Source organism: Strix aluco, chromosome 20 (genome assembly GCF_031877795.1).
Source record: "Strix aluco isolate bStrAlu1 chromosome 20, bStrAlu1.hap1, whole genome shotgun sequence".
NCBI lineage: Eukaryota > Metazoa > Chordata > Aves > Strigiformes > Strigidae > Strix > Strix aluco.
The window spans coordinates 14,936,111-15,008,199 of record NC_133950.1 but is presented as its reverse complement, the minus strand read 5'-3'; the positions used below and the strand labels follow the sequence as shown (position 1 = coordinate 15,008,199).

At 42.0% G+C, this 72,089-nt stretch overlaps 1 protein-coding gene across 3 annotated transcripts; it reads right to left on the bottom strand.

Moving 5' to 3' along the window:
* Window positions 1-22,169: 22,169 nt before the first annotated feature.
* Window positions 22,170-42,911, bottom strand: LHX2 (LIM homeobox 2). Of its 3 annotated transcripts, none has more exons than XM_074846199.1 (5): window positions 42,616-42,911; window positions 39,660-39,865; window positions 38,560-38,942; window positions 30,326-30,531; window positions 22,170-22,969 (listed from the first exon to the last, which is right to left on the bottom strand). In XM_074846199.1, the coding sequence occupies exons 1-5, from the start codon at window positions 42,841-42,843 to the stop codon at window positions 22,682-22,684; spliced, it is 1,311 nt and encodes a 436-aa protein (XP_074702300.1). In that variant the 5' UTR covers window positions 42,844-42,911; the 3' UTR covers window positions 22,170-22,681. The 3 variants fall into 3 exon arrangements, with proteins under 3 accessions (XP_074702300.1, XP_074702301.1, XP_074702302.1); XM_074846200.1 differs by having other exon boundaries at window positions 39,660-39,862; XM_074846201.1 differs by lacking the exon at window positions 22,170-22,969 and adding an exon at window positions 29,041-29,074.
* Window positions 42,912-72,089: the final 29,178 nt, after the last annotated feature.

The window sequence follows — 72,089 nt, the reverse complement described above, 5'->3', positions numbered from 1 at the left end:
ATCCAAAAGTGTAACTCAGGGCACTAAACATCAACAACTTAAAAGTGAGAATAAGTGCTGGGATCTTTTTTTTCCCCTGGTATCTCAAGTTCAAACTGTGATTCCTAACATAGTGCCTTGACTCCAGCAGCTGAGCTTTAAGAAAAACCAGTAATTGTCCAAAGGCATGTGACAAAATCATGCAAGTTGGTAAAAGCAGAGCCGGAGGGGTGGAAGAAACTGGTGAGTCAGCTCGTCACAGAAACATATTTAGAGCTTAACTGGCTGTAAAACTCAATAGGGGCTATGTGTGCTGGGGCACCCGGCCAAAATATGCCCAAGAGCCTCCAGCTCCGTATGACAGAAGTAGCTCTATCATGCAAACAAACACTTTTCTGAGCAAAGGATTTTAGTTGAGAGAGCAAACAGGTCTTTGTGAGCCTTTCCCCACAAATGGCTTAGTGTTGCCAAAACCTCCATCCTTCAGACAGAGACGATTTTCCTCACTGACGTTTCCTCTTCCCTAAGGGACCCGGGAGCAGTTCCCAAAGCGCCGTGCACTTGGGGCACAGGGGACTGCACTGCTCACCCACCAAGTGGCCACTCATGACCCATCCAGCCCTGTGCCCTCTGCACGTGCACCGGCTGCTCCTCCAAAGAGAAAATGTAATATTAATGGCCAGTTTTCTGCCTCCCATGCAGACACTGGCAGGTCCCTAGTCGACGCAGAGCCATGCAGCAGACCTCATGGCAGGTGTCATGCTTGAAGAGAAACCTTGTCAGCAGGGACCTCCCCAGGCCAGTCACCTGGCACAAGAGAAGCACTCTCTCATGGGTTGGGTGCTGCAGACATGGATCCCCCCATACCCTCCTCTCTTTGCCTCAGCCTCTGGCTAATTTCTTTTTTGATCATAAAAGAGTCTTACAGAATGAAAATAATCAGTGAAACTTCTAGGATGTAATGCAAGGGTGTGGTCCAGAAAGAAAGAGCATCACGGGGCAAGCTCAGCCCAGAAGGAGTTTTACTGACACACAGAAACACGCAGAGCTGCCGCAGTCGTGGCTGGTCTTGGGAAATACGGCTGCTGCCGCAGGCCAGGCCTGGCCGGGCTCCACGGCTGACGGGAGCGATCAGCACGCACAGACTGGGCTTAACAGTGGGTTTTACAAACAGTTTTTACCAGCTGAAGTGATTCTGCAGCTGCCTTTGGAGACTGCCATTAATACTTAATTTTGGACCATTTGGTTGGTGCTGACAGACATTCCCCCAAACAGCTCACCGAAGGAAAGCTTTCCCTGGCTACCTTTAAAAGGGGAGCAGATTAACTAAGGGGTTTAATTGTTATTTTTGATGTTCTGGGTGTTTCCATGAGACTCTGGCACAAAGCTGTGGAGATATTTTAATATAAACTTTGACAAATTCATTGGAGCTAAATAATTAAGGTTTTGCAGGGTGCTAACACTGGAAGCTCTGAAGAAAGTGCCAAAACAGGGGGTTTTAGTGTATTGCACAGCTCAGGTTTTGTACAGCTTGGGCTGCCACGGCTGGTGGCATTTCTTTGAGGGACAATTTCACTGCTAGCACCTGGTACCCTCTTTGACTAGAGTTATTTGTCCCAATATACACAAAGCCACTGGTTTTGACAAAACCAAAGAACAAATCCTTGCTGACACCAAAAATGCCCCACGTCACCCTGATAAGAGCTGTTTTGTAATTATCTACAGATAACTCTGCTTCAAAGGAATGGGGGAAATGGTTTTCAGTTAGGTCCATGGAACAAATTCTTTGGTTTGATGACACCAAAGAGCTCGTTCAACTCTGCAGTAATGGGCAGAAGTAACACACTGACCCTCGTGGGCCCTGCTTCAAGCCCATGGTGAGCTCCTAAACCAGCAATGTCCAGTTTGGGATATTTTTCTTATATGTAAATAAGGAAATACATGCTATTAAGAATTTTTGTTAAACTGCACAATAAAAATAAAGGACATTTGTCTATATGGAAACCATCTGTGGATGTAAGGTCTAGGGCAAAATTACAACTGCCCTGGGTATGTAGAAAAGTGGTTACGAGGGTCACCGGGCCCAGCTGCTGCCTGTGTAAAACAGCAACTGGTGCCATTCCAGCAGACCCCGCAGAATCACAAAGAGCAACTCTCCCAAGCTCTTGAGCTGGCACTTTTCAAGGGCACTAAAGGTGTTCAGCTCCCGTGCAAGGACAGGACAGCAGAGTGGGTTTCAGATCCTGGGGAAACCTGTGCAAAACCCCACCAGTTCCCATCCCCTCTGCAACCTGGCCTGGCCACCTGCACCTTGGAATACTCCAGGGCCTTGGATAAATCCGGTCCTTTCTGTACTAGTTCTGGCCATTTCGGTGTTCCTCGCTGCTGCAGGAGCAATGCTGTCACCAGGGCTCAGCGCAGCAACTGGGTCGGGGCGTGGGGGAAGGCTGCTCATGCTGCGGCCACGCTGGGTGAGCCGGACCCACAGCTCCCAAGCCAAGGGAGCTCCTTCTCTCTCTGATGCTTTGTCTTAGCAGGACCTCGCATTTTCGCATCGTGCTCCAGTGCTCATTCACAAGGCTGACACGTATGGCTGTACCCTGTGTGGCCCCTGCTAATTCATGACAACACTAGTGACTGACAAGAGCTGGCACCTTCCCCATCAACACACACTCTGGGCCAGCATGAACAGCGTATCTACAGTCGAGGAATCTCTTAAAGTAAACGCTGGAGTGAGTGCTTGTGGCTGTTTCTTGCAAGCACTGTTCAAAAGACTTGGCTCCTGGGGTTGGAGTGTATCGTCTCCAGTGTGAGCCTTGCTGAAGTTAATATTAATGCTACAAATATTAATGCTACAGCTAACCCAGCCAGCTGCTGCACAAGGCAAAGAGGAGAGTTTATAGCAGAAAAGTCCCTGCAGTCTATTAGTTCTCTGCAAGACAGCAGTCTCGTCCTTCCAGATGTGTGCTCTGGCATTCAGCTCCGGAGCATCTGAGCGCTGCAGAGATGGCAAGCTCTACACGTGCCAAACATGTGTCAGAAACATTTCTGAGGAGCGTCTTCTCTTGCTGCCCATCCCACGCTGTCCCGTGCTGTTCCCGACACGACCGCAAACAGCAGTGTCACACACCAAGGTTCTTGCTGTCAAGAATGACATTTTGAAGCCACGCTCCCAGGGCTCAGTCCCAGCTCTGCCGCTGAGCCTCGCACAAGCCCGGGCTGATGATTAAGGCTGTGCTCAGAGTGAGCGGGGGGTGCTGGCCGCGGAGCAGTTCACCTCCTGGCACCCAGGCAGGGATGTGGTGGAGGGGACCCAGCTCCCCGCCGCGCTGCTTTCCCTGGTTTCCTCACGGTGAGCGAGGGCTGGAGGACGCTGCTGGGCAAGGGGGTTTTGCAGAGACGTGGGTCTGGGTGCAGCCGGGGTACAGCTCCAAACTGGGAGCCTGCTTTGCTGGGCTGGGCTTACAGACTCTCTGTCTCCCTGGTTCATAGGTATGTATCAGCCTACACATATGCCACTAACGGTAGGTGGTTCTTGGTTTTCTATCTGTCATACACAGGGCTAGCAGGACAGATACCAGAACCTTTGTACAAGTTAATAAGCTTCAATAAAGGAAATGTTGCTTAGTTGAAGGGTACAACCATAAAAACAAAACCTTTTTCACTGTGTATTTAACATGAAGTTACCACTTTGGTGGATGCTACATTTAATTCTCACCCACACAGAAGTAATGGGCTTGCCAAAGCTGCAAAGCTGTACTTTTTGGAAGGAAAAAAGGCCATCGAGAGAGCGGTGATTGCTGTTCCAGCCTAGAGGTGTAGCTGCTGCCTTCCCTTACTGAACAAATAAACTCCTTCAGGGAATTGGAGAGCTGAAATATTAGCAACCACTGGCACTATCATAGACACACGTCACAACCCAAAACAAAGCTGTATCCTGATAGAGAGGTTTGTGAGTTTTTATTCTGGGGTGAATTGTATTTCCATGAAAGAGAGACAGCAAGACTAATGATGCAGACAGAGAAATCAGCCAGGATGCGACAGAGGCATAGTGAGTAATGCACTGGAAGTACTAGTGGGGAAAAAGGTTGAGCAAGAAGTAGTGATCTTTTTTTACATTTGTGTGTGTTCAGATAATATGTAATTAGACCTCTTGGTGTGTTATTTATTAGTCTCTCTGGTGTCACTGTCTGCCCCTAAAAGACCAATGTTTCCCACTCTTCCTCTCTTTCCACAGAAGGCTTTAAGTGACACCTACACAGGTGGAGAACAAATCTTCTTCCACCAAGTTCTGGCACATTAAACCTAACAAATATACAAGAGATGCAAGAGTAGCTAAAGCGGTGTGCTCATTGCCTTTGTGATACATCACTACTAAGGAGAGTGTAGAGGGGGCCAGTCCAGAGCAAAACTATTGTTTGCAATTGCCTTTTCCTTTTGACATTTTCATTGTATGTTCTTTTAGGATTGTAAATCTCCTGCGATGTCTTTACAACACAGCTGCGAAGAGGCAATATCTAAAAGGCTGAGGAAGAAAATGTCCTGCCACCTGGGAGCAGCACTCTTTATCTCCCCAGTAACATTCAGGTGTCTTGGGCCAGTCTGGCTCTCTTCTCTTCCACTGTGATATTTTTCAGTCAATGCATGCCTGATTCTTTTTTTGTTCTTTCCTGAATTGCAGGTAGCTTTGAAAAAACACGCATGAACCAGCCCTGCCAGGTGAAAAATAAAGGCTCCTGATTGCTACCGTTATTATTATACCACTAGACGTTTTATTAACACTAACGTGTGACATTTCCCTCCAAAGAAAGGCCTTCTTCTGCCCTTCTGCATGGCTACTTTATTGAATCCAAACTCCGTTTCCGAGGATCTTCACCTGTTTAAACGCTGCTGTGTTTCTAAAAGCAATTTAACCTTTCATCTTTTATGGATGGATCCTTTTTTAACAAAAATCCTATAGGGCCATTTTTCTCCTCATCTCCTTGTGATCTCAGTGATATTACGTGATGTAGCTTTTGAAGAAGAAATGCCGAAACAGCAGCTTCACCACCTGCAGCTAATGCAGCAGGAAGACGGAAAAGGCAACCTGGAAAAATCCCTTTTCAACATTTCTCTCACAAGCTCCTGGTAAGAATCCCCCAAACTGACAATGTCTCTTGCATAGAAATGAAGGGCAAGTGCTCAGGAAGGGGAGAATGGCCTGGAGATTTTGCCGATGTAAAACCCATCAGCTTGTTTTCCAGCCTCACATCCTCTCATTGCATTGATGACTCGACTGCCACCCAGCTTTCATTATTTATTTTTGGCAATGGCTGTGTGTTGTCCAAGGTAACATGGTCTCCTGGGATGAAGAAAGTCATTCTGAACACAACCAGTGCCCGAGAGGGGCAGTGCTTAGAGACAGAACTGTTTTTGAGGCATTGTTGGATGATTTTACTGCTTACTTACTGCATGGCTCACATGGGACTCTTGGTTCAATAAAAAACAGACAAACTACAGACACTAGTACATATTTTCCTCTACTAAATCCTCTAATCCTAGTTCAGTCCAGAGTACTCAGAGAAATTCAGCCTCTCTCCAGGCCAGTCCATGTTTCTCCTTCTCTCTCCTCAGCCCAGGCATCTCTCTGGGGAAGGCAGATCTGTCCTCGCAGCAAGCCCAGTGCTCCCGCAGCCCCTGCACACCATCCTGGGCAGGGGTTTCCCACCGGAACCACGAAGCCACAGGGCTGCACTGGCACCAGCCGCAGCGGGTCCCTTTCTCCTCCTCCCATCTGCCTCAGCAGCAAAGCTGAGCGACAGCCAGAGCCCACGGGGTCTTTGGAAAGACGTACTGCAAATGCAGGGCCCTCCCCAGAGCCGCTTGCCCCAGCTCTGCCGTGTGCCCCTGGAGAGGCAGCTGCCTCCACTGCCCAGTACGGCCAGTCCAGGGGCAGCCCAGTGAGCCTGGGGACTAGGGGAAATGTGGAGCTCCTCCAGCCAGGACCACACACCCTCCCTCTGTATGGTCACATTCGGTTCCTTCCCAAGTCTCTGGCCAGTGAGACTGGGGTGGGGGCTGGCTGCCCTGCCTGCGTGGGGAGGGACCATGTGTCCAGAGAGGTCCCTGATGACCCTTTACCCTCTGCTGACCCTACATCTGCACAGCGTTAGTCCCGTGTTTCCTCATCTAACAGCTCTTGTAGGCTGCAGCACCTTCTCAACGCTGCTCAAGGCACCAGGTCCCCCCGGGAGGCCTGAGCGCTGGAACAGGAGACTGAACTGGCTCAGCAACACGAACAGCTACTGCCGCAGCCGTAACAAGGTCCTCTGGTGCCTCCAGACTCCAGCCACGGGCCCGTGAACGGCAGCTGGGGCAAGGAGGACAATCAGAGACCTCTGCGAGCAAGCCCTGCCCCGAAAAAAACACACACAGCCTGGATTTCCTGAGTCGCTGAGAAGTTTTTAGGAGGTTTTCAGGGAATTTTGAACCAGTGACAAGTAGAGAACTTGGATCTTTTCTTTATAAGGTCTCTGGATCTCTAATTTGAGGACTGTCTGACGACTGTGGACAGGGACTGTTGAGTGCTGCAAATAGAAGTTTCCTCCTTGGCGTGGGCAGCTGTCCCTGAGCAGGAGCAGTGCTCGCTGACCCCGAATACAAGTTATTTTGCAGATCTCCTGCTCCTTTCTCTCTCCCCTTCCCCGTCTCTCTGCAGATCAGGTGCCAGTTTTTAGTTTTGGAGCTTTTGCTTCAGTAAAGCTTCTCCCAGTCACACCTGTGAACATCCTCTTGCTATCGAAGACATTATTGTGCATTTCACCCACAAATGAAAGACTGTGAAGTCTCACAGATGTGCCATCTCTAAGCTGTAGTTAAAATCTACATTTATCTGTAATTTACTTTATGAAACACATTAACAAAAATAATTAAAGCCACATAGCCAGAGCATCCACCAACCAAAGAGACATCATTAACATTCCCTGCACCTGAATAACAAGCAAGGAAAAACAACACGGGGATTTAGAGTTCAACTTGCAAAAGATAACACCATGCATTAGAAGCGAATGAGCCTCCCAATGGGAGCAGCACTAGAGAATGGAAAGAAAATAAAGTAGGGCAGTGTGCCAAATTCAGGAGGTTTAAAAAAAATAAGCAGCACAGCCATCACAAAAGAATCCCCGTTTCAGCCCAGCATGGGAGGAAGTATGAACTGAAACCCAACGAGGATTTCCATGTTACTGTCTTAATTTGTAAAGGCTTTGAAAAATAACACAATGCTGAGCTGGTCTTTCTTTTTTGGGAAGAGGGGAGAGGGTCAAAGGGAACTGTATTGGTTATCAAATAATGACAGAAAAAGCTATTCTCTCTGGCGCTCCTAAACTCCCAAGTGACTTGAAGGGACACAAAACACATCCAAAGAAACCCTTGCACAGGAAGGCAAAGCAAAGGCTGCACCTTTCTCCAGCACGCTGCTCTCGTGTAGCCGTTCCCTGCCTCCTCGCTGTGCGCTGCCACACAGCCGCCGTCCCCCAAAGGGACGGGAACTGCACCTTGAAATGGAGACTGATGCTTTTCCTCCCCACACAGGAAGACGAGCTTTGGTGGCTATAAAGCATATGGCAGTAATGGCAGGATCAGATCTCAGGCATTCAGTGACAGTCCTGGGCACACACCACCACGAAGGGCTCACACCCTGTATTTTCTGGTCCAAGCTGGAGGGAGTTTATGCTAATAACAGCCGCGGGTACTGGACACCGAACCTTTTTGTCCATATTGTTGGGGGATGCCACATTCATATCTAACTTTGCCTCCTGTTTTCAAGCCTGTTCAGGATTTTTGCTTTTTGCCATTCTTATTCCGACAATTTCAATTGTATAAACCCAGCTTTTCACCTTTTGTTGCTCAATGGATATAGGAGAAGGCGAAATGCAGGTAGAGCACCACAAAAGCAAAAGGCAGGTGAGCTTTGAAGGAAAAGGGATCTGGGAAAGGGACAAAAAGGAGCATAGAAATGGAGGGTTGATCTCTGTTGTACTCACAGCATGTAGTAAGCCAAGCAACAGCTACTGTACCTTAACTAGGCAACCAGTAGAAAATCAAACCTTCCCTGTGATCAATAGGATAACGGTGAGAGTTTGATTAGCCTTGGAAAAATTACAATAAGGAGAGAACTTTTTCTCTCCATGGGCTGGGTGATTTCCCTGTGAAAGTTTTTACAAGAATGAGGCTGCATATAATGCGTCTTGTTAACCCAAATTACATGCACTCGAATTCCCTCTCTTTCCCCAAAGAAATCAGAGAAGAAATCAGGCGTGAAATGGCATGTGGGTGGGGCTGAGCAGAGCAAGCACTACACTTGTAATTAAATGAGACTTGCTGAGCCCCCACTTCTCAGAGCCTTTCAGTTTTTCTGCTGCGCTCCGCTCACTACCCAGAGACACAGGGATATACTAGTATACAGATTCTGTGTGCTCTGTGCCAGAGCAAGCAGGCTGCAGGGAAGGGGGGTGCCTCTTGCCCGTCTCCAGGTCAGGAAATCCTCAGGTCTAAACTTCATGCTGCAGCCCCAGAGCAGAGGTGCCTGGTAGAAATGTGTCTTCTACTAATTTGGCAAGTCCGCTTTCCAGTATGTCAAAAAGAAGGGATTCTGTCCTATTCACTCGAGACAACTGGACAGTGCGGTGCATTGCAATTTAATTTTTCTAATCGTGTTCATAGTTTCTGCTACCAGATAACATCACCAACTTCTTCACCAGACACACTGGGAGCCCTTTCTGTCCTGTCCCCTCCGGGCGTGAGCCCCCAGTGTTGTGCTGCTCTGCGGGCCCCGATGGGGTGAGATTCCCCGAACTGGTCCCTGTTAGTGGGGCAGCACATGGGACGCTGCTTTACAGCACGTCACGTTCGCTAACCACGTTTCATTCATCAGGGGGCTTGGGAGTATTTTGAGCCTTTCCACGGCTTAATATTGTGGTGAGTTTGCAGTCTCCTCCTGGAGTGCTTTGCAGGAGGCCCTGCGAGCCACGGCAGAGCAGAGAGGGGTGATGGTGTTACCGAGGCCACGGCCACGTGTTGGGGCCACACCAGAGCCGGGCAATGCCTCCCACAAGCTCCTCTATTGCCTTGACACTCTCAGAGCTTCCCTTCGTGGTTTTTATCTCTTATGCCACGAGGCTGCAAAAGCAACTGTGATTTGGAGAGGACCAAATCCTGGCCTGGCTATTTATGGAGAAATAGAGGCGTTTTCAGCTCCGGGGGGGTTCCCTGCAAAGCAGAGAGGGGCTTGCGCACTGCTCTTCACTCCTGGATGAAGCAGTGATGACCCTTCCCTTAACCTTTCTGCCGGGAAGCTCCTCCTCCTCCTCCCCCCCCCCCCGCGCCCCGGGCCGGCGGGCGGTGGGGGCCGCGCTCCCCGCAGCTCGCAGCGCCCTCGCCCGGAGCCCGGCCCGGGCCGCCGCCGCCCCCCCGGCTCCAGGGCCGGGCCGAGGGAAAACCCGAGCGGCCTCATGCCCTGGGAGCCGGGCGCCGAGGACCGGCCGCTTGTGTGCTCACGGTGAGGTCTTTCAGAAGTTAGGCAGGGCTTAATTTCTCCCGGTCCGTCATGGGGGGCAAACCCGCGGCTGCAGCAGGACAGAGGAGGGGCCGCCGGCACCTGGAGAGAGCCGAGAGCCTCAGCCTCACTGCGGGGACAAGGCAGGAGATCAGAGGCCGCACCAGCGATGCCATCCTGGCCCTGTACCCGCAGGCTCGTTGGCGACTGTGCACTGAGCACAGGAGCGCTGGGGTTTGGGGCCACATCTTGCTTCCCAGCTGAAGATACACCCCACAGACCCAGCCCAATCCCCAGGCCAAGCCCAGCCGAGGCACCCATCGGACACGGCGCTGGCGCTCTTGCCTGAAATGCCTGATTTGATGCAGTTTATTACAGCCTGAACAGCAATCTTGTGCACATGGGAACTGTAATTCCCAATCGCGGGCATAAAATCCGTAGGAATGGAGTCCCCGTTTCCCAGACAGCACAGAAAACAGTGTATTAGGGTGCCACTATTCTTAACAACAGTAATAGAATTACTAATAATTTAAATACTACTAATTTGCACAGTGGCTGTGCCAAGAGTCTCTGCCTCACAGTGGGGTCCAGTTGTGCCAGGTGCCAAAGCACATACAAGACCCAGAAGACTTCAGGATCCAAAGACACTCAGCAAAGTGTAGGTGAAAGGAGCACACCAGCCCCGCTTTTACAGCTGAAGACTGAGCTGCTAATGGAATTTAATGGCGAGATGGATGTTTGGTTGTGAAAAAGAGTGTCGGGACTCTTCCCATAACTTCTGCTTTGCTGTACGTTTTCCTCTGTGGGTGCAGAGACCCGCCGTTGCTTCCAGGCTTGCGCTCCTCCAGCTTCCTGGCCCTGATTGTCCTCAAAGCCCACTGTCCCCTTGGCTTGTGGCTCTGTTTCCTCTGTGCTGGTGCTGGGCTGGCCCCCTGCCCACTGGGGCTCCTTGCTTCTCAGGCCTCCCCTTAGTTTCTGGCTTTGTTTTTGTCAGTGAAGCATACGGTACAGTGCCAGTGGTCCCGGTGATGCAAGGGAAGGCTGCGATTGCAATAATAAGCTAGTAAGTAAGCCCGAGGGGGAGCAACCTGGGACAATACGCTCGTGGTGCTGCCTTCCTCCAGGGAGCAGAGACAAGGGGAAGAAACAAAGGAGACTTAAGTGAAGAGGCAAGCAGGTGGCACTGGGGAGGCGGCAGGTGGAAGCAAGGCAGCAGCATACAAAAGATGAAAAGAGGAGTGTAAGGAGAATATGAAGCTGAAAGAGATGCTCGATCTGGGACAAGGGAGTGCTGAAGAAGGAGCCATGTTTTAGGCCTTTGCAACAATAGCTTGTGAGGAGGCCTGCTTCAGAGAGGATCAGCTCTCCTCCTTGACTGACAGCTGCTAAATGTGTCAGTAGCTCAGAAGGAGATGTTTTCAGTGCAGGCACCTCAGGCTGCCTCTGCTGATCCGCTGCCTCAGGTCAGGTATATTTTATACACTATAAAATAGCAGCATCTTCAACAGTTCCTGAGAATCTCCCCTCCTCTGCAGTCATCAAAATGCACTCCTCATTCACAGCCTCCTTCCGACACTGGGAATATCTCAACCCTTAGCAACAGGTGATGCCAGGGCATGACATGTTGTATCAGAGTTTCAGTCTCTAGAAGATTAAGATTAGATTTCTCCCACTTTTGCATTAATGTCCTGTGAGATGTGCAAGGCTGAGCTTGCAAGCAAAGTATCGTGTTTCCTACGCATGGATGTACAGCTGAGCTTTGCAAAAACACAACTAATATATTGGTAATCCTTTCATCATTTTTTTTTAATTTAGAAAACCTTTACTTGGGGCCAATTTAAGGTAATGCTTTGACAATCCAGATGCAACATCAAGAACACACACAAATTAAACTTATTTTTCATTAGTGCCCCCTCATAAACAGCAGAGATGGCCTTGTGGAAAACATGGGCTAAGGGGAATTTTTTTAAGGTATTGTGTGCAACTGAGTTCACTGCAGGCTGGAATCTGGGGTCGATGGTCCTGTCGTTTAGTCTGGTGAGGAGATTATGGAGGCTTTGGGGATATGCCTGCACTCCACAGTGTGAGATGACAGGGGGATTTCCCCGCCGGCTCCACCTGCCCCAGCACCCGGCTGAGCCCGGCCTGGCCCTGGGAAGGCACTTTGGCTACTGGACAAAGCTGATCAGGGAGTCACCTAATAAAAACCCTACAATTATGTGTTGGAGACCAGTGCCTTTAGTCTTGATCTCTGTCCAAAAGCAGTGAGGAGCATAAAGAAGAGGAGCTTTGATGTTATTTGGGTATTTACTTCTTGTTCTTACTATATCCAAATGTTCTCAGAAACTGTTATGAAATCTGAGCATCAGCTTGCTTCCAGGTACCGTGCCTCTGTGGGAAGGAGGACTGTAAGCCCCAGATTGGAGCTCTGGGGAAGGCCATGTTCAGTAGTGGGAGAATCTGGAGATTTAGTGTTAATCCAAAGCAATTGCTGCAGCTGGGCCTCATCAGCCCATTTTTGCAAATTAATAGAAATGTAGGGATGGACGGGTTTGGCACGTGGGGACCAGCTGGGGCAGGTCAGTGTGTGTCCAACCAAGGGAGCTTTCCCAGAGATGTCACAGCCACGTACACACATGCTGCATTCCCCAGCACCACAGATCACGCACTGTGTAACTGCAAGTCTTTCAACCTCCCTAATGAATCCTCTTAACTGGATCATTAACAATGATCAGCTATGCAAACAGCAAAAGAGGTAACCAGTTATTAACAGAGGACTCTTTTATTGTTTCTAAAAATAGGCCTGTGCAGCTAGGTGTTTTCTTGTTCTCTTTGCACACATTAAAGAGAAACTGCAGAGCAATAAACGTTAGTATTTAAAAACACCCAACTTAAGAAGGGCACATTCACTATAACTTTCCTCTTTATGGAGGAATAACAAAGGATCCCTAAGCTTCTATGGTTCTACAGAGACTATAAAACGATTGTGAGTTTAACTGAATCTTTCCTGGTTTTCAAGGTATAAGATTAGTGTATATCAAGGGAATATGCTTTGTTAATACTTGAGGTTCAGTCCAGCTGCAGTTTTCCTGCATTTTATGGCGTCTGGTTTTGTCACTTTCAACAGTTAGGTAAGGCACCAAGATAAGAAACATACCCAAAATTAAACTCTGTAAAGACGTGAGAGATTGGGCTTACAGTCTCCTGTTACAGGCTTTTTAGGACTGGAAACTCAGGCAGCCAGAAATGTGCAGCGCTAGTGCAGTAAGTGACATCTTTCCTTCTTAATTATTCATACGTAACAACAGATCTACTGCTAAGTAAATACATTTAATGAAGAGAGCCAGCTTACGGTAGCAAAGAGCAGTTTTGGGTACAAAGGCAGCATGTGTAATAGGCTGGGTTTGTCTCCTTCAAATTTTTGACAGAAAGCTTGGAAGTGTGAAAGAAAACGCTAAGCCCTCCGACATACTCTTGCTATCTTTTACCTTCGATTAACAGCAAGGGCTGAGATGCTGAGCAGTCGCTAAGTATTGAATGTTTAAGTATTGTTACACACACTATAGATTGTTTTCTCCCTGACCAGCATGGATCCGAAATCGTTCCTCAAACCAAAAGTCTTCCCCGTGATCGGGGATGGCATCACCTCTAACACGGCAACTTCTCATCCCAGCAATCCTGCACTCCTGACCTCTGGGCCCGGTGTTCTTCCCAAACACTCTTACAGTGATTTTTATATAGAAATTTATCTTTACCTTCTTTCAGTTGTAAAGCTCCTAGGACTTTTACTGCCCCTCAGGGAAGGAGAAGGGATAGACTTACGCTCTCAGCCTTACCTGTTTTGACTGTGTTTAGTTTTCCACATCCCTGCTTCACAGGCCCATGCTTTCTCATCTGCAGTTACCAAATAATATGATCTAGTGTCTCATTCCTGGAAAAGGAAGATTTCCTTCAGTACCATCCAGTATAAATTCCTCTGAGTTTGTTGCATGTGTGTTCTCGTATATCTCGCAAATCTCTAAATCGACATGCAATAGTTTCTGGTTTCCATTTTCCAAACCAACATAAATCGGGGCTCCTGGCTTCCGCATGGCATGGTCAAGCAGCAGTGAGGACTCGGAAGGTGAGCCTGGAGGTACACATGCATGGTCACATTCATCTGCTGCAGTTTCATTTTCCCATGGCTTCCCGTGTGAAATGTAATGACTTCCACTTTGCAATTACACGCATTTTATTCTAGCTTAGCACTGTTCACTCCACAACTTCAAAGTGCTTTCTCAAAACAACGATAAGTAACCTCTGGACAGCCTCCCTGTGCCAGCTACAGAGTAAACTAGTGTCCGCGGTGGAAACAGGAGGCAGGAGTCCTGCCTTGGCCTCTGCTTGAACCAATGGGCAGAAAAAGAAAGAACAGAAATACCTGGAGTCCTGCCAGAAACACATTTTTCCTTTTAACACCTGGTATCACCTCCAGTATAATTGTGGAATTAAAATGGATTATGTTTTTATGCAGATCTTGTAAAAGCAGCCTAGCTTTTGGTCTTTTCTAAGCCAGCTGATAATAATGGGATCTGCATGTAAGTGGCAGCAACACACCTTACGCTCCCAACACAGATCCCCAGGAACTGGAGCTGTTTTATGGGGAGAAAGTAGTTCTACAAATAGCTGCCAATGTCTTTTCCGAGACTCCTCTTTTGTGCTGGAATAGCCAGAAGGGGCTCTGGAGAATCCTGTCAGTGCCAGTGGGTGTTGGTGTGCGCAAGCGATAACCTCTGGGACAAAACAGAAAGACAGAAAAAGAGAGTTTGAACACAAAACATGACTACGAACTGCCTGCGCTTGGGGAGCTAAAGAGTAAAGAATCACAGAAAAGAGCATTGTATAGCTTTTATATTAATCTAAAATGGATTCCTGAATTCTGTAGGCACAATAGGGGTAGAACTGGAAAAGACATAAAGATACATGAAGGCCACAAATGGCCTTCATTACGTTAAAAAAGCCTTTCAGAGTGTGTGTGGTTGGGCTTATTTCTGTAGCACGAATGCCACTGGCTGCAGTGTAACTTCTGCTGTCATTTAGCGTGTTGGGAGTCAATGCCAGTGTATATGAAATGGAGAAAGTCTGGGTCCGTATTAATTAGAGTTGACTGAAAGAGATGGTAGGAACATCCATGATTGATTTCTTTAAACATAACATCAGCTCCAAAAGGCATCAGCAGCTGGCCAGGGCAGCAGCCCGTTCCAGGAATTCTCTTACAAACTCTGCCCAGATGAAAGTGAGCACTGCAGACAGCGCTGGAGGGGAAGAGCCTCCTTTCAAAGAGCAGTGCAAGCTCATGGGTATGAAACATCTTATCTCCCGAGTCCATGGGTAGCTCACGCTTGTCTGCCGGCTTCTCCAGAAATGGTCAGATCATACAGGAACAAAAATGGATATAAAAGCTTTTGAGCTACTTCTAAGGGATCTGTGCATGTGAACTAATAAAGGCAAGTCTGTGGTCAGCAGGGTTAAATCCACTAGACAACAGCTTGCAACTCCAGTAGAAAGTGTTTAGGGAATCTACAGTGTGAAAAAGCTGAAACTGCCTGTCTAGGATAATTATGAAAGCAATGATAAATAAAGTGGTTTTGTGCCTCTAAAAGTTTCATACAACCATTAACAAACTCTTGGAAGCTCTGAGCGCAAGAGATGAGATGTCTTCGGGGACTTGGTCCGGGCAATGTCATTTGTTTACCCTCTTGTCTGTCTGTGGGTGACAGACCTCGCCTTTCAGAAATTGCTCTTCCCTACATTCCCAGAATCTTTGCCCAGACTGGCTTGGCATCAGCTTCTTGCTCAAGCACAGCCTGCAAAGCCATATTACAGAGTATCTCCTTTATTAGTCTTAATTTCCAGGAGAAGGACAGCAAAAAATGAGTGATCAAACATGTGGAAATGATGTGAGAAGGCAAATGAAATAGTTGGTGGAAAAGCAATTTCTGGAGGCTGGAGGCTGTAATCAGAAAAAAACAGTTGAAACCTGTCCCCGTTGATCTCGCATCTGCACTTCCCACGTGCCAGGGTTAAGCAGATGGGCCGCGTCGCTGTATGTGACGTCAGGCAAACCCCTGGTTTGAACAGTATTTTGAAGGTGTGACATGCTGAGGCGGAGCTCCCAGAGCTGTCGGGTAGCTCCAGAGGCACGGCGACTGCCTGGGCCAGAGGCGTTTGCCAAACAGGCTGTACCACAGCTGCCAGATTGATGGTGTAACTTCACCACGAGCAGAGCTGGTAAGAACAGCACTATGCCTCTTGGGCTCATTTCTTCCTTTAGTCATTAAGGAGAGCCTGTAAGATCTCTCAGATCTGTACGTGGAGAGCCACCGGGAGAACCTGGGGTTTAAGCTCTGTGTAGGGAAGAAATTGTCTCTAGCTGTCTATTAAACAAATAATACATGGATTAGAGCTCCTTATCATTGTTACTCTTTACTGGACCAATATGGTCCTGGAAAATCAAACCCCTTTCCTAGGAACACTTTAAATTACCAAAGCATGAGTATCTTCTCACTGTTTTCAAATAGTAAGCAAGGAACGTTGTATTACACAGTAATTACTGTGCAGCGGATGGATAACGGCCTGGGTAGGTTTGTGTCATTGCAAGAAAAATATATGGTTTTTTCTGTGCTTGCAGAGCTGAAAATTCATTGTGACTTCCTAACACTATTTACCTAATAATCTGTATGCACCTGGAAAAAGTCATTGCTGATATTTATCAATTAAACCAGGTCACTATAGAACTGCAGAACACTTTCCAAATATTTGTGTCCCTCTTGTTTTAGCTGTTACTTTTTTTTGACATAGGTACTCAGCTAAACTATGCAGTGTATAGAACAGGTTTCTCCCTTTAATGAAAAGCTTAATTATTTCATTTTTTTCTAGAGGCTGTTGCAAAAATTTAACTTCCTGTTAAGTGCTGGATTTTACAATCTAATAAATTCATATAGCAGCGTGTAAACAAGCTGTGTAAATATATATGCAGAGTCATGCCGTTACAGGGATTTTTTTTTAACAAAAGAAGAACTTCCACAGAAGTGGTATTTTCAGGAAATAATTATAATTTGCACAGTGTTATGCATTAGCATGCTAAATGATATTGCAAGGTCTGATTTTACTGTCAGTAGGTTGCATATCTTAAGTACTATGCTTTACTCAAAAACTCCCAAATATTTACTGACCTTTGTTGTGACAAAAATCCAGTTGTTAGGCCAGACAGAACGGCTAACAGCACATGAATCTGATTAGAAATCCATTAAATGCCCAGTATATCTTTTTATCTAGTCCTTGGAAAAAAAAATTGTCAAATGGATAAATGCCATTCACGGCCCTGATCCAGCACACCTCTATTTTTAGCAGGCTGAATGGTGACAAGAAACACGTTTCGTTAGTATAAAAGGCTAGGGGGGAGAGTACAGTTGCAGCAGAAATGGTGGTAATATAAATTTCTATCTATTAGGGCCTGTCAGTATTTGCTGCTTCAGTGGAAATAATTTTTGAGGCTGGGTTCTCTCTCCCTCAACATGGAAGCCTTGCATGCTGGGAGTAATTCATGTGGCGTGTCTGCTCACTGCCACGTGCGGCCAGAGTCGATTCCCGTGACAAATCCTGGACACAACTCTGTGACAGTGCGAGCCTTATCTTGACTGCACGTCACTCCACGTCAAGAGTGAAAGCTCCCTATAAAACAGTCAAAAGTGCAACTAAACCCAGCTGAAGATTTAGCCTTTTCTATAACTGCCATTTCACATCTGATGCTTTTTTAACCACGGATAGTAATATATGATGACAGATGCAACTCAATACTTCCTCCCGTTCATGGCACAAAGCCAAAGCTACCTTCAGTAGAAGAACCTAAAAATGACTCTGCAACACCCCAAATGCTAAAAGACTAACTTTGGACATAGCTTACCAAATCAGAAATGTTAGTAGAATGAGGCATGGATATTGAGTACAAATATAAATTATTACAGTTAATTGCAAATACTCATTATTAGTTTCTCTGCTGCTCCCCAGGGGGCCAGCTTGCTTACTGAACATTTTCAGGAAAGTTTGCCACATCAAACACACAGAGACTGTGAGGATGTCTCCCTAGCAGTGGAACAGGGGCAGAAATGCTTCATTAAGAGCGTATTTACTTGTAAAAGGCATCATTCTGCTATTCCACGCAGCCATCTTTCCCCAGTGACTTTTCAGACAGATTACTGATAACTCACCTGATGTTATGACAGAGTCAAACTTGATTCTTCGCTTTCCACATCCCTTTAAGCATCCCAGCTAAAGCCTGCAATGAACTAAAGACCGTCCCTCCACTGACGGAAGTGAGAACGTGAGCACTCAGAGTCCAGCCGCTTTGCTGCTCGTCTTCATAACCACAGCAGCTTCCTGGGTGTCAAAAATATGCCCTCTATATTCCCCCTTTTTAGTGATTTGCCAGTCCTAAGATACTCTTAAAACACATTTTTATTCACTGTAGATTGAGAATCTAATATGTATTCCTTCACTTCTCTTTAATTAGAATGAGAACAGACCATGATCCATATAGCCCCTGCTGCCTGCAGGGGTAGTGATGTATCACACCAGAGGCCCTGAGCAGCCTGAAATGCAATGTATGGCAGGGGGCGAACGATGTTTGGGGTTTGCTATACTTAGTTTTTTAAGCAAAGATACTGCAGACTCAGACAAAATTATCTGAAGTATGGGATTAAGCAGAGTTCCATCAACCCACTCACAGAACAAGACAAAAAGGACTTGAAGGTTTGGAAAGGGAGGTGTAATATTTTAAGCTTGGAAAGCAGAAATGCAGATAGCTGGCACGAGCGTTGCACACCCACCCAAACCCTGGCTGCTAACGTGAACTGGACCTGTTGCACAAGTATTTCACCTGTAGTCTTTTCAAATGCAGGTCAAAGGGACCTCAGGAAAGCATAGGCCATTCATTTCACAGATTGTTACTTTAGCTACGGATAAAGGAATTGCTACCAGGAATGGTTTAAATCCTCCTTATTCAGAAGGGATAAGTTCCTGCAGGGGTAGGGAAAAACTCCACTGAAGCCTGGTTGGAGGATTCACTCTGTAGAAGCTGTGGACAGTCCAACTGCATAAGGTAAATGAGAAGTGGTTGCCGGTGTCAGTGTGAAGAATGCACGTAAGCAGGAGGATGTAAACTGTGTGGCAGGAAGATGATCTACCCTTCGTTAAAGTAAACTGAGCCTCTTGCCAGCAGTTCATGATGTGTCCTGGAGAAGAACCAGGGTTAAAAAGATGGAAAGAAAAGAAAAGGGGGAAAATGTCCTTGTTAAAAAGTCTAGGCTTATCTCTTCACACTGTATTTGATGTCATAACCCTTTATAAAGGTAACTCATATCAAATTACATTTTAAAAAAGTGACAGTTATGTAATTAGTCCTGGCTTTCTGAAGTTAAAAAAAAAAAAACCCTCAGAATTCACCTACTTTCAATTAAAATCTCTCCTTCCAAGCATTATTAAGTCACTGTGAAGACTATAAGCATGTACACATGGAACTTCTTTTAGTCACCTCGATGTCTTTGCTATCATCATGCCTGAGTATGAATTCCGATTCTTATTTTGATTTGTGGTTTTTTTCTCCTTTTCCTTTAGAAGAAGGTTTTTATTACAGGTGCCTGTGCTTTAGTCTTTACCTTCCAACAGACAAAAAATAAAAAATACTTATAGGAAAGTGCTCTAAATATGGTGGTTTTTTTTTAACAGCTAGGAGGAAAAGATAGTTTGGAAACCAAAATATCCTGGAGGCATTTTCTCCACCCATAGCATGTTTGATAAATTGACTCTTGCTTCCAGAGCAGACATTCAGCTTCTTCATTAGTATAATGATCCTTAGTCTTCTTATCCCAAACTTGGATAATTTGAATGAAAAATAAGTTACATGAAATGTAGCTATTAATAGTGTCAATAAACGTTGTGATTACATATCACTTACAGTAATGCTATCCCTCTCTACTGTAGGTGAAAATATATTTATTCAGCATTCTTAAAATCGAATAGCCTTTCTCTTTGCTTGACAAGAACAATCCAGTGTGCTGTTGAGTACCAAGGTGACTTGAAAGTTTTTCTAATGTGTAATCCCCTTTTATATTCTGTATTATGTATGAACTCAAAGACAAAATATCTGCATTATCTTAAATAAACTAGGTAAAATGTATTTCAAAAAGTTTCTTGAGTCAAAAATTAGCAAATCATTGTATGTATTTTCCATATTTGTATAGGTTTCATTATATTCTCATTCTAAGTTACTCTTAAGTCTCTTTCATATTTAAAAAATGAACTACACACCTATCATGCAAAATGTAAAGAAGTATGTTCAACTAGTTCAAATTAGATATACAGTAAAAATACACTTCCAAAGAAATATCATTTCCATTTTTGTTCATGTTTTTAACAGAATTTCAGACTAATACATCAAATGTGGAACTGTACAAGTATGTGAAGAAACATTAGGATTGCAGTAGTAAAAAAATGTACAGCATTCAAAACCAACAAGCTCTAAACAACCAAACAATACCACAGGATTGAAACAATCATGGGGACAACATAGGTCATCGGAGCCAGTGAGTGAATCCTAATGCACCTACATAAAGACCCTACATAGAATATTGTCTCTTATTTATATGCAAAATCCCTGATTTGATTAAACCAGACAATTTCTCTAATTGTCTCTTATAGGTTTTAGATAAGATTAATACGAGAGTATTCCCCTTCATAAATGTCAGTTATTTGAAAAGGCAATATTGAGAATTGATTTGAAAGGTATTTCCATCCATGTGGATTCAGGTAGTTAAAATACAAGATCACAAATAATAGCACTGCGATTTTAAAGAACCGTTTGAATCGTTATCCGCTACATTTGCCATAACACTTAAGAATTCAGGATTCAGTTTTTAAAAACTGTTTACAAGTTAATACACAGGGTTTTTAATTATGGGCTGTATCCATTTAACAGTGGACCAACATTGCCTTTTAAATCAAGAAAAGATCCAGCTAAGCATGTAAAAAAAAATAAAATCTCCAAGGACAATGAACAAAACATTACATACAGCAGAATCTCTGTGTCTGAGTATCTTTGAAAGGCAGATATGTACTCTTTTACAGTCCACTAACCAGCACAATTTCCTTATTAGACATTTATAGTATGAGGAAAAATGTCTTGGACAAACCTGTAGCAGTTATTAATTCAACCCAAATCATCTTTTTTGATGTTTCATCATTGTGCATAAACTTAATGAACTTAATAACCTATTAAACTTAATAGCCTATTGGGTTTAGTGACCAGAACGTAATCCCTTTCACAGATCTTAGCTAGCTATGATTTTTTTAGGACTATCTTGCTTTTCAGATAACTCACCTGTGGGTTTTTTTAAGCTGAAGTGTAAAAAAATGTTAATAAATGACCTAATTATGTCAGCATTTCTATCCCACAGTCCTCATGCTCTGAGACCTCTCACTGATCTCGATAGGAATTTGGCTTGCACAAGAATGGCAAATTTTCAGCTGAGAAAGCTGAATAAACGTAGCGCTTTTAAAACCAAACATTGTCACCAAAGAGCCTGGCCTACTAAATCATCTTCAATGCACTGGAAAGGGCAAAGAACACAAATCTTGGCACCTATCTTGCTGTTTATTTGGAATGATCTTTTAGCAATTTTGATCCAATGGGAATGATGGATTAGAGAGCTATCCACATACAACCTAACATTTGTCTGAAATAAACTGGTTGTAACGGGTTTGAAAAGGAACAACCATATGCATCTTATGTACCACTCAAAATCTATAAAACTACTGGGCAAACAGCGTAGTGTATACTCGTTCTTATACATATTTAAACTTTGCTGAGGTATTTCTTTAATTACAGAAAAGCATCTTTAAAAACAATAGGAAAAAACCTCAAAATATGAGTGATATTCTGCACATATTTTTGGGGGAGAAGGAATTCAACTGTATTGAAAGGTCCATAATCATTAAAGGAATAACCACTTTTATTAGCATCGATAATATCGTATTCTTCCTTGGCTTTTTATTCCTTCAAAGCATTACAAAAAATGTAAGGCTGTGACTTTATAAAACATGATTTTGCCTCGACTTTGCCCACCAGTGTTGTAAAATAACCTGAAATACTTCTGTCTTTTTCCTAGGGAAAACATTACCCAGCGTCCACCTCTGTAATGGACTGATTGTGGCCACACAGCTGTCGGATACCCCACTTGCCCCCTCCAGGAAAGGGGACAAGCCAGGGGACAAGCCATCTCTTGCACAAAAGCAAGATTGTTTTCATAAATGCTAGCTGAAGTCAAGTTTCTTTCACGCAGCAAAGTTAAGGATAGTTCTTCTGATTTAATTTTAACATTATCTGGTAACTTCTACCTGCAACTAACAGTTATTTATTTCTCTACAATGAAGATACCTAGACTGTTGTACAAGCTGGATGTCCCACCATATATACTTCAGGAACAGGAAGAATGTATACATCATATTTAGAGTTTATCCTAGGCAGATACTGTGTTTGCAGTGCAGTTTTCTAATCCTTTTAAATACAATCAGCTTATCTTGATTGTGACACTAATGTTAAATGTAACTGCAGCCATTACCAAGTAGTTTCCATAAGTGGTTTTATTACTGGTTAGATTTTACAAATTCTGGTATTCGAACAGACTTCGACCTTAAAATTCTAAAACAACAAAGCAACCAATGAAAGGCTTAGGACTATTCAAAGTAACAAACTCTTAACATTTTTGCCCTGGTCATAAATATACAGAGAGAAAAAGAGAGAAGTGGACATGGAATCCAAAGAATGTAGATAAAACAGTATATAAGGCACATGGCAGTCTTTGAAAATACAGAAGCTTTAGCCAACTTAAATTAATTGCTGTTTCCCTTGCTCAGTCCACAAAACTGTACAGTTACACAAATGTTGTGTTGCAATAGATCTTCCAAGTTATTCTTCAGTCCATACTCCGTAATACCAGAACACTACATTTCCTTCTGTTTTTTAGGAGAGATCCTAATTGTGGTTAGTCAGTTGCTCAAAGCCTCTATTAAAATACACTTGGAATTTCAGCTAAGAATAATTTCTTTTTTAAAGAAATTATTAAGAAAGAGTCATCAGAAAAGATTTGTAAGAGTTGTCTGTGAAGGACTTCGAGATTCATGAACCTCAAGACTTCCGGGCACTGATGTCAAGACAGATGTCACAGTAGGCATAGTAGGATTAGTCAAGTCCGTTAAAGTAGTGGGAGTGCTGGAAGGACTCATGGAGGCATTGGATATTTCTGAGGCAGGACCTGATGGGGTCCCTGCTTGGAGTGTTGAGTCTGAAGTCTTATCCACCCCTGTGTTTTCTTGACGTAAGAGGTTCCGTCTGAATTTGGCTCGAGCATTTTGAAACCAAACCTGAAATAGTTTAATATAACAGGGTAGCATTTAAAGAGCTGCAGTGTTTAAAAAAGCAAAAGCATACTCACAAATTCACCAACACTTGTATTGGGGAAGATGTTTTTACTGATAACATGTTAGAAAAGTAGCCCCAGCCACGAGAAGTGTCCTGCGCATGCCTGTAGAGCATTCCTCTTTCCCTTTCCTGCAATCCTGGACAAACAGCCTGCCTGGGACAGGAGTGGACTAAGGATGGAGGAGGGCAGTCTTTCTGTGCAGGCTATGCGTAAAGATGCTTGAAATTCGGCAGCCTGCACGAGTCCTCGATTGCCCTCAATCCCAGGGGTATTTGTCTGGATGAGGCAGACATCAAGCATCTGATGAATATAAAATAAGGAGTTTCGACACCCTCGTATCTCAAGTCCATCTCCCATTGTAAGCAGCAGGTGACACAGACCACAGCACCCTGCTTTTCTGTGGGCCCTGGAGCTCTCCCAGCAACCTTCTCTCGTCTCAGTGCCTGCAATGCTCTCACTTTTCTACAAGGACTGTCCCTCCTTCTTACTCTTCTCTTACTCTTCTTTCTCAAATGCTTCAGCTCCTTTCTCCTATGCCAATCTCCTTTTCAAATGTTTTCAGTACTGGAATGATGTTGGGAAAAGAGGCTTGAATGGTATTAAAGACCCACACTGCATTAAAAACTGTCATTTCAGTAGAAATTATATCCACATAGAGAAATGTTTCCAATATTGCTACTTCTTGCATTATTTGATTATTATCTCTGAGTGAAGGACAAAAGCTATGACTTCATCTTTCTCAGTTACATTTCAGTGTTTAGGTCCAAGTCAATAATGCTTTCCACTGTCTGCAGGATTTGTTTAAAGATAAAATATTTTTCTGACCTATTTAAAAATAGATAAAATAAAATCTGTTCATGAAACTTGCAGGAAACCTAGGTACAGCATATTACTTTGACTAAATTTGAAAATGTTGTTAAATAACCTGTGTTCAATGTGATATATATGTTGATACCAGGTAATTTTACTGCTACAAACTAGCTGAAATTTCACTGTGCTTATTTATCAGAAGGCCTCTGCCATTGTTACATGCTTTACAATGGACTCAGTCTTGATCCTACTGTCCTCACGTTGACCTGCTACAAGGAACAGGACTGAGTCTTTCCATCCCGGATGCAATGAGCCTCATCACCTCTGTATCTGTCGGAAGAAGCAACCGAGCGAGTGAAAGGATCTGCATGACCGTACAGTATCTCCACCAGATTTCTCCTCTGTGGCCTGTACAAGGAAGCTGAGTGCGTGGAGCTCAGGAGGCCGCACCAACCTGCACAGAAGTTCTGACCTCTAACTCTGAAGCAGCACGGCCCCTGCCGCAGGATCCGCGTGAAGCCAGGCGCTAGCAGAGGAGCGCTAGGTAATACAAGCAGGCTGTAAGGTTCTCCGTGCACTCGCAGCCTGCAGCCGCACATAGAACTGATGAACATGTCTCAGCTGGTTTTCCTCTGACTGGTTTTCTTCTCATCTACGGATGCTCCGGCCCCAAATTCCCCTTATTGAGCACTTTTACTTTTTCTCTGGAAAGCTTTCTCCCTCAACCAAGGGTCTTTAAGGTGCACACCCTCTCTCTCACTCTCTCTCCAGGGAATGCCCCAAGGAAATAATCCTCAGGCACAAATTCTAGCAGTGGCCATAGGAGCTGCATTCATGGGCCATGCATAAATCACATCCCTACAGGCCCTTGTTTCTGAAAGCTCAGTATTTTAAAACAGTTTATGTTGGCATTCCCTTTGTTAAAGCTCTTAGTTTAAAGGCTATTTATCAGTTTTATATACAAGAAAACAAAAATCTCTTCCTCAACTAGCATGGGTGAAAATATACTCATGATTTTATAACATAGTCCATTATGGTGGTAAACCTGTTAAAGGCCAGTGATGGGTAAAATGAGGCAAAACCAAACGCGATATTTTTGCCGCCACATTCACAACCAGCGTCCTCTCCTATGGCTGCTCACTCAGTGCCACGCGAGAAGGGAGGCGCAGAGTGTCTGCGTGGGGGCCTGAGCAAGGCGAGGAGCCTCGTGTGCAGGGGATGCAAGTGAAGCAAATCAGTTCTGGTCATTCAAGCCGCAAAGTCTCAAGTGCCAGCTAGTTAGGAATGGTAAAAACCAGCAATCTGAACGTTTTGGGGGATTTTTTACCTTTGAGTAAGAGATAATTTATATTTGTCCCAAAAGGAATTGGGTTTTGATTTTTTTAATATACCTCCTAGCAGCTGTAACAAGGATAATACATGTGAAGGTGAAATGGAAGTTTAGAGACTGTCACTGTTGATACGTATGTGTACCATAGTTAGGTAATAATTAGAACAGACAAAAGCACTAGTCCAGTTGCATATACACATACTTCTGTGTAATTTCACACTTATGTTCGTTAAAAATATACATCTTTATATAAGCAGTAGTCCCAAATATGAGTAACATTTCCATTCCTATTCACAAAACTATTTTCTCATTTAAAGTGTGTAAAACTGTAGAAGGCACCATAACTATTTTGTTTATTTACGTTGTTCCTAAACATCCAACTGCTCCTTAACTTTAACAGGGTGAGAGACTCTATGGTATTTTTGCTCTTTCTGATTTGAAACATGTAGCATGTAAAGAAAAGTGAGCAAGATCATTGGTGTTTATGTATTGCCCTTTATCTTCCATTAAATATGAAGACCTGTGCTCAGATGCCCTTACCAAAGACCAGTCATGCTGCTTTCAGGAGCTGCACATGTAACGTGGGTCATTCTCTCTTTAATAGCGGTAGCTCATGTTAGACATAGAAAATATTACATAATCTTGTAAGTAGTATTCAAAAAGAGATTATATGACTACTTGTGCTTCCTTCCTCACTGAGATAGTGTCAAGGTTAATCAGCTAATGGTTATAAAGCTCTTTAAAACTGTCCAATAATAAATATTCATATTACTGAAAAGATATCTAAATATTTGTTAACTGAAATTCTGAAAATACCTTGTCCTATGATAGAAAGGGATAACATAATTATCGCAATAGTGATATTCTGGTATGCACTTAAGTGAAGTTCACAGTCATGAAAGAATTACAACTATTGTTTTCTGAGTTGTAGGCATGTAGGCCTGCTTCCCTCCTGCCCCGTGTCGTTACTCATGGCTGTGCAAAGAGCGTGCAAGCGCTGGCAAGGCAGGGCTGCCCATGCATAATGGCAGTAGAGCTGTCTGCTCACATTGGCAAGTCAGGCCCTGCACCTGTAACGGTATTACAGTAAAGAAACCACCCAAACATACATAACTGAAAGAATTGTTCCAGAAGGACCTATCTCACATCAATTACACAATCAGGAATCTGGTCTTCAGTACTGAGGAATAAACAAAATCATTGGGAAGTATTTAGTGTTTTTCTGTCCAACTGTATCATTATAAGGCTGAGCTATTTTGAATTGAAGGGGAAAATATGGACCAAAACTCCCACTGAAAAATAAAAGCAGCTGCGAGCCCCACCACTGATATTACCACATTCTGGTTAGCGGGGCTGGATGCCTGTCGCTGGGCAGCTCAGCAGCTAGGTAGAGGAATATTTACTGCAGTTAAAATATTGTACTATCTCTTCAGTGATCTGTGCCACTAACTTTGCCTCCATCAAGTAAAATAGGAATAAACATCTCCATATGATAGGGAAGTATTGAGAATAAATACGCTAAGTATTGTGAAGGATTTGGATACTGCAGTGAATGAGATCTCCTAATCACCTCAGATAACTTCCTTTTCTTGTCTGTAACACCTCCATTGTTGCAACTGTTATATATTGGTTGTATGAATAGCTTGTGCTAGGAACAAATTCTTAAACACAATTTTGCTCATTCACACAGCTACCCAGAGACGTTACTGAATTTTACTACCTAGTAAGCGAAGAAACAAAAATATAAAGGATGTTGCACCACAAAGCAAACTACGTTCCCTCATTGCACACACATTCTGTTTACTCTATCGTAATTAGTAAACACACAGTTAAAGGGGAACTCTGGGGTATTTTATGACTGGAGGCTCGGTAAAGTGTCAGCAGTATGCTAGCCTAAAGCAAATCTTCACCGAAAGGTAGCGCGGGGTACCCACGCATGACTGTGAAAATTTTCATGCTTGTTGGCAAATGGAAACTGAATTAGCAAGGTCCAAATGCATGCAGTGGTCTTTGTAGGGTTTTCAGAGCGACTTCACTGGGGAGTGATTCAAGAAAGAACAAGCAGCGTACAAGACACCCACTGAACAATAATGCTTTATGTTCCTAAACTGCTTTTGCCATGGGTAATCATATGCCAGACTGCTGGGGAGAGCAGAGGTACATACCTATAGCTAGCAAACCATATCTTCTTTGGGCTCTCTACTTCCACCTTCCCTTTCTAAACTCACAAACAGAAAGATCAATTCCCAAAAGAGGAACATTTATGCCAGTTAGTTAGCTCACAATTAGCTGGTCACTTTAATTATGAATGATAGCTTACAATAATGGGCTTGTGCTCCCCAGCTGCAGTACAAAAGGTATATTAAATTGCAAATATAAAGTTAAATTGCAATGAAAAGAAATAAAAATAGGGGTTAAAAATATGAATAGGCTTACTGTGATTCCAATGTGGCTACTTAGGGAAAATAGTCTGCATTACAAAGCCACTGAAGGAAGTGTAATTTATGAAGCATTTCCATGCCATCCCACTTCTGGACATGTGTGGCTGATGACTAATTGTATATAAAGCAAAGACAGAAGTCAGGTCTTCCAAATCCACTATCATAGACCATTAAGAATACAGTCAAAGTCGCTGTACAAAGTATCCTCATTATGTTCTGTGGGACTGTCTATATAGTGAGGGCATTTTAGCTGTTTCCTAAACCACTAGAAACTCTGCTTCGTGTGTTTAGGAAGTACACTGGTTTCACAACAAGAGGATCTGTTTCGCCTGATCTGCTGTCTTGCATTTTCTATTAAAATATATCCTATTAATGGTATACAAAGAGCCACAATCCTTCACCAGCTGAACTGAGATCTGAACATACAGAAAATACAACACCTTACGAATATGCCTAATAACAACTTAGGAAGATTGCTTACTACTGGTTAAGTGTGCACGTACGCCTGGGAGGCCATGCGCCTTCGGTACATAAGACAGACTAATACTAATGATGCTCGTTTAGATCAATAGTGTCAGGGAATTACTTCGTGTTCAATAAATGACACAGATGGAATGCCAACCTTTCTGGCTCAAAAGAATTAACAAGTGACACTATCTCAGTAACCAACATCATGGAGAGTTTTCCCCAGCAAAGAGCAACCCTGAAACTCAGATAGGTGAACTTCAGTGTTTGAAAAATTGCCTCTCACAGGTTAGAGATAAACCAGTTGGGCACAAAGGTTCTAAAATGAAAAAAAAGATATTGTTTTTTCATGGCCCAAATTAATTTTCAAACAAAAAGTCCAAGAGTATGGAGTAGAGTGCTCATAACAGACAGGAAAACTCAAGTGGCAGTAGACTAAGTATCACTCCGGGCCATTTTCTTGAATTGCCTCCAACAGCGTCATCCTCTGGGTGCAATCCCCACCACCAACTATTACCTTCCACCACTCTTCAGCTAAAGGAGCCCAGACATAAAGGAGTATTTAACTGTGAAAGTAAAAGAAGTGAAACACAAATTACCAGAGTGATAAAAAAAGTTTAGTCAAATTCTAAGGGTCTTCCACAAAAAAAGAGGAACCACTAAGCACCTTAAAACTGCAAGATGTGAGATGTTTAAGATGGAAAGAGAAGCAATGAAGAAACTGAAAGAGGACCTAAAGTGCAATGGAGACGTGGACTCAAATTTTGGAGACAGGGAAATACATTCTGAAAAGGAAGGAAGAAACAGAGACAATAACTTGGAAAAAAGATGGAAGGAAAGACCCGTTAGGTGAAAAGAGAAGAGAGAGATGGAAGTCAAAGTTGGTGTGGAGTGAGGAGAGAGGACAGAAGGATGATCAAGAAAAAGAGACTTCCTAGACACTTATCTCATTTATTAATGCACTACGTGAAATTTCTCAGATAATTCAGGTGTGAGTACACTGTAATGGACAGAAGAAATATTACTGAAGTGTCTAAACTCTGAGGATAAAATAAAGACGCGTCAAAATAAGGATAGACAAATGCAGTAAATTATTTTGCCCACGTGCATGGATAAAGGAGAGCTGCTCTGAGAGACACTACACCAAGTGTTAGGATGTGCACTAGTTATATCGGAGGAATCTGTTCCACCACCACAAATCAGCCTCATAAAAACAAAAAAAATCCAGCTATGGAGGACGTAGCCAAGAATTAATTACATACGTTTTTTCATTAGTAGTTTTTACTGGGAAGCCTACAAAACCTTGATTCCTTCTTCTGTTAGGTATTAACACTGTAAGGTCCAGAATCCCTCCAGTGAATTCAGTTTTTCTCAATATTTTTTGTCTGTTGCCCTCCGCTTGCCTATGAATTTGCGAGAGCTGTCCACGATGCTTTCCCAGGAGTCTGCCTCTGAGCCCTACCTCTCTATGAAGCTCACAAACCATTTTGCTGCAATTAAGACCCATTTAAAAATTTCAGCAATAGATCCTGGAATGCCATGGCTCCTATATGCCCAAATTTATCTCTAGGTATAGTTATTTGGATAAGTGCCCATTGAAACTGACTTCTTGAATCAGAACTATAAAATAAATTGGAGCTGAATCAACTAATACTCTCACCTTTGCTTCCCATAATAGTTTAAACAGAGCGTATATCCGTGAAGCAAGAAAAATCCAGCTTTCAGAGAAAAAGTACATTTAAAATGCAGTTTTCTTTAATTCTAAGTTACTAAACTATGAATAAAAAATTAATCTTTGGAAAATTTATGTCCACTTAAATTATGAAAGAAAAGATATCCTCCTTGTCCTGATGAAATAAATCCAAACTGCTGATTAATTTCTTATGAAGGTAAACATTCACAGTAATTTCTAAATTAAGAGCTCTCTATTTACAGTGAACACACTAACTAAAATAATTCACTCTTTCCTACAGCAGATTGGAAGCTAAAACACGCACCAGAATTAACTGACTACAGGAAAACAAGCAGGGCCCCAAACCTTCACAACTGTCATTAAAAATTAGAACCCAAGTGATCTGCTTTCGGGAAACTGAAAAGAAAGAACTTTTCTCATGCGTTCTAGGATTTAACTGAAGTCTCACAGAAGGTATGAAGGACTAAGAAAAGCTTGAAAATCAGCAAAATCCATGGCATTTTAATTATAAAATTGGTATTTCTTTTACTTTTCAAGACAAAAGACCGCTCTTCTTACCTGAAGAACTCTTTTGGTCAGGCCGGTTTTCTGAGCTAGCTGTTTCAAGTCCTTGGCATCAGGATTGTGGTTAATAGCAAAGTATGACTTCATTGTCCGCAACTGGTGGTGTTTGAATGATGTCCTCATGCGCTTTGTTTTTTGATTGCTGGGGTATTGCTGGTCTCTATCCAGGTGGTCACCATCGTTTTCATTGCAACTTAAAGCTTAAGGCAACAAGAGGAAAAGGCGTGTAAATCTATTGCTCTGTGACCAACATTGTTTGCAGTTCATCTGAGTGCAGCAATTAAAATAACATACCATGGCATGTATTGTACTGGTACAAATCCTACTTGCCTTCCCCTCCATTTCTGCATCTTCTATTTTTCCCTCACAATAACCAGCCTGCAAGGACCCTCACCTGCCTCTTTATGGCTTTTAAAATGTCAGGTCTGTTTCCTTTTTTCTTCCCTCCATCTCCACACAGCCTTTCCTCCACTTTCTGCTTGTAGGACAGTAGCTGTCCTCAACTCTGTAAAGTGTTTTAATGTACTTTGTATCACTATAAATTGCATTGTAACGTACAAAGAAAGCTGTACAATACAGTCCACTTAAATCTCGATGGAACAGACCAGTTAAAATTATAATTATTTCCTCCATCAAACTAAACCCTGTAGAGTACAAGAGAGACCATTAAATGAAACACTGTAAAAGAAATAAAGTTTGTGGGTACCAGACAGCAAATTATGACTATAATTGGACAAGCTAAAGAAATAAAGCTGTTAATACAATGTATCACTAGCATGCCAAATGAAAAAAATATTTTAAATAATGTATATGTTTATATTTCCTTTTTAAAGAAAGTATTTGCGAACACTAGTTTGAATGATCAATTCTGTTATCTCCTTCTGAAATCACTGAATGACGCTGATTGATACATTTGCATAAATCAACTCTAAAGCCTGTAAAGGAAGTCTATGAGCAAGGAACATTATAATAATTATCAAGTAGTATTAAATGTTGAATGCCAAGCAAAATAATCGCATAGACCAAAATGAGTTTTTCATTTATTTGTGCATACAGTGAACCATAGAAAAACTCTTAAAAAACCATTAAGGACCAAGCTTAAATCCACTAAATAAATCAGGGCTATAACTGAAAATTAGCTCTGACAAACTGTCATTATTTTGCTTTTTCTGTTCCAGTATCTACAACTCCCTTTTAATGTCCTAGAAGTTTTATATTAAAAGTAATGAAAAATCACTACTTTCTCTGTTCTATGTTGCATGCAAAAAATGAGAAAAAAAAATTTGTATTTTAAAATCTGAATTATTGGGGAATTTCTCAAACACATAAACAGATTTGTTTTCAGTTGTCCATTATTGCTGGTTTGTTACAGCTGAGTACATCTCATAGACACGTCTTTATAGTCTCACTCTAAATCCATGCTAGCCATCAGAGGTTTTCAGCCCTATTGAAAACATACAATTCTCAAAGGCATGCATTAAAAGCAACTTTTAAAAAATAAACATCAAATGCACGTACTCATAAGTACAGATTCTATAAACAGCAGGTTTGCAGCATGTACAGTAGCTGCTTTGCAAACTTCCGCTTTTCAAAACCTTCTAAAAAAACATGGCACAATATAGAGCAAAGCCTCCAAAAATTCAGCTTTAAGACCAAAACCATGTTTGTTTAATAGATACGTGGAAAGTGTCCGAAGCCTCAAACTTTTCTGTGTGTTTCTGTACTCCTATAATTCAAAAATCAGCTTAAAAAATTTTTACTGTATATATAAATGTGTGTATGTGTGCGTGTGTGCGTGCGTGTGCGTCCATTTGTATAAATCCTTCCAGACCTAAGCATCTTGTGCCAAATTCTAGCAATAAGAAGCATTTCTGCTTGTTTTCCTGCGGCGTGGAAAGACTGGAAGCACCTGAATTTAAAAGGTGTAAGATGCTTAAAAGGAGACAGTAAAATTGCAGTATTAATGGAGCTGGGTGGAATGTAGCAAAATCTTTTCTGGTTTAAGAACTGAGATCTTGTTGCCAAACTGGGGTCATCCCATGTGCTCCAGCCTCCTTCACAGCTACAATTCCTGATGTAAAGAATACTGGGATGAATAACTGAAACTATATTGCTCAAAGCAAATTCTATTATGGAAATGTAAAACCAAGCAGTGCTTGCTTTTAAAATGTACTCGCAGAATTGTAGATATTAGTAATGGAAAAGACCTCTGTGTGTTATCTTAAATGCTTTCAAACCCTCCCAGAAATAACAAGGCAGAGACTTAGGAGGAAATGCATTAAAGTATCTGTCTGAAGGACTGAGGTCTGTTCATGTTAATATGCAACAAAACAAACCCCAGGGCTGCAAGTAGTTGGATTTTAACCTGTTCCACAGAGAGAGAGATACATTCAGGATCCAAGGAAATCAAAGTGATTCTAAACCCTCCCAGAATGGAAGGAGGGTATCAGCTTTTCATCAAGCCCTGATAGGACAATGAACAAGTTACTCTTTGAATTTCTCATAATTTTACCTCCTCAACTACTAAATAAAAATAATACTAAAATGACAGTAAATATGTACCATTTGAGACTGGCAAAATATTGTCTTTTTCTATGAAGAAAGTTATAGAACAGAAAGTGCACGAGGGTGTCTGCTGTTCGTTGTCTTGCACAAGTGGTTTGGGCTCCCCCAGGCATCACCTGGTATGACATAAATATTCCTAGTTAGTGACAATTCCCCTCTTGTATTTGGTTGTGGCGCCCAGCACCATCTTCTATTAGGTCTATTAGGTCTAATATTATATGCACAGGATCTGAAACGTCTCTGGGCGTTGCAGGCACAGAATGGGCCAAGGCTGTAAGCGTGGGGAGATTTTAAGACCTAGGAGTTTCTGCGAAAGGCATCATGGTGTAAGACTAACACTGTACACGCTCCTCACGCAACCCTCTGCTTTTCAGGCACTTCCTCCCTGTTCCTCTGTGGTGTCCCTGTGTATCTCCCGAAGGAATTGTTGAACTATCCATACGTAAGATTTCCCTTCAGTTGCACTATCTAGGGCTCCTGCTGGGAGTTCAGAAACACAACTGGTAAAATTCCAGTCAAATAGAGGAGTCTTAAATTAACGAATGTTTCATTCCTATTTTGTGATAAAACAAATTCTGAAGTGGTGCCAAGTCTCTTTTTTGACCCTAGAACATTTCCAAGGCTCTTGTGCCTTCCCCGTAGCACCCACATCCAGGCCATCGCCCTCCTGTCCTTCGGCCGGTCCCAGCAGCTCTTACCGCCTCCTCCATTAGCACCGCGGCACGAATGTCCACTTGGCCACAAGATGGTGATGTCCACAGAGAGCATCACTAGGAACTAAGATTAAAACATCATATTTTGATATTGGTGACCAAAATATCCTTTGCAGAATGAGGCATAACACCGTCTCTAAAAACAGCGACACGAATGTAAAGCTGGATGGGCTGTTACCTTTGTAACAAACACTATTTGAAGAAGAAAACTTGGGAGCACTATTTCACACCCAGATCCCCCCACATGTCAGAACTCAGGGCAAAGCATGTGTTAGTAGTTAGTAGGTCGCTAAGTACAGGGCACATGAAGAAGATGGGAAAGAGGAATTTCCTTTGGGGGAACTTTTGTTCTCAGTAGCTTGTGTTTGACATGTTAAATTACCCAAAAAGAAAGCAAACTAATCCTGATTCTGAAAGAATGATGAAACAAGAGACACATTTGGTGCATGCATCAGCTCTCCGTATTCAGTGGCTCAGGAACATACACCCCTTTCCTTCTGTAATAAGAGTCAAGGGGGTGTTTTAACCTTCTGCTGCCTGGAGAGGGAACTTGTGATTAACTAGACGAGGCAGGGGTGCAGCCTGATTTGTTGTTTGGCAGGAGTGTGTAAAGGACTTTGTGGTACCCACATCCTTGAAAGGGACAAAATTGAGACAGAGCCCTCGGAATGGTACTTGGGAGAGGAACAGAGATAGTCTTTCTCCCTGGTGGCAGGAGAAGACACTTGGAGAAGGCAGACGCCTGAACTCCTCACCACAACTGGAATTAAAGGGGGTGAAGCAGTGGCACATGGAGCAGACAAGATGCCCCTCGCTGCTTCTGAGGCGCCTGGCAGCGCCGAGAGGAGGGTGCCCCCGCCAAGCCCTCGGAGCGACAGACACAGAAAGCGCTGCCTCAACCTGCAAATTTCAAGAGGTGTTTCTAGGGAGATAAAGCCTGTCTTAAGCAGCGACTCTCTTCCAGGCTGAGCATCACAAGGCCACGAGAGAGGAGAGCTGGGATTAGAAACCCTCTTTCCTCCGGCCTTCCTCAGTGCCTGGGACAAAAGGGCTGCGTGTCCCCGCTGCCTCTCGGCCCCCCCGCCCCGCGGCCGCGGTGCCTCTGGGGGGAGAGAGCGGCCCGGGCCGGGGCCGCGGCGGGCGGGAGAACAAAGGGTCCGGAGCGGGGCCGCGCCGGGCACCGGCCTGGGCGGGAGGAGCCAGCCGCCGAGGGTTTTTCCCCTCAATTAAGCCAACTGAATGGCGCTGAATAGCCGGTGCGAGTGCGCGGTAATTCCCTGAGCGCCGCGATTAACCCGGGCAGCCCCGGCCGCGCCGGGCTCCGCGCTGCCCGCCGGGCCGGGGGAAGGAAGGGGCTGGCAGCGGGCTCGGCTCCGCTCGCCTCCGCGGGGGGCTCGTCCCGCTGTGCCCTTCCCGAGGGACCCCCCGGCCCTGGGCATGGCCGCCTCCCGCGGGGGGGGGGTGGGGGGGAGCAGCGCTGGCCCCCTGCCCCGACCTCAGCCCCCCGGGGGGGGGGTTAGATGCACCGCGCCAGCGGGAGCCCCAAAGGTGACCACGGCGGAGGGGGGAGCGAGGGGGGAAAGGGGTAAACTCTGATTTTTCTTAGGAAATCGCTGCAAGACATCCGTTTTTAAGCTGCGACTCCTGTTTGGTCGCTCTGCAACTGTAGTCACAGGAAAGCTTACTCCGAGCTTTTAGTCCCAGGGGAAACGAGGAGAAAAAGAGAAATTCACTCTTCAAAACTTTCCAGGCTTTTTCCCATTTTTTCTCGGGGGGTGGGGGGGGGCGGGGGGAGGAAGCTTTTGACGAAGCTCGATCCGAGGGTCAGCTCCAAAGGGCCCCGGCGCTTCCCCGAGCCGTGTCGGCGCCTCCCGCCCCCCGGGGAAAAGCCGCCCCCATGCCCGGTCCCCAGCGCCGAGGAGGTGGGTCTAGCCTGGATAGTCACCTTCTGCCTGAAACACCGGGTATCCTCCTGCTAGTAAGGGAAGGGAATATTTCTGAATATCTTCGCTGTTTGCACAGATTATTTTAGCACAGAGTATTTTAGCATCTCGTCGTGGCCCAAGTTTGCGCAATACATCTGTCATTTTCGAGGATATTTTAGTGTCTTCGTATTAAAGACAAGACTAGATACAAACGAATAAAATATAGCAGGCTGTGGGAGGTTTGGGGTCTAATTCACAAAGGGAGTATTCAGAATTCTTTACAGGTGCTCCTGTGTTCAACAAGCTTTCAGCCATTGATTTACTGACCTAAAAAACCCCCATCAAACTCCATTCCAACAAGTGAAAGAAGAAATTATGATCACAGGAACACACTTTAAAAAAATAATAAAAGAAAGAAGAAAGAAAGAAAAAGAAATCTTTTTGAAGTTTCAGCATCCTTCTAAGCTATTTTCCACTTGTCAGGCTCTATCCACATCTAAAACCCATCATCCCCGTGCAAATGGAGTCTCGTTTAAGTAGAGAAAAAAAAAAAAGTCAGTCTAATTCGTGTTGCAGATGGATATTTGCTGCAATTTACAAAATAATTCCAATCTCAACTCTGCCTAAGTTTACGGGTCCCCCTTCTCCCACCACCTCTGGGTGTAGATTTATTTACACACAGTATTCTACACAAATTACCAGCAACAGATCCCCTCAGAGGACAATATTGTGCATTTCTCGTGCATTTCTGAGAAGGAAATGACAAGTTCCATTAAAAATAAAAAGAGAAACTAACACACTTTTAAACGGTTTCCCTTTCAAAGGCACAAAATCGAAGGCTTTGCAATAATTTACTAGTTTGTGAAATTTTACATCAACGGGCAACCTGGTCTGATTTCCAAGATCAATGGCACTTATTATCGTATAAATTAGTCGATTATTGGTTTAGTAAATAGTTAAGTAGATAAATAGTTTAAGCAAAGAAGCCAAAGATTCCTCAAGGAAGATCTCTTAAGCTTCAGTTGCAGGCGCTGAACAAAAACTAAAAGATCAAAAAATCGGAGGGCAATTATTTTGAAAACGAATTTTGAAAATTACAGTTAAAGACGGTTTATTTAGGAAGTCAGGGAGCAGTCAGACTTTCTCAGGCTGTGCTCCCATCCAGGACAGATGCCGCTGGTTCGGTTTACAGGTCCTTTGAATCTGAACATCTGCCCTGCACAGGGAGACAGCGGAAGGACAATTAAAATCTAATCCTGCCGAAAAGGAGACGTTTTAAAACGGGCAAGATGCATATTTTATGTATGCTTTAAAGCTCAGCTGTTACTCGCGAGAACACTACATACACCTTTCATCAACCTTCACCACTGGGACTACTACTGATTTTTGCACTATTTCCAAATTATTCAGCAATTAGTTAAACCAATAATAGCTGGCAATTTTGTTCCCGAGGTGCGTTTGCCAGTTGGAGCTGCGCCTTTTCCCCCTGCCATTTTCAACGCAAACCACTCAGCTTCGTCACTGTTGTTAGTCCGTCTTTAGGCGCAAAACACCCGCAGCCGCATCCTCCCGGCGCGGCCGCCTGCCCCGCACCCGAAGCCCCCGGGGCTGGCAGATCACCGGTCCAGCCTGAGCCCCCCCCAACCGCTGCTGCGCCCCACCCCCCCCCCGGTGTCCCCCCGTTGCCCCCCGGGGCACGGCGCAGCCCGGCGCTGCGGGGCCGGGGCAGTCGGGACGCGCAGAGGTGCGGCTCGAAAAAAACCGCAGCAAACTTGGCCTTTACCTAACGCCCTCTCCGGGGGAAATAAATAAATAAATAAATAAATAAAAGTTAAAGGCAAATCTACGCCCTGTGGGACATGTCTGAGCTTCGAAGATTAAAAAAGAAAAGATGCTCGAAACAGCGGAGAAGTGCAGACAACGCTGCAGCAGCGCAAGGAAAGAGGCGAACGAGTTTTGTCCCCAGGGTCTAACGGGACGGCGGAGCGCGGGGCTCAGGGCCACTCGGGGCTGAAGCAAACCCCACCTCCGCCTTGAATTCTTCTAATCAAATCAAGATCTAAGAATTTCCCTTTGTCGAAGCACTTTTTCCTGTTGCATGCAGGGAGCAGGGCTGGAGGACCCAGGGATCGCAGCCGCTCTGGTGGGCAGTTACAGGGACGAAGAAGAACGAGGGGAAGGGGGGAAGAGGGGGGGCAGGAGGCTGCTCGAATTCCTTCGCCTGCAAAATTACAGTGCTGTGGCGGTGGGGAGGTTAAACGAGGAAACACATCAGAAAGTTTGCAGCTCCACGCAGCCCGAGAGACAGTCTGCAGGGACTGGAGGCTTGCGGCGGCTGCCAGGTTTGCTCCCTTTCCTCCCGTGCCGACCGCAGAGCAGAGGCCGGGGCTGCGACTCCGGCAGCGAAGGTTCAGGAAAGGGGGTGCTGCAAGTTTCCCCACCCTCCTCCGAGTCACATCTGAGGAACAAAACTCCGGCCGAACTTGTCAGGGTCTGAGAAGAGCCGAGCCCGCCTGCAGACACCTGCTGCCGTCAGCCCCTGCCCGGGCTCCGCCGCACCCCCAGTCCCGCACCCCCAGTCCCGCACCCCCGCTGCAGGTCCCTGGAAAACAGCCGCTTCCTTACTTCCCCCCCCTTCCAAAACTCTGAGGTGCAAGAGCTCAGGACAAGGGCAGAATAAATCGCCCATCAGCAGCCTTTGAGTGTAGCTACTAAAGAAAATTCACAGCTCTCTGAAGTGCTAACTTACAATCTCTGGTTTCCAGATTTTATTTCAGGCTACACTCCCCCTTCTCCCCCTCCTTAACCAGATGACCTTGCTTCAAAACATTTTATTTCCAGCTGAAGTGAAAAATGCTAACATATTAGCTTCTGTAATTGCAGTTTGACAGCACTTGATCTCAATAATTATGCTGCAGCTAAACTATTATTAACGGTTTAAGCTAAAATAAACGGAAATCCCCCTTTGGAAGTGAACAGAAACAAACCGTTTGAATAGCGCTGGGGGAAGGTGGGGGTCTCTTACCTGCGTTGTAGGCTGCCAGGTCTGCCCCAGGCCCTGGGCTCTTCCTTTTCCTGGGTCTCCCCTTCTGGACAGTCCCCACGCCGTTGTAATAAGGCAGTCCCAAAGTGTTGGCAGAGCCCGCTCCCAAGGCCGGGCCCTTCCCAGCGGCTACATCCGAGTGATTGAAATGCACCTGGTACTCCCCCTGGATGAGAGTCTCGAAATGGAGGCGGCAGTACACCAGATTGTCCTTCATGCCAAAGTGATCGCCGGTGGTCAGCATCTTGTTGCAAGTGGTGCAAGTGAAGCAGTTTAAGTGATATACCAAATCCCTGGCCCTCATGACCATCTCGGAGGCAGAAATCCCCAGGTGACATCTCGCGCATCTCTGCACCGAAAACCTCCTGCAAAACAGAACGGCCAGAGGAGACGGTGAGAGGCGCATCCCCCCCTCCCCACCCCTTCGTCGGGTCCGCCCGGAGGGCGGCAGAGGGAGAAGGGGGCTGCGGGGCCCGGGGCGGCCGCCTCAGCCGGGGCAGCGGCGCAAAGCCGGGACGTCGACGGGGCGGCTTCGTTCCCCGGGGGGGCTCCGTCCCGCTCCCCACCTCGCAGCGCGGCTCCCACCGGGGAAAACGCCCTGACACCCCCCCCCGCCTTCCTCCCCGCCCCGCCAGACTCCCCGGGCGCGGGCAGGAGGCAGCGCCGGCGGGCTGGGCCCGGGTTGACAGCGTGCCCGGGGCTGGGGCCCGTCCCCCCACCCCTGCCAGGGGACGCCAGCCCTCCCCCAGGGTCTGGGTGCCGCTCCGAGCCCTGTCCTGCCTGTTCCGGCCGGGAACCGCGCTCAGCTCCCCCTTGGCCGTGTCCTTCCCCATCTCACAGCCCGCTTGAAGCCCCCGGTACCCCGCAAGCAGGCTGGGGGCGAGCTGTGCCCGGGCCGCGCCCCCCTCCCGGGCCCACAGCCCCCCTCTGCAGCGGGGGGTGTGAGGAGCCCGCAGCCCGCCCCGCGGGGACTGGCATGCCCCACAGATCCCCTCCGCAGCCCCTTCGGGCCGGGGTTTGCTCAGCGTGGGGGGTGTCCCCCCCCTTCTCTCCCCGGGCTGGTGGCCGAGGGCAGGCTGTACCTGTAGTAATCTTCCTTGCAGTAAATGCTGCCGTCCTTGCTGAAGCAGGTGAGCTCGGACTCCAGGTTGAGTTTACATTCACAGCACTTCAGGCAGCGCATGTGCCACTGTTTATCCACAGCCAGGAGGTAATAACGGTCGGAGATTTTTCCCCCGCAGCCGGCGCACAGGGCAGCCCTGTCACTGCTGATGGAAGGCATGGTCTGCTGGGGGAAAACAATTACAGACCGTTAGCGAGAGGGAGAAACTCTTGTGCGCTGCTGGACTCCCCCCTCCCCCTGCCCGGCCGGGGCCGGGCTTCTCCTCTTCCTCGCAGGGGCCGGGCAGAGGGAGCGGAGCGGGGGCTCCCAGCCCGGCCGCCCCGACCTGCCCCCCGCGCCCGGGAACGGGGGTCCCCTGGGCCCCGCCGCATCCCCCCTTCCCGGGAGGAAGGCGAGACGAGAAGAAAAACACCCTGGGCTTTAGGGAAGGCGTCCGGATGAGACACAGGATTTATTTTTTTTTTAATGGATTTTCAAGTCTCAGGACTAGAAAACATGCTGTTCAATAAACAGGCGCAATAATCAGAGTAGGGCAAATCGCAGATTGTTAATTTTAAAATTTATTATTATGGATATACTGAGAGTGTCTGTATAGTTAATGCTCTGTGAGTGCGTGTATGTGGAGCGTGTCTGTGTGTGTATTTTCCTAGCTATAAAATTCCGAGTGAATTACGATCAAACCCCCCAGTAGTCACAGGGCTACAGACAGAGCGCTCGCTGCAAGCTGGTTCCAAACAACACGTATCCAAATCTGCTGTGACCCACAGCACCGAAGGGATCAGTAAATAAAGCTGCAGAGGAGACGAGCATTACTAAATCCGAGGTGCAGAATGTTTTATCAGGAAAACGAAATAGTGGGAAACGTGTAGGAAAGAAAGTGGGGAAAAAACAACAGAGCACTTTAGATTATGCTGGGATAAACTTGGAAGCAATAAAACTAAATGTAACCCCTATATAATTTAATAGTTTAGTGTCAAATCGCAATCCAATCGAATCCCTGCAAAAAACAAATCCATACCTATTCTGTCAACTTCTACCAAAAAAGAAAGAGAGGGAAAATATCGGAAACCGTTTAAGCACGCTTATTTATTTTAGCCGGCACCTTAAAGCAGGGCTGAGGAGCGGGGGCTCAGGGCGGAGCAGGGTTTGGGGCAGCCCCGGCAGTGCGCTGCTGTCCAAACGCCCCTCGCACAAAGCTCGCTGTAGATTTGTTCTTGGGCAAGACAACCCGAAACATTTTTTTTGCAGATGTGACAAACACGCAGTTTGTTTTGATTTGGGGCGGGGGGGGGGGGGAGGGGGGGGAAGTTGTTTGTTTACTTTTACCTCCTCTAGAGCCTTAAGTCCTGGCGCAAAGCAAAAAGAAAAGACAGCTAATGGGGAAGACTCGAAAGAAAACGAAGCTATTTTTCCAGCATATGCTGGAGTGATTACTTTCACCCAGTCCTTGCAGAGATCACAAAATCCCATCGCGTGAGCACTACTGTTCGCACTACACCGTTCCCGCTGCCAGAACCACAGCTGAATAAAATCATGGCACAGCACTGGTATGTTGGCCACACAAGCCCACCGATCGCTTATTTCTTTAAGGCATTTAACTGAACTCTGATTAGGCACCGGTTTATAACCAAAGTAGTTTCTTGTAGATCCACTTTAAATGAAATACAATTTTTCTGCTTTGCTTTTCCGGTAACGAAAATATTCTGAGATCCAGAAATGGTATTTAAGGATCCAGTATTCTATCCCACTATTTGTTACATACACATGTGTATGCATATGCATTATCTATCGATATATAAAGGTCTGGCATCGTATTTATTCCAGGAAAGATCATCTGATATTGTTTAATTGTACGGAGAAATATTAACTTTTCCAAAGAAACCCCAAACCGTTTAGATTAGAAATCACGTTCCACCCTTACAGTATAAAGGCTCTTTTTCAGCCGGTATTTCAGGATTAAATAGTCTCACTGTCACCTTTAAGTAAGTTTCTACAAAGCATTAAGAGAAATAACACATACTGATGAAGTTTTAAAAATCGAGAACAGATATCTTTCTTGCCTATGCCCGTATCAGTTTACAAGACAGCATTTAACCAAAATATGGGATCATTTCACTTCAGAATTATCATTTTTTTAACAAAAAAGTAGTATACATAAAACGTTGAATCAGTTAACACACTTCAGAAATCTCTTCCACTTTGTTAGCTTAACTCTGGTTAGAAGGATGCATCTTTTTATTATCTAAATGTATTAATATACAAGTACTATGCATCAGCAGACATAAAAGTGGTAAAGTGATCAAAATTTGCATCCATCCGTCTCCCTGAAACATTTCTAGTTTTGTTTGCCATGTTCGCAAACCCAGTGTTCATATATATTACAATTATTTTTAAAAATCATAATTTTAAGGTACCCAAGGTTTTTTGTTTATAAATGCTATAATGACTACCTTAGTGTAGACATCCTACCTGAAAAATAACACAGAATTGGATTCTTTGCTGTTCGTGTTTCCATTCTGCAGACAAAAAATTCGCTGTGCCAAAATGTTATCTGTATAAAAGCATACTTTGCCTCTTCCTAAAAACTTTGGAAGGCCGGACAGGCTGGGGGAAGGGAAGGCGTTCTTGGACGCTACCAAAAGGCTGGTCTATCTTTCTGTTTTCTCGCAAGAGCAGTACCGTTCATTTCACCCAAGTGTTACTATTACTATGCATATTATTAATAATTAACAGTTTCATGCCTTTCCCCACGGTTTTATTTAATCTTTTGGGGTGCCTTTACGCTTAATTTTCTTCTGATTTAGCATTTTGCATACGTTTCCCCCCGATCTGATATTTTAAGGGAAAAGCTGCATCTTTGAGGGGTTTATTATGCTTAGGGGGTTGAACGGCTCCCCCATTCCTTTGCTTCCTACCGTTTCGGTCTCTCCCCTGTCTATAGCCGAGCTGATGGCCGGTGCTTCGCTTTTGGTTCTCCGATCCATCTCGTCGATGACCCCGTGCATCTCCGAGCCGGACAGACTGTGGAAAAGCATCGCTGAGGAAGCGGAGGAGGAGGCCCCGAGTTGCTGCTGCTGCTGACAGTTGTCGGGGTCCCTGCAGGAGCCCAGAACTTGCATTAACCGGAGCCCTCCCCCATGCATCTAGCACGGCCGCCCCGTCTCTCCTTGGGCTCCGGGCTTTTCACCCCGGCAGAGATCTCCGGAGCGCAGCGCAGGCACTGATCCGAGGCTTCGGGGGGCCGGGGTGCAGAAAAGGCGGGCGAAGGGGCTGAGGGAGAGGGGATAACTGGTGGTGTAAGCTTCGGGGCTTGGATCTAGTCTGTTGCGCGGCCCCGGCACATCCCTCTAGGAGGCTTCTTCAGCGCGGGGCTCATTGCCCCAGGTGCAGTCCCAGGCTTTATGCTCTGGCCCAGCTGGCAGAAGGCTGGGCAGGTTTACGGTTGGGAGGGATTAATAAATAATAGAAGTATAAAAAATTAAACCATCTTCGGTGAGAAATAAATAAAAAAATAATAACAACGACAAGCCCTCTACATCGTACTGTGCGAAATTTAGAGGAGGAGAGCGAGGGAGAGGGAGGCTGGAGCCGGCGGAGCAGGCTGGTGCTGCAAGGAGGATGGGGCGGATGCCCACCGTACGCACTCACAGTCCCGAGGGCTGGCAGCGGCGGCAGCTCAGGGGCAAAGTTTGCTCCTTCCCCCGCTCCTCCCCCAGCCCGCTGGAGCTCATTGGGAAAAGAAAAAGCCAAGGGGAAGGAGGAAGAGTTGGATGGGCACCAGATGGGACGGGCACTCGGCGGCCCCCCTCTCTCCTTAAAGCGGCGCGGCCCGCGGGGCCCGGGGCGGCTGTTCGCAAGGCGGCCGCGCCGCGGTGGGGGGCGGTGGTAGGGGAGGGGGTGGGGGGCGCGCAGCGGCGGAGCCGGAGCCGCCGCCCGGCGCGGTGGGGCGCGGAGAAGCGCGGTGCGGTGCGGTGTCCGCCAGCGGCGCGTCTGCAGCCCGGGCGCCGCGCGAGGCTCCGCGCCTTTTCTACAGCCCCTCTGACATCATGTCCTGCCCCGCCGCCATTGGCTGCCGCCGCGCCCGGGCCCGCCGGCATGTGCTCGGGGCTGGGAGGCGCGGAGGGGCGCGGAGGGGCCGCGGCCCGCACCGCCCGCTCGCCCCCCGCCGCCGCCGCGCAGCCCGCCCAGCCCAGCCCCCGGTGCAGCCGGAGCGGAGCCGCCGCCTGGGCCCCGCCGCGGCGCGGAGGCTGCGGGGCCCCGGGAGCGGCCCCCGCTGCGGGGAGGTTCGCGTTTGCCGCCTGGTGACGGCCGGCGACGTGTCGCGCCTTGGAGCGGCCAAGGGGCTGTCGGGGACGGTGCCTCCGGCGCGGGAGAAGGAGGGGGTCAAAAGTTTGTTTACACTCCGAGATCATGAGCCCCTGAACATTTATTACTAAGGGAATGCGCCCAGCAGCGCTCGCTGCGAAAAATATTCCCCGTCAGAATATAAAAAACTTGTGTCATTCGAGTTCGTGAAGCCTTCCACTGACCGAGGCCTCTCCCTTCTCTTATTTCCAAGTTGGGTGTAAGAAAACCAGGCCAGGAAGGTCTCTGAACTTGAGGAGAAGCTTCAGGAAGTCTCCAGAAAAGACAAAGAGTACACAGGGAAACTGTTCGTGATGTCTAAATATCTATCCGGAAGGTGGGCAGTAAGGAAGGGCTAATTAAAGATGTCAAATATCACACTTCTAATTATATTAGAAAAGGTAGCACAGCAGAAAGTAGATCTGAATGCACATCTGAGATCAGGAGACTCGCTGCTTAATCCGCGACTGCAAATTATTACATCACTGAGCATATTCCCGTTAGGCGTCGGCTTCCGACATTGCGATTTGCCTCTTGCAGGTGTAGTGCAGTTAAGACTAGCTTTGCTAAAACTGGCGTTGCGCCGGTTATAGTCAAACTTTGCTCGCTTTACGTGTTCCGTTCTTAGGATAATCTAGGCTTTTAATCATCTTTCTGTTGGGGTTGCTCCAAGTGGTTAAATACATTCGCATGTCACCGAGGAGGACAAAGTGTCTCTTGTAGAAACACATACGGAACAGCCACAGGACCCCTCGCGAAACCATTCAGAATGAAGTTAATTCGGCTGCTGTGGGAACTATCCAAAGAGTGTCCTACAACCAGACCTTGGAAACAATGGAAGTTCATGTTTTAATTCAGATTAGAGTTCTGGTGTAGAATTACTGGAGCTGTATAGTATTTATCTCGATACAAGAATCTTTCCCTTCCTCCGTTAAATTGCGTGACATTTCAAATGCCGTCTGTGGTGGGAGATTTGCCTCCAATAACAGAGATGTGGAATATTGCTCACTGGGCACCACGTACACCGCTGTGGCACACCGTTGTGTTATCTTCACTTAAGCAATTTGCTGTATGTATCCTTATTTATAGCTGCATACTGTACCACCCTTAGATGTTTTAATACCAGTTTAATTCCCTATCCCATAATTGATTACATACGTTTTGCAGTTAAGAAAGGTCACAGATTCATACACTTGGTCTGACATTGCTAATTATCAAAAAGATTTTATATATTTAAGGTAATTAAAATACAATACTTTATGTAACAGTACTGCCTAAGTGGTTGGAACCCATAATACCAATAGCACGTTAAAAAGGTATGGCATGACCTCCAGTTCACAGGCTATCTCTGATTATCTTCTTAATGGATGTACAAACACAAGGAGACATCCAACCCTTGCTACCAAAACACAAGGAGAGTAACAGAATGTAAACACAAAGCTGCTAATGTACACACTGACACATGAATGACATTTACATTGTTCAGAATAAAATCCAGGATATTCTTGAATAATGAGCAACAGAAAAATTGCTAGAGCAAAATAATCTTGAGAATCAAACATGGACTCGCTTGAAAGGAGAGTTTTTTCATTAAAAAAATGGTGCAGCTAATAATAAAGTCTTTTAACCTGTATTTTGTTATAGGTGACAGGTGAACAAATCACAGGTCTTGAGTTTCTCTACCCTGCCTCTCTTGGTAACGTCATCTCCAGTACCATCTGCTACCTACCAGACAAACAGACCAACCACATAATGAGGTACCAGCTTCCACCCAGCTACCGTGACTAAATCAGAACAAAAGATTCAACGCCTCCTTCAACAAAGGAACACAAGTCTAAGCTGTCTTTGCTAATTGCTGGGTTTCAGGTTGTCTGTTACAGATTTTAAGTGAGCTACAAACTTCCATCAAATACTTATAGCTGTTGGATAAAGGTACTAAGAATAAAAGATAAATGGAAGCAAAAGGTAAGAGAGAAGAGAAGAAAGCTTAGAAAATAAGTAACTACTTATGGTAATTTAAAGGCTGTGGAATAATATAAACATGAAAGACCAGGGGGCAGAGTGATTGATATCTCATATGTTTTCGATGCCCCTACGGTTATTAGACTGCAATATATGGGAACATACAATAAACTATGAATTAAAATGTAATTGTAGCTTCAGGCATCTTCTTCATTGTCTGCTGTGGTGTTATGTCTTCATGCACCGTGATTGACAAGGTGTAATTAATCATCTTACTCAGTTGTAAATATGGGCACCCTTCACAGTAGGCATCAGGAAGTGTGTACCAGCAAAAGAAGCAATAGTTGACGCTGATATACCATTAAATCAAAATCAGAACGCTTATATGTTCAGAAATGTGTGTTTGGTGTGATGCTGTTATCATTTATTTCTAAAATACTGTACCAACAGATTTACTTGATTTGCAAGTTAACTACAACATTAACTGGTTTTATTTATTTTGTCTCTTCTTCATTTTTATAGGCAATGATGTTGTTCTCCTAAAATGTGAGACAGTTTGCTTCTTGTCAGCAAGTGGAGCTCAGCTCAGCTCTTCATCTCCCTGAGTTGCCGGAGACAGACTAGCATGCTTCAGATGCAGTTGCTCTATGGACTGACTTGAAACGATCCAGGGAAATTATTACTCCATTCATATATCACTTTTTGCACTTCTCATATACCGAGTTAGACACTTCGAGTCATTTTAAAGTGAAAGAGCATAATGAAATAATCTGATTAAGAAACACTACTCAGTTTAAAAATAGGACATTTCTTGTCACAAATACTGTCCCCTAACTGTAAATGAGCGTGTTTTTAAAGATTTTTTTCAGTATTCAAGGGCAAGAAACATTTTATATCTGTTTCTTCTTCTAAATGATTGCTATCCTTATCCAGTTAGTGCAAAAATGGTGTATGAGTCACAGGAAATTTAAGTGGTTTGTCTCAGGAAAATTTGGTGGTATGCATTTTTTTGACGCACATAGAGCTGCTGAATGAATAATTGGCAACCTATTTAATGTCCTTTGCTTTAAAGCTGTCTAGTACATTTGCTGTTTAAAAAAATGTCTTTCAAAGCTGTTAAATATGTAACAAAAAGAGGTTGCTATCACCATTCTGACATGAACAAAGCCATACAGTGAGCTGCCTGAGGTACTTCCAGCATGGTATTAATTACAAACACAATAATAAATGAAAATTCGCAAAGTTCTCAAATTCCATTTCTTTGCAATACCAGCTGATGAATGTTTTATAAAAGCATGCAGTAAAAATATCAGTCCAGGAATTAGCTATTAAATATTACCTAAGCCAAGCATTTTGGGGAGAGTATGGAATCTGCTGGATCTATCGTTTCACCATTTACCCCTGATTGAATAAGATCTCTGGCTGTCTCAAAAGCAAACCGGGCTTAAAACAGTAACGCACTTTCAAGAAGATGATCGGCTAAGAATGTGTTTTATTTTGATTTGCAAAACTGTCAATCATAGGTAAAAAAGACCAAATAATATTATTATATAATGTTAGCGAATTGTATTTGTCTGGTAAACCAGGAATATGCAGTAAAGATAAATAATACAGTTTAAAAGGAAAATATTCAGAATGTTTTGCCCAGATGTTGTGCTGAAATTGTTTGGTACAAGCAATAGGTTTCAGATAAAAATACAAGGATGTATCTAGAGATGTGAGAGAGAAATAAGATGCCCATGATCTTACATATTTCAGTTTATATAGCCACAGCTATTTAAACAATTCCAAAACTGCCTCTACGGGTGTCAAAGAGGGAGGGAAATCTTCAACCACATGATCTTCTCTCCAGAGTCCTGTTAAATCCACTGAACTTAAAACAGAACAAGAAGTGTGAAATATGGGTTTGAACATGTTATGTCAGAAATGTAAAGGTTGGAAGCCTTTTTAGTAACCGATATTAATATTGTATTAAATGTTATGAAAAGGTAGGTGTTGGAGAGAAGGGCTGGGCTCATGTGCAATTTTGTCAAGGTTTTTATCTGTGATTATGATTCCAGATGTATCTACTCCCTGAGGAAAAAAATGAAGTAAAGTTGGCATGTGACATGTGTTTTAAGGTGTTTGGCACAGTTTCCCAAAGTGATGACAAAATGTTCATTTTTATTACACTGAATTGGTATAGAAAATATGATTCTGAAGGTCAGTAGCTGTATATTTAAGATAGCTTCGGAGTTTTATTTTGGGGACTATAGATTTTTGGTGATGTGTTTAGATCTGATTGCCTGACTTGAGCCTACCATAGTAAATAATTTAAATAGAATAATATTTACAAAATACAAAGTGGTAATTACTGGAAATTCAGTAAATTCCATGCACAGAATGTGGCGAAGATTGCAAAAATGCCTCTTTTTACATCTAGTAGTGTAGCTGCTTCTTAATTTTTTAAATCTGTTTACTACAGACTAATCTTTTTGCTCTACAGTTAGAACTCAAGTGTAATAAGATTCTTTGTAGGAACACTTTTTTTAGTGTAAATGGACAGTTTTTTTTTTTAAACAAAGTGGGGAAGGTATTTTTTTGCTGAAAACTATTTTGTCTAAATGCACATTAAGAGTTTAGATAAGAAAGTTCCCTATGGCTACCCAGCTCCCCTTCTCTCTTCCCTCCAAACCCCTTCTGTGTGTAATAGTATCAGTAATTCCATGCTGACAGCAGGGCACCCAGGGCTACATTACCAGGCAAACACTCACTCATAAACATTTTACAAGTTCAATATCAACCAATCCTGGAGGTTTCGGAGGCTGCCCTGATTGGGTAAATCATGGAATTGGTAAACACGGCTACATAACAAAAATAAGGTTTGTAGAGAAAGAGTCCAATAGTATCGCCTCCTTTGAATAATCAGAGGCTAAGAATATGATTAATTCCATATTTTATAAGTAAACTTCCACAGCTCTGTATCCATCTGCAAATATTCAGAGTGATGGGCTCAATACATTCCTTTCTGTTCTACAACCACATTTCTTTGTGAATTTAACCACATCAGAAAGCAATTCAGATTTCTAACACAAATATTAGATGCATTTAATGTAAGGAAGCTTCCTTTATTGGAGGTGATTGGGAACATTTTGTATTTTATAGGTATATTTAAGAGGTTAGCAGTAGGGGGGAATCGTCTGTGGAAAATCTGTCTACAGCTGAAATTTTTAGATGCAGAAGTGTTGCTGAAATGCCTAATACATTCACATTCTTTTGTTAAGTAGCTTACAGGACTATCCTCTTAGCTACCAGATACTTTTTTTTTTTCTTTTAAGTCAAATAACATTTCTCCTTTTTTTTCTTATTTGTTATTTCCAGGAGTACATACTTGTTTTTATTTTTTGTGTGTAATTAGAAGATTTTAATTCTCAAGGGCTTTACTTTTTTATCTCCAATTTTGTTGCTCTTTTCAGTAATCTTCTGCAACTTTATTTTATCTTTAGTGCATGCATGAGAAGCATACAGCCTCTCATTTGCTAGTAAATTATTGATAATGATTTACAAGTTTTCACAGATTAATTTTCCATGGGGTAATTTTTCTCCAATGTAACATAGCTCCAATTAAAGAAAAGAATGCCAAAGGTTAAGGTAGCTTATAATACAATTTAGAAATTAATTTTTGAAGTCCTTGTGTTTATATTATAAATTTAGATTCCTATTTATACTTCAGTATAAGAAAAATAACATGGAGAGTTTGAAAATTAAAAGTCTGGTATTTCCAGATATTGAAATGTGCCTGCCTAATGAATGCAGAGGACTTGCTCACTAGATTTATTTTAAAGCAGTGCTTTTAGATATTCATAAATTAAAATGGCAGTTTTCAATGAGATACTTATTACTATTTTATTTGATATTTGCAAGATACCTGACCATTTAATATTTATCCTTTATTTCTCTGAGCTGATCTAATTGCACCTCTCTATTTTGCATTTATTTCTCTTTGCAAACACTACATTATTCACTCTCTCCTGTGCTTATTAAACAGTGCCACCTGCACCAAATGAAACAAAGCTTCTCCATCAATCTATCCCAGCTAAAGAACCCTGACTATATATTATAATTAATTGAAGCTCAATTGAACACTTGAGTCTGAACTAGATACAGTAACCTGAAAAAACATTAAAAAAATTAGGATGTACTTTAAAGAAATCTTTTAAATGAAAATGTTCACTCAAAACTGAGAACCTAACCTTGTACCAAGCACTCTTCATCATCTCTGCACAGTACCTCAAGTAGCAATTAGCAGGTCCTTTAATTAATTAACTATTCCCTGTACATCACAGGGATTTTTGTGGCACTAACGTCATCCTTCATAAGTGAATACCAAATCCAGTCAATATTTTGTCACTATAAACCCTTATCTGGACTACCTGAATGCCCACCGCATGTCTCTGAAAAATGATTTCAAAACACAGAAAGCAGGTATGGAAACCAGATGCAAACTTTGCAGTACTAGCCTGGGTAATTAGAATAGATAAAGCTAGAAATGGAGAAGTAGATGCAGGGAATCTTATATGTAAATATTTGCAATAAGAAGAAATCAGATAAGATACAAATTGAAATAGTAATGATGAAATCTTGTAAGTACAGTTAAGGGAACTTATTTTATAAAAAAAGCTGAATATATTTTCAACTTTCAAAGTGCTGTAGACTTTGCTCACTGTGCTGCCTGTCTTTAACACTGTCCGCTATCAGACAAGAACAGATTAATTAAGTGGCAGGTCAGACACAATAAGGTGAAAGGGCACTTCTAACCAATCAGTGACATTTTGCCAATTTTATACTTTGCAAACTTTTTATATAAGTGTGGCTGATTATTTTCAATGTCATTCTCTTTTGGGAAAATATTAAGTAATTTTAAGGGAATTAACATCTGGAAATGAGACACAAAATATGAATTGCTGGTTTTAAGATTTACAAAAGATGCAGTATGTAAATTTGTTTATATAAATATGTATAAGATATACGACTGTATGAGGCTATGTGTGTGTGTGTGAATGAACATATGTGTGTGTATCCATCTATCTATTTGTAGATTCAGACACAGACATATGTTATCATTTCTTAGAGGCAAATATCTGCAGAAATAATTCTTTGTGTTCAGTAGTTTTCTTTAATGTGTAGTAAGTTTATCTTAAGAGATTTCTGTGTTCAGGAAAGATCTTGGGAATTTATGTAATGTACAGCATAATGAAATCAAATAAAGTATGCCTCATATGATTTTGCAAGAATTACACATTAGCACTCTTTCAACATGTGTAATATTTTGGATTACGGAACAAACTTTATAGATAATTTCAAAATAATAAATGTATATATGAAGGACTTGTAGAAATAGACACTGTAGAAATCTCAAGAAACAAGAAAGAATTATTATTCAAATAATTTGGGACTTTTGCCAAATGATATTAGAATAAAACCCCCACCATTTAATGGGAACTGCTCAAGAGGAGTAACATTTATTCAATTACCAAAAGATTGTAACTGCACCTCAGTAAGATTTTCTATTTTGTAAGAGTAACAGAAATTTCCATTTTCACCTCATGGATTCCTTACATCACTGTTATTGCAACTTCAGTTAAAAAAATTTTGGCATGAGCATAATGTAAGGTAAAATGTAAAGGTCAACTGATAAGCTATGATTGTATCTCTGTTTTTGCTGTGTAAATCTGCTCTTATCAATAATTCACTATCCCTGTTCTACAAAGATTCTGTCTTCACATTTTTTAATTAGCACTTACAATTTTACAAAGATAATTTTATAAAAAAGGAAATATTAATCTCTGTACTTGGAATCCTTATGTCATAATTTACTACACATTTTTTCCCAATACATTTGGCAAATGAATACTCTATTTTGATACATCAATCTCAAACAAAGGTGGACTCTGATGCAATTTTTCACTATTCATTTCCCTGAATCTTTTGGGATATAAAGAATCGTGAACAAATACTTAACAGTCTGATCAATAATCATTGACCGTTTTGAGCCCCTCATACCCTAACAAGCACAGCTTGATCATGTATATTTGATCATTGTGAAATTTCAAAGCACCTTGATAAAGCAGAGCAAGTCTTGCTATGGTATCTTTTTGTTGTTTCATAAAGTACCTGTTTTGCATGATTTAGCTTTACCATTAATGGAAACTTATTGCACATATATTTGATGAAGCTCAAGATCATGAATTTCAGTGTTGGATATCCTCAGTATTTCATATTAACAGCAAATATCAAACACCATCCTAACATTTTAGGATAGGAAACTCTGGATGTGCCTATGGATTCAATGGACCCCAGAGTGCAAATCTGAAAAGCCCTATCGTTATAAATCTTGCATTCCTGTTAAGTGTTGGCATGCACATTACACTGAGGTGTGTTAAGTTTATTTTAGTGGAAAAATTGTAGTAAAAACCTTTCCCTTGATATCCTTTTAAGTATATGTTCACATATGTATAAAATAAAAAATATGCAAGTTCACAGCTGTGTTAGCCCTCAGCCTTATTAATATCATGTAAAGAGATAAAGATCTAAGTAAAAAATATTTACAGTGAAAAATGTCTTTGCAGAACTTTATTATTGTTTGTAATTCCACATCCAATGTTTTTCATACAGGAATTTCAGATTATCATTAAAATATAACATTGATGCTACATTTGTATAGCTGCCTTTTCTGCTTATAATCATAATGTTTATTTTAACTTTCTGGGCTTATTATTTTAGACAGATATCAGTTTAATTAGCTTAAGCTGTCATACTCTAATAAATACAGACGGGTTGCCTGGTTTGGGAGGAGGAAGGTGGCTGCAGATTTCAGAAGCAGAGACAGTTAATGCTTTGTACATTATCATGTAAACAGCAAAAGGACAAAAATAATTACCTGATAAACTTTCAATTTCTGACTCTCCCCTATATTGGCTTTCTGACCAATTTTTCTATAGAAAATCCATTCAAATTAGGCAAGTCCTCTAAATATCTGCAGCATCTGCTGGCTCAGACACCTTCCTTTATGCAGAGTACCATTTTCATATGATAATACATGTAATATGATATAGAATGACAGAATGCATGACAGTTGCCCATAATACATAGAAAGTCACTCAAAGGACAGAAGCGACATTTGGATAATTAGCATCCATTGGGCAGTCAATCATGCGAATAGAAAAAACTGAACAAAACCCACAATGGAGTTAGAAAACAAAAGGGACCCTAGCCAGTCTCAGGATTAACTGCTCTAAAGCGATCTAAATGCTTTTGTATCTAAAGAACTGAGGCTCCCAGGGCTGCCCTGTTCCCCTCTAGATACCCAGGGAACTAATTGTGGCGATCAAAGTTAAAGCATTCTCTCTTCTTTATAGACTGCTAAATACACAGAAAAATTATTTCTCCATTCGTGTTCATTAAACTATTTTAAAGTTTAAAAACTGATGCCATGTTCTTTTGCCAAGTGAAATGAGCTAGAGTATTGAGATTGTCCTGCTTTTATGGGAACACAACAGCCCGTTTAATTTAAAGTCTGCCTTTGTTTGATTAATATTATTTTGCTGTTGTCCAGTCTGCTATCTCTTTCTTTTTGGATAACGAAGGCAATTGTCATTAAAAACTCTTGTGTGAGAAAAACCTGAAAACGGCTAGGAATAATAATGATAATAACAAAGCCCATTAATAAAATTAAGCAGGAAAGGTCTCACAATTTCTTAGTAACTGCCACTTTGTAAAATAAATAAAATATTTTTTCACTCAATATATGCAGCTCAGAATATTTCCTTTCCCCAGATTAGTTGGAAGATGAGGGCAGCCTCCTTTAAAGCTCCATCTAACAGAAGAGAGAGAGAAAGAGAAGAGATACAGAGAGAGCCCCAGGATGTGGAAAGTCATGAAAATACCTACCCTGGAGACAGTATTCCCATAGGATCCTTTTCATACAAATTCCAACTTGCCTAATGCCCTTAATGAATGAAATAAAGAGAGAATTCAGAAAGGCCCATGCTGATGGCTCCTGCTGGAAAGTGTGTGGTTTAAGGCATAGCTGCAGCAGTTCTGGGAGGGAATCGGCTCCGGTCCCCATCAGCCAAGCAGACAGGAATCACTGGGGCGAAATCTTCCCCCTCACACATTTGCAATTGACTTGAAATAACATCACGACACCTTTGGATAATTGACGCCTTCTTACCTTTCGTTGTCCTTTGCAATTAATATTTGTAGATCTAGAGGTTTCTCCCAGCCACAGATAACAGGAAGGTGGAAGGGGTGGGGAGAGAGAGAGAGTGCGTGTGTGTGCGTGAGTGTGTGCGTGAGTGTGTGCGAGAGAGAGACAGAGAGAGAGGAAAAGAGAGAAGCAGAGAGAGGCTTTGGTAGTGTGTCTCTGTTTGGGGAATGGTGTGTTGGTGTATTTGTGTGGATGTGTATTTGGGGCTTTGTAAACCTCTGGAGTTCTAAAGGCAAGATAGAAAGTGAAAAGTATGATGAGCTGGATCTCCCTTGTCAGTCGTTACAGAGTTTCAGCAGCAGTGACCTTCAACCCTTTTGCTCTGTGTCAGCCTCAACTTGAGCCCCTTGCCCAGCTGCTGTGCCAGCGTCCAAATGCGGAGAAGGAAAAAGGGACAGCAGAGGTAAGGAGGCAGAGAGAGATTGAGATCAGAAGGGCTTTTCGCCCAGTCAAATGGGCCTCTGGTGACAAATCAATCACGGCCTGTTCAAACCAATGATGCTGCCAGTCTCCAGCTCGCCAACCCCTCCACAACCTCCCCCAGCTCTTCTGGCTCTCCTGCATGACACTCAGCTGATGGCTGGGGCTCCAGTCAGAGCAGGGCTGCTTTTTACAGGTTGATCTGGTCATTAGCATCATTTCTTCTCTATCTCCCTCTTGCTCTGTCTTTACCTACCATCTATTTATTTATTAAATATGGAAAACTAATATTAGAAGAGGAATTGTGAGACACAGAAAGACTTGTAAATAAGTGTGTATTCCACCTTGTTAAAAGTACCCATGTTTATTTATTTATTTGCTTTTATACACTTAGAAAGAGCTACCTGTTTTAATGCAATTAGCAGATCTGATCAATATAATCAGGGACAAAGAAAAGAGGCCTTGGGAGATCCTCACTCCACCTCCTCCTTCCCTTTATTTATTTTACACTAGTAAAACTGGCTTCAGTAATTTTTTTTCCACTACACCCATAGGACAGGAATTATTTTTCAATTATCTTTTTTTTAAGACATTTCTTAAAATATTATTTTAAAGTCCCTTTAAAGCTATGAGGCGGATCCTTAGCTGGAACAAATTTGCACTGCCACTGAAAGAGCATATAGTGATAAAGTCCTAACTAAGGTAGAAAACCAAAATTTGCTACTAAATCATAATAAATACTTCTTTCAATAATGGCTTTCATATGAATATCTGAAAAATGTTTTAAAACAGTTAAAGAGAGAAATGGTAATATAAGAAGGGCGCTTAAAAGTTTAGAAAGAACAAAGTACTCTCATGCAGGTTTTGTGATCTTAGGAATTGCAGTCTCTGTTTCTTCCTCTCTTTTTGCCTTGCTCCCCCCCCCAGTCCCTAACACAAAGGGGGAAAAAAGTCGAAATAAGGTCTTAACAAAGCATATATTGCTCTCTCTTAGTCCTCTCTAACCTTAATCCCTGGAATAAAATCCTCCTACAGACAAAAAAAATGAATATCTCACATTGCGAAAAAGGGAGAAGTCCCTCCTTGTCCCCTCTCACCTTCAGTGCCAACCTCTTAGTTCAGAGGTATCTCGTCTGTGCAGTCAAGGATGTCAGTGGACATTTTTACTAACAAATTTACATGTTGGCCATCCAAGAGCAACTGGCCACTCTGACAGTGTGGTGGGAAGGAATGATGATGGAGATGTGTAGAATGGAGCTGAGCTCTTCCAGGGTTGTGCAAGATACAGCAGCATCAAAAACATAGCACAATATACTAAAAAATGTCTCCCCTATCTTCTTTCTAATATGACTGAACTCTGCGAAACTGAAGTGAAGTGCATTGCAGATAGCAGTGTGGGGTGTTGAACAGCCTGTAGCTGGAGAGTGCTTCCGTCTTTATCTTCAAAGCTGTCCTGTCAAATACAAGGTCTTTTAAACATCAGAGGGATAAAGTTTCTGATTCTGAAGGGTTCGTTTTCCTCTTGGTTTTCCTCAATCAGAAGTTAAGCCCATACGACCCCCACAGTAAGCTGGCTCCAGGATTGCTGCCCTGCTACTTGCCCCATGATTTGGGGATGCTTGTATAGAGCAATCTTGATTTGCTCACTGTTTGTTGAGTTCAGTTTTCTTCATGTTAGCTCTTTCTTCCATCTTATGTGTCTTGAGGCTTTTGCTCTGTGGCAGTGAATTGAATCTTATGAACTTAAAGGAAAATTGTGGCTGGGACTTGGAGAATATTCATCTGTTGCAGAAAATGCTGAAGTCTGAACATGTGAGAATTGAACTAATGAGTTTTTTCCTCATTTCAGTCCCTCAGCCTCTTTTTTAGCCATACCTTAATTGCAGTGTTTCCTGACAAAATAATCCTAGCTCCTAAAAAAATTTAAATGTGCACCTTCATTTCAATGCTTGCACTTTCTTCTACCAACATAATACAAGAAATTAAGATGATTTACAAAATAATGTGCCTTTGTCATCTTATTGTCAATAAGTAAGTACTACACCTAAATCTAGTTGATTTCTAAAATGAAAATTCATTACATTTCTGGAAACTTGAACTATCAGCTCCATGCATTTTAATTAGATTGTCTGTTTTTTCATTTATTACTAATACAGTCCTCTTAACTATGATTTATTTGTTAAACAAAGTGCCATAATCCGTCACTTATTCATCTTAATTTCAGCAAAATTAAAGTAGTCGCTGTTATATTACACCTAATTGCACTTGCAATGAAAAGAACGGAGATGTTAATCAAAATAAATTGAAGATAAACAATAAAATCATTAAATCTTTGCTGCAGTAAGTGTAACTAATCAGTTTTGACTTGAAGCGACCGAACACAAATAATGAATCTGTCAGTGAAGACGCGCTCATTAAATACAGCCTAGTCCGCTAGGGTCCTGCAGGCAGCCTGGAACACACATCCCTGTGCAACCCTCTGGTGCCTCCCTGCTATTAGGGGAAAGCCAGGGAGAAAGAGGAAATTGTATACCATTTTCAGGACGAAATGTATCTATATATTGCAGTTTGGGGAAGCAAAGACACAAATGCCACAGGTATACAGTAACTCCTGTAAACACAGTGCCAGGAACAGTGAAAGACTATTTGTTTTATTCAGCAACCAGGAGGTCAGAGATTAGAAAAAGGGGGGGGAAGGGAAATAAACCCCAGAAATTCAGAGATATGAAGCACTTGGTTTGAAAAGTTATTAGAAGTACTAGTTTCATAGCAGATCAATGAAGTTGGTATTGTGCTAAATAATATATGTTAAATAATATGTTTTGCACTAGTACACGATACTGATTATAGTCCTCTGCTGTACCCACAGAGTAGGGACAATGCTTGGATTAGTAATAGAAGCTGTTCACATACTCATTGTCTTTCCACCATTTACCACTTCCGACCTTACTGGCTTATTACAAGGGATAAAATGGGAACCCCAGTTATTTCCAAATATGTTGTTACGTTGGCAAGGAGTCCTGTATCTGAGCAGCTTGGTGAGCAGAGCTAGAGCAATCAACACTTTCTACTTCAGCTTTTAAATTTCAGTTTCCCCAGCGGAGTATTTGTGAGTCATCATTGGTGAGCATGAATTCACATGGCAAGGAGTGATTTTTCTTAAAACAGTTTTGAGCGCTACTTGTTTGTCTGATATGAGACAGCAGCTAAACGCAGATATAAAATACAAGAGTGGACCCGATTCTGTGGTCCTAGGTTAGGTTTAGTTAGACTGAAATACCTCATTATTTTCTTGAACAGCTTCTGAACTGAAGTTTCTAAACTGAAGATAAAGTTTTGTATTTTTATGTTTCCCCCCATGTTATATCAATAATTTTACTTATTTATAAATCTTACTGTCCTTTGTCTTAACCATTTACTAAACAACATAATTCAGTTTAAAATGTTGACCAGCACAAAGGATGTCTGCCTTGCTCTTGGAATCATAACAACCAATCAACATTTTACAATGCTAATACTTTCTATTGTATTTTAAACAGCAGTCAGTCCAAATGATTTAGTGATAGTTTAACAGTTAATACACTCTAGCTCAAACATATCTCAGAATTACACATAGTTTTTAGTTTACTTTTTATTATCTATGGATAAGAAACAGGCAAGATAACCCAGTGCCCTCTGAGCAGGAGGCTAATTTCAGCTCAGTTTTCTTCTTTCTTTCTCCTTCTCTGTGTATAGTTCATATTTGGGTCATAGCAAAAGAAAATGATCATGGGACAACAAGGTTTCACAGCCTGAATTCAGGGTTGGAGGACTACTATGCAAATTTTCCCCCCTCTTTTTTTCTTATGCTAGTATGATTTGATTTCTGTTAATAATTAACCTTTTTTTTTTTAATAAAAAAATCTAGCTGATGGACCTTATATTTACTTTCTGTTCTGCATCCTTCCAATATTTATAATGCCTAACTTGGGACCCAACATTTCTCAAGGCACTCATTTGGAATGATTTATATGGGCTTTGCTAGTTCAGTGGCAGGTGGGTAATTCTAGAAATTAAATATTACCTGTTTTTTACTGATATAACTATAAGCACTTAACAGAAGTAGTAAATATTACTATTTGAATTTATAGAAAAGGTAATAAAAATACAGACTGAAAAGTGGCTAGCAGGATAGGAACCAGGTAACGATAAAAAATTAACAAAAGGATGGACCTGATCCTTCATTAGTCAAAAACTCCTACCGACTTCAGTCAAAATCTACCTTGAATGAAAATGATATAGGGCTCTGGAGCTGTATGGTGGCCTGTGTAAAGTTAATCTGAGAATCTTATTCCACTTGCTTTCAGCAGGTCTCTAAAAAAAATTCACCAATACAAGTGGCACTAATTGGACCCCATGTTGGGAGACTTCGCAGAGGAGCTTACGATTGAATGGGCCTTGGAAACTGAACTCCCTCTCCTATCTAGATATGGCTCCTTGAGGTCACAGTTAAAGCACACCAGGGGGTCAATGTAGAAGAAGGTTGCTTTTTCTTTACTTGTGCTTTACCTTTTCTGTAGCTCGAATACTTCAATATTCAGGCTTCTCAATGTATCACTTTCTGCTTGCTTGATATTTTAACTACCCTTTGGTTTTTTTTCCTCTTTTTTTTTTTTTTTTTTTTTTTTAATGTAAAGTGGTTTGGACCTTGTTCAAGCAAAATATATTTTCAAAACAGAAGCACTGATCATACGTGGTTATGAACCTGAATGACATGCAGTATGTACACAGTGATTCAGAAAAGAGTGTGGACAGCCTGCAGAAGAGGAAAGATTGAAGGAATTCTCTTTAGCCCCATTCTGAACAACAGTTGATGGTTCAGTATCTGTGAAGATGTTTCAAGAAGACAAGGTGAGATTTCAGTTTGAATAGGAGGAGACGGGTTTGGAATAAATAAGTGGACCCGACAGTTGGCAACATAGGGATGATAGCTGAATCTGTGTTTGACAATGAGATTACACCAAAATAAAATTTGGTTGGAAGGGGGAGAAGGCAGCAAAACTGTAGCTCTGCAAAATACCTTCAGAAAGTTGGAGATGTGATGTCAGGATGAAGGGTAAGTGAAGAAATTAATTATTAGAGATGCAACAGAAGAACCATGAAAGGACAGGGTCAGGGAAATCAAGAAAGACAAGATGTCAAAAACTAGAATTCAGTCAACAATTCTGAATGATGAAATGAAAATGGAATAGTAGCTCTCAGCTTTAACAGAGATCTATATAGATCAGACTAACTCTTAGGTATTCAGCTATTGTAGTGATAGTTTGTTGTAAGTATGTAAACCAATCATTATAGATAAATACCCCCCCCCCACGCCTAATGGACAAACTTTCTTGTTTTTACACATGTATGCATGCACACCAATTTGATGGCTAACCAGTGATTTAATACAGCAGCACAATAACTATTACTTAAACTCAGACAGAAAGTAGCAAAGCAAGTAAAATAGAAGAGATTCTTTAGAAATAGAAACATATTCAACTGTATCAGAATGTAATTCTGAGCATAACAATGTAACAGATTATAATCTTGGCAGAGGAATAGAATTAATTTGAATGCCTGAACCTCTCAGTTACAGAAAATAATTATGCAAACTTCAGCAACATGTGCTCTCCGAAGAAACACTGCAGGTTCCCTTTGACCAATTTTTTTTCAGAATTTGGTATGTTTTATTTCAATAAACTACTCAATTTACTACTGGTTTTTCCATTTTCCACTTTTTAGCATGATTCATAAATTATTAAAATTTCATTTAGCAGAGGTAAATATTCAATCTGATTTCACTTTGCACAAAAAAATAAAATTTAAACTAGCAATGTCAAGGAGCTTCAACACTGCAAAACAGCAAGTCCTCCCCTCAGATTAAACCCAAAGATCCTGAAGTCCTTTAGGAACTTTATAGACTACCATGGAGTATGTAATATGGAACACAAAGACGGGAAAATTCTTGTCTTTACTGGTCATCTTATACTAATCTTAGGTTTCTTTCCAACAGTTTTTGCTTGTCCTGTAGATCACCCAACTCATGCAAAAACATCAGTCTCTTTACAAACCACATAATTTTGCCAGTTACTTTGCTAATTCTGTAAAACATTTCACTCTAGAAAGTCAACATTTGACTTATATCTGAACCAAAATCTTCTCAATTGTGAAAAAGTGTCTTCTGTAGCAACACAGGAGAACAGAAAATGCCCCAGTGTATCAGTAGTCCATCTAATCCAGTGGCCTGTCCCCAGAAATGATGAGTCCTGTCAGAATCCCCAGAATGTTCTCCAGGAAAACCACTTCTTAACTCCAGGTAGTTGGGAGGTGGCTCATTTCTCCTCACATGTGTAGGAGTTAGTATCCTAAAACTAAACCAAGTCATCTTAACTCTGAATCCAATGGACAGAAAGAGGCACTTCCAGAGAGGGATTAATCCCGCATGTTTTGGGATAAGATCACAGACAACAGAGTTGTCTGTTTTTTTCTACTACTAACAGAAAGTCTAGTCAACTAGCCTAGACTGCTCTGGCTCTTTACTGCTGCACACCTAAAGTCAGGTGAGATTAATCCTGTACAATGCTAGTGTACACATGCCTTAAATTTTTCACATCTAGTAGTACAATCAGATATATTCTAATTGTGAATATAGATGTCTAGTTATTTTTGAATTTTTTAATAAGCTTTTGAAGCTCATGATATCTGTGGCAGAGAATTCATGGGCTATTTATAAATTGTACTAAAAAAGAACTGGAAACAGTTCTCCATTACTTGCTTCCATTTGGACCAGGCAACCCATTGCTTTTGCATTAGGAAGAGAAGCAGCTGATTTGTGGTTATCTGTTTATTAAGTTACATATCTCTACCATATCCACTTGCATAACTTTTCTCTGTGAATGAATCTAAACCTTACATATCTATTAACTGGAATTATGTGTTTAATAGCTCGATTAATTGTGTGTCTGCAATATCTGGTGGGAATATTTATACCCATTGCATCTTTTTTATACTGGAAGGGTGAGAACTGAGTCCAATATTAGAGAAGAAACTGTACATTAAAAAAATCATATTTAATGTAATGTTTGTGGCTGATTTTAAATTTAATACAGTTTAGCAAGCTCAGGGAAGGTATTCTTTTCTTGGACTCAGATCTTCTGCCTGAATTTCTACACTAAATTTTTTGTGGTATATAACTCCTTGTTCATATAATTTATTTTTTATTCTGTTACTTGATTACTATGAGACCGTTTTTAGTTGGAAACAGAGTAAATTTTAAAACATTCAAATAGCTTTGTAGATATGTTGGAAGCCACTATTCTGGGGGTCTGGAGAAGCATGTTTTTTCAGAAGGACAGGTTTCTTAATTCTGATCATATCATCCTAATCTAAGGGATGTGCAATTTTATTTTAACTGTTTCTTATTACTGACATACATGGATCTCTGTGTTCACATTTCCAGAACTACCCTTCATACCTTTTAGAGGATAAGTACTCCCTAGTATAGACACTGATTTTAATCAGATTGTATATTCTTGTTGGTAGTTCAGAAATTTCTTTCTTAAATCCCCTTTGAATTTATTGATTTACTTTCCAGCCCTAGAAGCCTGTTTTTGTTTAGTTTGTGAATTTTGTTCCAGCACATCTTTTAATTCCTGTGTTTGACAAAACCTCCTCTATATCACCTAACAGGGAGGAAATTTGGTATATCTATTTTCCCAAAATTCTATGTGGAAATGCTAATGCAAAAAAGTAATTTACCTTCATTTCAGTGTCTCTGCATTCTCATTAGTTCTCTTACTTTTCTACCAAATAGCCCGCTGGACTTACAAATCTCTTGCAGGCTTGCTGCTTCTTAATACTTGAGAAAATCTTGTTTTCATGTCAGGCTATCTGCTCCTCAAATCCTCTGTCATCCTTCTAATCTCCACTGTGTATCTTAGCCACTGTATTTTATCCCTATTGACTTCACAAGTTAAAATTCTACCTTCAGAAAAATACATGTTTGACTATGTTAACTTCTTGAACCTTCCCGTAGCCCTATTGCTCATTTTTGCTTGTCAGCTTCCTTTTTTATTTAGGGTTATGCATGCCTTCTGTTACACTGTTATGGTTGCTCAAGTAGCCTCCATGCTGAGTCTAAGGATTTTAATTTCCTCACTTTTGACTTTAGGGTCTTTTTAACTAGCTTCCTCATTTTTTGTACAATCTCTCCCCTGAGGATGTTGAAGTTAATTATATTGTGGTCACTATTACTTAGTGGTTCAACTTTACTTACTTTATAAACTAACTCCTGTGTATTACTTGAGAGGCTTTTCTTGACTTAGTTCTTTATAGCTCTAAGATTAAAACAACTAACATATGTATCAAAACATTTTTTTAACATCCTAGCAGAACTAACTGGAAAGTCTAGAAAAAGGCATGTACTTACAGTGGAATTAATAACAAAGACCAAGAGCATTACTCTAACACTGGTGAAATGCCACCTAGTCTTCATTAACCAGACTAGAACAAATCAAATCAATTAATGATGGCTCCATTTAGAGGCAGAAGTATAGGAGCATACTGATATCCCCACCACATAATTTAAAATAATACCACAAAAGAGTCAGAACTAGATTCAAAAGAGCATTCCCAGCAGGACTTTATCCCCATTTTAGAGAAAAGGAATATATTTGCTGGCTTGCAATACTGTCTGGTGCAGTTTACTATTTACAGTTCCTCCGTTGAATATGGAAGAGGTTGGTATTTCCTAGCTCATGGTATTACCTCATTACATCCTGATGTTGTATAGTTGCAGTAATTACGTAAATAAAATTGACTTTTTATGAAGTATAAAATGAGTGATGATATTTAGAGAAGTGCACTTTGGTTTGTGTTTTGGTCTTTTTTTCCCAATATGGAATGGAATAATTACCATCAGAGAACTAATCAAAGTAACATCTAGAAATAAACTAGCACTCTTACTTTTCTTACATTACCTACAGTTTGGGAACAAGGCTCTCCTGTACTGTGAACCTGCAGTCTGTCAAGAATAATGCTACATGTTTTAAAAAATTAAGTGAACAATAGACACTAAGCAATGACAATAAGCAGACAATCCTCAAGTTAGCCAGGAATCCCTAGATTCTTAATCAGTAGGCTTCTTCCCCAACCAGGTATTGGACATGAGGCACATCTTATTTGAACTTCTCATCAAAAGGGGGTACAAACAAGAATGGACAGATCTGGAACTTACTTTCCCTTGTGTCAATCAGGGGTAACAGTACTGATGTCTTCTGAACATCAGTGCAGGAAAATCAGTGAAAGAAATTTGTGGGCCATCAACTCCATTTCATATATGCAAGTTCAGAACAGCTAGTGGCTGTCTAGCACTAGCTGTTGCCAGAAAGGTAAGTTAGAATGTCATGCTTCAGCAATCGTATGGAATTACACTAATACAAAATGAGTATAAATTACATAAGACTCAGCCCCCTACTATTTAATCACTGTTACACTGTTGCAGATTGTAGTAATTTGAATATTTGATCAATTTTCCACATAGCAATATTAATTAAATCTTGATTTTAACATTATATAGTTCAGTTTTTATATAAACACATACTTTCCCATTGTTAAAAACAGTTTACATCATGGAAGTGCTATTTGATCTTTTCTTAATAACAATTTAAAAATAATAGTTTATGACAACATGTTGTCTGATGACATCTTAATAAGTAGTGGGCCATCAATAGTTATCATGTTACCCCATGCTATGGCAGAAAGGATAAACAGATTCCCCCTTAGAAGGGCAGTGAAGCTGACACTGCTACTGGTCTTTTGGTTTATGGTGATTGTAGTGATTATATTTGAAGCCTGGCTCAAAGCTTGTTTTATTTTTATATAAAAAAGTTGTAGTAATTGCTACTGAAAACTCAAGATGGACAAACCTGAAAAAAAAATTAGGATCCCATCAACTCTGTCAGACGGGAAAAACCGAGGAAAATCATAGAGCTTACACCCATACTTCATGCCAAGATTTTATTATTTTTATTTGTAGAATGAGTGCAACAAAATATAAAATCATGTTTTAAATAATAAAGATTACCAAGTTAGAAACACTGTATTTTATAAATTTCTTGTTCGTTCATTCATTCATTCGTTCATTCACTCCTTCCTTCCTTCTTTTTTTTTTATCTCTTTCTTTTTCCTTCTCTTTCTTTCATGCTATCTGAGTTCACCAGCTTAAGCTGGGCAGTCTACTGTACAAGAGTTTAGTATCACATGAAGTAAGTACTTCCCTCTGCTCCAACAACTTATGTCTTGCTGTTCTGGATTTCTCCTAAGTATCCTTGTTCTTCCAGGCTCATTAGTAACTTAGAGAGACTTGAATGTAGCAGTCTGATTTACATCAGTGATCTTATTCCTTTCAGCACAGGAGGGTTATCTTTTCTGTGACAAAGGCTATTGCAGATATGAATAACTATTTTCATACTGGGCCTTTTTTTTGTCTAGCTGGAATCACACCATCATAGATTTTGCCTTATAAATCTGACTTCACTTTATAGAGCAATAATGGTATAGTCAGCACTCTGCCATCACAGCAAGGTGAATAGAGAAGAGTAACTTAGGTCAGTTGCTTCTTTATTATTGGCAGATGAAATAGTGTCTTCAACAGCTTCAGAGCAAGAACCAGCTAGGCAGTGTGTTTTCACTATGAAGGCAGTGCCATTCCGAGAAGGCAGAGCAAGAGGTTTTTTGCTAGATGCAAGGACGGACATATAAGCCACAGAGTAAAGCAAACCACTAAGCAGGTACCTACTGTTATTACCTATTGTTATTTTAAAGCTGTTTGGGTGCAAATTTGGAGATTGAAATATGTATGAGACATTATTGGGTAACAAAAATACAGGAGTTCTGTTAACTCTGGTAGACTGCAGGAAGAGGAGGATAAACACGGCAAAGCCAATTTCATCTAGTTGGAACTGTATTACAAAAGGGTCAGTAACAATGCTGCAGGACCTCAGACGTCCCTTGGAAAAGACAGGCATTTAGTGCTTTCCAGAAGATTTGATTGTTTCTACTGTTTGACAGAGTATTAAGCGTTACCTTCGTGGAAGTGCCTGTTTGATACGGGCATTTTATAAATACCGGTTAGTCTTTGTGAACGGGCGACTTCCAAAGGGTTTCTACCCCCAGAGGTTCTCACACCCACTGTGCGGCTGCGCCAGGGGCAGGACCGCGGTGGGACTGGGCAGCCAATGGCAGCCCGGCGGAGCCCACAGACCTGCACTCATTGGCTGTCCTGCTGTTGCCCAACCAATGGGAGCAGAGCTGCCCGCTGCAGCAGGCACAGGGCGCAGCCTGCAGAGGGCCAGTGCAGAGCTGTGCCCAGGCCTGTCCCCGCTTGGAAATTCTGGCTTTATTTGTATTATTTATTTAATCCACAGAATCATGCTTTCTGTATAATACTTAATAAAATTATTGCTCTTCATTACAGCTTTCCTTACGTTCTTCTCTAACTTCTTTCTTTAGTTCATCTCCTGGTATCTTTGGTAACTTACATACGTGTATGTTCATGGTCCAGCTTGATGTGTGGGTGTTTTAGTCACTCAGTTTTGCAATTCATATAGAAAGCTCTAGAGAGCGCTTCTGACTTTAAACTTAGAAGATTTGAATCATCTTCAGCAAATCAAAGTTGACCTGTGAAGAATATGGCATATGGAAGATTCTGACACCTGAAAATCACATATGATTTATGGAAAAAACATGGTACCAAATTATGATTCCTTTAAAACTAGTTGCAGATTGTTTCCAAGGACATGTAGAAGCAGTCATTAGTTGTTACCAGTATTCATTTTTATGTTTTTGGGTATTGATGGGAATCACTCCTTCATAAAAACCTGTTCTTTTCCAGCAGTCTTAGTTGAATAGTGATGGATGTTGATACTTGGAGACATGCAAACTATGTAAGAAAAATGTGCATCTCTAAAAATAGGAATGCATCTCTGCTAAAATGGAGTGTAAGAAACATTTTCAGATATAGTATAGTAATTGTCTGTAAGAAAAGAACTTGACAACCTATAGAAAGCTTAAAAACTTAGAGTGTAAACTTTGAAAATGTCAGATAGACTACTGATAAAGAAAATGTCTTCAATTTAAAAATTATGAAAAAGCATTGTCAAATACAGTTCTAATTTAATATTACTTTGGTAGGTAATCGTCTCTCTATGAAGAAAATTGGAAGTTGCCATGCTGAAGCTGATACAGAAATATTGGTCTTTAAGACAAAAACTGCTGTTCTTGCCTGGAGAGTACTCTGAGGTGAAGGTAAAGGTAAAAGCTTAATAAATTTATAACTGAAAGAATTTCTCAAATGAGAAAAGAGCTGTGTTACATGATACAGGCACAAAGATTGAACAGGTGAGAATAAAAGTGAATGTGGGGAAGATGCTGACAGGAGACAGTGTAAAAATGGCATCTACTGCAACATGTGTGCAAGAACCAACAAAGGGAGCCAACTCTTTTACCATAATACTTTTCTAAGCACCAACTTCTTAATGTTGAATTGGTTACTTCTCTCTTATTCAAATACTTTGACAGAGCCATCACATAATATTTAAATCTCTAGGCTTTTAAAAATGTATATAACAAGAAATGTTCAGCCTTTTTAGGATAAGAACTTAGTCAAAGAAAAACAAAACTAAAGACAGGAGTTTTTCTCATTTGGTTCTGAGAGCGTAAGATCCACAATAATTTTCATAATTCAGACAGTGAATTTCATAGTTGTTAAAAATCCAGCTGCTACTAAAGACACCTTCTACCACTCTACAAGAGAACTTCGAATGACAAATTGTAGAGTCTGAAATGGACTTTTAATTCAATTGGCACTGGATATCCTGAGCAACAGAATAATGTACTGACAAGTAATCTTTGCTGAGAAGCATAAGTGTGCCTGATTTTTGGACGCAGGACTTAATCCACAGATTTCAGCAACTGTGACAAACAAACCTAGGGACCAACACATGAATACTGGTCTGCAGCCCCTAGGATAAGTCATCTTGTCCTGTTCATTCACAGATATAAACGGTAATTGTTGCAAGGCAAAGAATCCAAAAGAATTCCACAGCTATGAACTGAAGCACCACGTGATCTCCCACAGAATGAAAGATCTTCAGAGAGCTCAGAGCTTCCCGGTTCCTGCAGTTCCTCAGCTTGGCTTCAGGTTCAACCATCCGTTTGTTACCTACACTCTGCTTTCAAAAGAGGTACACAGGCTAATCAGATTGATAATTCTTTGACCTGAGCTTTATCACTAGTTTCAGGTATTGAGGGATGTGAGAGGGAGTACTGATTTTTTCAGTACTCCAGAATGAAGTCTACAGAATAGAGGAACTTTTTTAAAATAATCATCCTCTGATATTTGTTTGAATGTTTGGATTAGTTCCCTCTCAATAAAGAGAGGAAAAAAGGTAAATTAGAAACAAAACAAAAAATGTATTGGATTTTTGTGTTTCTTTTCAAATAATAATTAATTTTTAGTCATTTTAACACTTACAAATCTTTAATTCTTTAGATCAACAACTTAAAAGCCAGTTTAAAGAACCCAAACCAGAAAATGTGATCTCTGTTGTAAATGATGCAGACAATGGAAATAATTAAAGACCAAAAAACCCAGGTTTTCTGCCAGACAAATCACTGCACAGTTAAAGACAAAGAACAGATAGTTCTGATAGACATTTTGCTAGTTTCCCCATAAAATTAAATAACCAATTTCTGTTAATCATAAAAGATTCTGATGGGGGGAAATGTAGTCTGTTGAGAGACAGTAGCACAAGGAAATGTTTGCCATATTTAGATCTCCTTTCACTAAAAAATGAAGAGGTCATTTCAGGTCAATCATCCTGGGCTCTTTTCTTTAGGGGAATGAGTCTCCAGCATGGCTCTTTATATTAAAGGATTTCATGGGCCTGAGTAATAGCTATTGGTATAATCACAGGTATCAGAAATAAGAATAGTTATTTCTTATTTCTTTGTGACTGGAGAATGAAAAGGTCATTCAGTGTATGGCACTTCAAACACTTAAAAGGAAAAGTATTTTACTGCTTACTTAGCTTTTTATGTACTATATAGAAAGTACGCATAATGTTGCCACACTGCTATGCAGAAATGGAAAGAAAGCTTTTTTTATTTTATGAGAAAACTTGAGATACATCTGCATTTCTTATTTTGACTGTAAAGTCATAAGGTTTATAAAATCATGGAAGACATGAAGAAGATAAATAGGAAACAGCCCTTCCCTGACTCTTCCAATACAATATTTGGTGAGGAGTCAAATGAAATTACTGTGGCAGGTTCAACACAAACAAAAGGAGGTTTTTCTTCACCTGTCATGTGATTAAGCTATGGAAACTCCACGTTTTAGAAGGTAGTGGATTTTAAATTATACATGGATTTAAAGGCAACTGAACAAACTAATGGAAGAAAAATACCCAAAAGCTATTATGTAGAAGCAGCACCTGTGGCTGAGAATATACATTAATTTATTGGAGGCTGGGAGAGGACTCTACATGCCTCCATATTCTCACACTCTTCCTTAAACATCTGCCAGTGTTCAGTTTTGGAGACAGAATGCTTTTGATTTAACTCATTGGTTATGTTCTTATGTTGGGTTGCCCCTCCCCTTTTTTTGGTCAGTTTTTATATTTTCTTCTGTACTTTCCAAAGATCAGTTGCAGTCTGTGATTAGTGTTTCTTAATTTGTGACAGAAAACAAGAAAAACAAGTAGATGTAACCCATTTCCATCCATACAAGTACGTACATATGCCAATTTAAACATCTCTGTTGTTTCAGGGCATAAACTAATGTCTCTGAAGGCTAACCACTACCCTAACAATGCCCGATGAATCACAGTTTGGGAGCATTAAGAACAGGCTTTTTTCTAAAGCAACATATGTGAACACTTCTGGAGGCAGTTTGCACATAAGATGGGCCAAGGACCTGATCCATAACTTATGAGGATATTGTTTGATAGCAACAAGAATTACAAGCTTGAGGTTGATAAAATAACTTGTGCTTCACATCTAAAAAGTATCTTTAATAAGCTTTCTATGAGTTTATAAACATCAGTAGATATTTTCCTAATCTTCACCCACTGAGAAATTTGGAAAAATGTACATGAACATTATAATCAATATTATTTAGATAGCAGTATATTCTCTTTCAAGGCATAACCTTTTAGATGAAGCTTAACCACTGATCTATAAAGTCAACATTTTTTTGTCTTGCCATTCCCATTGGCTTAGATGTAGCAGACAGAATTTCCCAAGTAAATTCAGACTACAGCCTGCTTTAGAAGGGTTGTCACTGACTGAGAAGAGAGCATTAACTATGTTTTCATGTACATTTATTGCTGTGGGTGCATTACATATTAAAATATAGGTTCAGCCACATTCCCCCAAATTCATCCTAGAGTGCACAGTGTAAGACCTCTATTTCTATGGTATTGAACTAAGACTTTCTGGTCAATCTGGAAGCATCCTAAGGCTTTCACCAGTCTTTTAATTCCTGGATTATTTTTTTCTGCCTGAAGTTTCCCTTCTGCTTCCCTTTTGTTTGCTATTAATGCTTCATCTCTTCAGGGAGGGTGATTCACTGTTAATCAGCTCATCTATTCTGAGACATTCAAAACCATTGCTCTATGGACAGGCCAGCAGGCATTGCTGTAACCCTTGTGCGGTTAAACCCTTCTGTTTCCTTAGGGGCTTCACTGCCTCTGCTGCCCTGTAACTGTTACACAATTACCACCAAACCATTGGGCCAGCTGCAGACATTAGTACCATCAACAGAATTGCAGAAAATGTAATTTGGGTTACCTAATGAGAAGCTTGTTTACATAAATACACCAGGTGAAGCCGGGGGGGGGGGGAGGGAAGTTCTACAGCTTGGAACACAAATTAATATTAGGCAGATAGGGAGAAAAATTTCCTGCACTTGAACAGAAACACCTATATCATGTTTAACATTTTTGTTTTCCCATTGTCTTTTAGCACTTTCACACAGAAAATACAGTTTTCACAATCTGAACAAATATTTAAATATTCAGTCTCTTGTTAGTTGAAATTTTGAATGAATTCTCCTATTTTATTATTGCCATTTGGGCGTTACAAGCTGTGTTCTGTATCCATGCACTGGATTCTGGAATATACACAACTTTGCCTTCTTCGTAAGTACAAAATAATGTGAGAGTGCACCATACCAATTCCACATCGAGTGCCTGTTTTATCCTTTAACTAGAAGAAATTCTGGTCACTCATCCTCTCCTCATCTTTCTGGTTTCCTCTGTCTTAGCACTACTAGATTTACAAGCTCACACTTGTTTTGTTAGACAGTCTTTTAAACTAGAGTTTCCACAGGCTGAATTTGCAGTGTTCATGTTGCCAGACCCATTAGCGTGTCTTCTGTAGCAAGGACAGAACCTTACAATATTCCATATACATTCGCATTTATTTTTATTAATTAAGCTCATCTCTATTAACTGTGAGCTTGAGGTAGGTCATCTTCTTCCTGCAATACACTAACATATTGTTTTCCAGATTGATTGTCTCATGCTCGTCACATAACCTACGTAACGGTAGTATTTCCTGCTCAAAAGTTTTAGCGTTCACCTGCACATTATCCAGGTTGAGAAACTGGTTGATGAGCAGGTACCAACATGGGGTTGCTCTCATAACTTCCTCCCCTAAGGGTAGGAAAATACCCTCATTACAAATCACCTACAAAACAGATGTTTCACTGAGACATATTTAAAGGTAATTACCACACACTGATTTTGCAAGCCATTTTTCCTGGCATTTGTTAGTTATCAGCCACTATCAGTTCTTCCACTACCTCAGATATCAGTCCTTTCAGTCTAGTTCTTGAAATCCAATTTTTATACCTTGTTTTCTCCACACTGGGGTGAATGCATACTTCCTAATCACTCATTTACTCTGTGAGAGGATTTAAATTGCTCATTTGAATCACCCAGCATTTTATTCCTTAGTATGTCCAGTCCAACAATTATCAAATGTAAATCAGTCTACTATTCTTGCATACTACACTGTTCCCATTAAATATTTACTAGATCTGTTCATATTAATAAGTTTACCAAATCTTTAAAAAGCACACTAAACAGAGCAAAACTAAACCTGTGAGTCTCTAGCTCTACCTCTTGAGTTTAGTATCAATGCACTTTCCAAAGAGAGTGATGAAATCTAAGAAACTGTTAGCCACTCTCAAAATGTTGCTGGGTTTTATTTCATATTGTTGAGTTATTTTACACTGTACCAGCATTGTATTTACCAGCTTCCTTATTTTTTTTCCTCATTACTGATTGTGGTTTTTTTTTTTTGTAACCAATTTTAACTACATTTCTA

Coding starts and splice junctions, on each gene's coding strand:
- LHX2 (XM_074846199.1), bottom strand. CDS start 42,843: ATGCATGGGGGAGGGCTCCGGTTAATGCAAGTTCTGGGCTCCTGCAGG. Junction 39,866..42,615: donor ACAGGGGAGAGACCGAAACG/GTAGGAAGCAAA, acceptor GTTTTCCCCCAG/CAGACCATGCCTTCCATCAG. Junction 38,943..39,659: donor TGCAAGGAAGATTACTACAG/GTACAGCCTGCC, acceptor TCTGTTTTGCAG/GAGGTTTTCGGTGCAGAGAT.